This window comes from Heteronotia binoei, chromosome 17 (assembly GCF_032191835.1).
Source record: "Heteronotia binoei isolate CCM8104 ecotype False Entrance Well chromosome 17, APGP_CSIRO_Hbin_v1, whole genome shotgun sequence".
NCBI classification, from domain to species: Eukaryota; Metazoa; Chordata; class Lepidosauria; order Squamata; family Gekkonidae; genus Heteronotia; species Heteronotia binoei.
The window spans coordinates 54,683,859-54,753,786 of record NC_083239.1 but is presented as its reverse complement, the minus strand read 5'-3'; the positions used below and the strand labels follow the sequence as shown (position 1 = coordinate 54,753,786).

The following is a 69,928-nucleotide window of genomic DNA, read 5'->3' as shown; positions in this document are numbered from 1 at the left end:
GACCAGGGGGTCCAATTCTATGAGCCCCAAAAGAAGGTGCGCCCTATCCTTCATGATTTCCTATGGAAGGAAGGAATTGAAAAGGTGTGCCGTCCCTATATGGCCAGAACTCCCTTGGAGTTCAATTATGCTTGTCACAGCCTTGATCTTGGCTCCACCCCTAATGTCTCCTGGCTCTACCCCCAAAGCTTCCTGGCTCCACCCCCAAAGTCGCCAGATATTTCTTGAATTGGACTTGGCAACCCTAAAACGGGGCCAGTCAGTGGTTACCTCCCCACACTTGCCAAAGGTCCGCCAACTGTCAGAGGCATTCGGCTAGGAAATGCCTGAGGCTCCACCCCCTTCAGCTGGTACAGCTAATAGCCAATGCTAAACCCGGCTTCTGGATATTTAGCCACTCCCCCCCCCTTTGAAATCCTCATCAGTCAGCGGCCTTCACTGCATCGCCTAGCAGTGCACGCACCCAGTGGGCGGGGCTTTTTTGTAGCAGGAACTCCTTTGCATATTAGGCCACACACCCCGATGTAGCCAGTCCTGGAGCTTACAGTACACCCTGCACTAAGAGTCCTGTAAGCTCTTGGAGGATTGGCTACATCAGGGGGTGTGTGGCCTAATATGCAAAGGAGCTCCTGCTACAAAAAAATAGCCCTGCCATGGGGGAAATAGTGCTTTTTTTTGGCCTGTCTTGAGTTTTGTGCACCATAGAGAAACAGAGAAAAGTGACTTCCAGGAATCCTAGAATCCTAGAGTTGGAAGGGACCTCCAGGGTCATCTAGTCCAACCCCCTGCACAATGCAGGAAACTCACAAACGCCTCCCCCTAAATTCACAGGAACCTCATTGCTGTCAGATGGCCACCTAGCCTGGGTCTGTTCTGGGTTTCCATGAACATGCAGTTCCAAAATGGGGCCAATAATTCCCTCCTTGTCCCTCTCAACTGGGGGCAACGATGTGGGGGAAGGGTGTGCTTTGGTCAGGAGCGGAATTGGGCCTCTTTAAGAAGCATTTTTTCGCAACTACTTTGTCACGGGCGGTGATGCATACTGAGAACCTGATGACTTAAAAGGCGTAACATCCACTTTGTGCTTAAGAAAAGTGACATTTCTCCTCTCCTTTTGTGACGGATTTTCAAGGGGCAGGGAGTTCCACAGGGACAACGCCGCTTCCTCCGCCCTGATCTAAGATCTCCTGTTTTTCTCCCTCTGGGTAATAGTGGTTAATTTTCCCAGAGTCCAAAAGCTTAACGACTCTTTCAAACACGACTTTCATTAATCCTTTCAGCCATTAATTCCTCTGTTTCTCAAAAGGTGTTGGGAAACGCAGGAAAGAGGGGGGGTGGGAAAACTCCGTTCCACAGGGGGAGACCTACCTCTTGCCTGAACTTCTCTTGAACTTCTTGGGCCCCTGGATTCCTCTGCCATCAGCAAAAAGGGAAATAGCTCCTAATTACGCTCTTCATTTATTAATTAGCCGGAGATGGCTGCAAGTAGCCCACCATCCACCCTCAGATTTAATTCTCTCTACCTCGTTGCTCTTAATTGTAACAAACTGCGCGGAAGAGCGGCCCCAAAGTGATTTCCCTTTCTGGAAACATCTCTACTGACTTTGCGGAGGTGGAAGCGGGACAGGGCCTGTTAACCCTTGCGTGGCCCTGTAGGAGCCTCCCTCTTGTCTTGGCCCTGGTCGGTAGCAGGTCTCTTGGAGAAGCAGGGCTGGTTTTAAAAGGTGGGTGTCGCTACTGGGGAGTGCAAGAGGACCGAAGCTCTGCCCGAGACGTGGGCCAGAGGGCTTCAATGGCCATGAGTTTTTACTTCCCCTTCAAAGCTCTCTCACCTGCTTTTCCAAGCGCAGATGGGGAAGTGTGGCGCGCCCCAAACATGTGCAGAGTGCCTTTTTGTTTTCCAGGGGACAACAGCAACATAGAGATTCTACTCGAGCCCCAGTTCCTTTTCTTTATAGGCCCTTTCCCCCTTGGAGGGACAGGATTGTTGCGTATACACTGGGGCCGATGTTCCCTCTAAGCTGAGTTAGTGTGAGCTAGCTCACGTTTTTTTAGCCTCTGGCTCACGTTCGCGCAAGAAAAATGGCCCCAGAGCAAACTCATTTATGCAACCGCTCACAACTTTAATGCCGTGAGCTCACAAAGAATTTTTGCTCACAAGACTCCACAGCTTAGAGCAGGTGTGGCCAAACTGTGGCTCGGGAGCCACATGTGGCTCTTTCACACCCCTTGTGCAGCTCTCAAAGTCCTCATTGCCCCATTGGTTGGCTTGGAGAAGGCATCTCTCTCTTTAAATCATTTTTCCAAGTCAAGCCAGCTGGTGGCTTGGAGAATGCATTTAAAGTTGTTTTCTTCCCACCTCTCCCTCCATCTATTTTCCTTCCTTCCTTGCTGCCTGCCTGCCTGCTTTCAAACATCTGGCGTTCATGTGTTGTGGCTCTCAAACATCTGACTTTATTCTGTGTGGCTCTTACATCATGCAAGTTTAGCCTGGATGCTTATCCTGGAGAGGAGGCGGCTGAGAGGTGATAGGATCACCATCTTCAAGTACTTGAAGGGCTGTCCTGTAGAGGATGGTGTGGAATTGTTTTCTGTGGCCCCGGAAGGTAGGACCAGAACCAGTGGGTTGAAATTAAATCAAAAGAGTTTCTGGCTCAACATTAGGAAGAACTTCCTGACCATTAGAGCGGTTCCTCAGTGGAACAGGCTTCCTCGGGAGGTGGTGGACTCTCCTTCCTTGGAGGTTTTTAAACAGAGGCTGGATGGCCCTTTGACAGCAATGAAGATCCTGTGAATTTAGGGGGAGGTGTTTGTGAGTTTCCTGCATTGTGCAGGGGGTTGGACTAGATGACCCTAGAGATCCCTTCCAACTCTGTGATTCTAGGATTCTGAGTTTGGCCATCCCTGGCTTAGAGGGAGTATTGACTGGGGATCTCTCTTGTCTTTACCACTGCCACATTATCTAGTGGTGAAGAGCCTGGGCTGCGAGTTCAAATCCCCCCCAGCACTGGACTTGCAGGGCGGCCATAGGCAAGGGGTTTGGTTTTTAGTCTTAGTTGTCACCCCTCCTTCCCCCATTTGGAGGTGTCTGTCCTGATCTACTGGAAGGATGGCAGAGAGATTTACGGGCCAGGCTCCGCACTCTTATAGAAGAGCTCTATAAATATTAATTTGGGTTGCAGCCCTTAATCAGGAGATGGATGAGCCGAAAGTTTAGTTGATTAATCTGCGAGGAGAAATTTTAATCGGCGCGGCTGTGAAATGAAGGCGCGTTTCTTTCTCCTCCCCCCACTTCTTGCTTCTCTTTCCTTAGTGCGATGGGCAATAAGAAGAAAGGGAATCTTATCGAAATGCCCTTTTCCATCGAACAAAAGAGCCCTGGCTCGTCCCTCCACTTCCCGCTTTTCAAATTACATTTTATTTTTCAATTTGCTTTCCTGCACTGGACTTTGGTGACGTGTGAGCGTGTCCTTGGCTGTCCCCTTTACTTTTATTTGCTTTGTTTATGCCTCCCTCCCTCCCCAGTGCTCCCCCCCCAAAAGCAACATACAACAGCCTTCCCCTCCCTATTTTTTTCCTCACGGTAACCCTGAGAAGTAGGTTAGGCCGAGGGGGTGACCGACCCAAGGCCGTCTAGCATTCCTGCATGGCAGAGTGAGGATTCGAACTTGGGCCTCTCTGACACTCTCAGCCACACCACCTCAATCAAATATGGATTCTTCACTCCACTAGGATTATTATCATGTCCTGTTGCTGCCCACTTGAAGCCCGCTGATGTCAACCCCACAGAGGTGGTTGCCCATTGCCTGATTCTGCACAGCAGCCCTGGACTTCCCTGGTGGTCTCCCATCCAAGCACTAACTAAAGTTGACCCTTCTTAGCTTCTGACCTCCCGCTCTTGTCCCCCAAGCACCAAGAATACAAAGCATCCCTGCCCCAGACTTAAGAACATCCAGTCCAACACTCAGTGTCACAGAAGAACATAAGAGAAACCATGTTGGATCAGGCCAATGGCCCATCCAGTCCAACACTCTGTGTCACAGAAGAACGTAAGAGAAGCCATGTTAGATCAGGCCAGTGGCCCATCCAGTCCAACACTCTGTGTCACAGAAGAACATAAGAGAAGCCATGTTGGATCAGGCCAATGGCCCCTCCAGTCCAACACTCTGTGTCACAGAAGAACATAAGAGAAGCCATGTTGGATCAGGCCAATGGCCCATCCAGTCCAACACTCTGTGTCACAGAAGAACATAAGAGAAGCCATGTTGGATCAGGCCAGTGGCCCATCCAGTCTGACACTCTGTGTCACACCGTGGCCAAAACCCAAATGCCATCAGAAGTTCCGCCAGTGAAACCAATCCAGAGTGCTGGGGGGAAAGTCGGGAAAAGAGGCTGAGGAAGAACTGAACAAGCGAAACCATGAGGACTCCTGAATATACGGTTCCTTATTCTCTCATGAGCGGAACACCAAAGGACTCCGCGCAAAACTGTTTACACAGCTGTTTACTTTGGGGAGGCTGTTGCCTTAAGAAATTCTTGTAGCGATTGCTTGGGGGAGGAAAAGCTCCTTGTCTTCTTTTATTTTGTAGTCTGTGTTTTACATTGCACTAAATAAGAACGTATATACACACTATTAGCATGAAGGTGTTATTGTTTACCGGTGATTTTCATCGCAGCTGTTCTTTCCATACGCACCAGTTCCGGTTCCATATTCCGTTACTTCCCCTGGAGAAAATGGCTGCTTTGGAGGGTGAGCTCTTTGGCATTGCTCCTTGCTGAGGCCCTTCCCCTCCCCAAACCCCGCCCTCCGCTGGCTCCACCCCCAAAAAATCTCCAAGTCTTTCTCCACCCTGAGCTGGTGACCCTAGGAAAGCTTATTTGCGCATTTTGGGTGGAGAGGAATACTGACGGAGAGACACTTGGACGAGGCTGGAATTGTCAAGGAGCGAGGCACGTCCCTCCCCGCATTCCTCCCCCTTCCACCTTTACCCTCCAGAAAGGCCCTGAGGGGTAGACTGCCCGGGCTGCCCCGCTACCTGACCTCGAAAGCCCCGCGCGCCAGACCCAGATTTGAGCAGGTCAGACCCAGATTTGAGCAGGTCAGCCGCAAGCACTCAGTGGGGAGTAAAAAGCCCTCTCCGGATGCACTTACAAACATCTGGCGGAGATCCCAGGGGTTACTTTAAGCACATTTGATTTATTTAAATATTTAAAGCACTTCTGCCGCCCCCCCCCTCCCCACAGCGCTTGTGGGTTTTTTTGCTATCCGTTGCAACATCCAGCGTCCCCAACTCTCGGTTTTCCTTCCCTCCCACCCCCCAACCACGTTTCTAGCTCTTACGGGTGCAGAAGGCAGCTTCCACACTCTATAGGCCGGTGATATCTTGGGAGTTGGCAGGGTGTGGGCGGGAGGGTCGCCAGAGGGCGGGAAGAAGGGCTGTGCCCCCTCGCCCTCCCTGCGAAGAGACGGGAAAGACGGAAAGGGGTCAGCGGAATACAGATAACTTCTTCCGTACAGCCATCTGGTTGCGCCCTACGGATTCCCTACAGTTGCCAAGTCCAAGTCAAGAAATATCTGGGGACTTTGGGGGTGGAGCCAGGAGACTTTCGGGGTGGAGCCAGGAGCAAGGGTGTGACAAGCATCATTGAACTCCAAAGGGAGTTTTGGCCATCACATTTCAAGGGACGGCACATCTTTTAAATGCCTTCCTTCTGTAGGAAATAATGGATAGGAGCACCTTCTTTGGGGGCTCATAGAATTGGACCCCCTGATCCAATCTTTTTGAAACTTAGGGATTATTTTGGGGAGAGCCACTGGATACTATACGGGAAATTTGGTGCCTCTACCTCAAAAAACAGGGCCCCCAGAGCCCCAGATACCCGTGGATAAATTCTTCATTATTTTCTATGGGAATGTCTCCCTAGGGAATCATGAGTACCCAGGAGACATTTCCCTCCCCTCCCCCCGCTTTCTGATGACCCTGAAGCGGGGGGAGGGCCTCCAAACCGGGGGATCCCCTGCCCCCACCTGGGGATTGGCAACCCTATGGATTCGTCAGTCGGCACTTCTAAGTGTTGTTTGGCATGGGGTGACAGCGGTGTCTCCCCCCGAAGGTCAGGCCCCGTGGAGAATGGCCCCGATTGTTTCCTGCCGCCCGTCTTCCCCTTGGTTGTTTGCGAGCGCTGCTGACCTTGGAGCGCAGCATTGGTTTTGTGGTGCTCGACTGTTTTGTTCCAAGACCTGGAGTGCTCCCCCGGCTGCTTTTTCTCCTGGGGGGTCTTGCAGTGTTGTGGTGGTGGGGAGAATGATGATGCTCCTCTGGAGAGCTGAGCTGCGTTAGGCCGAGGCGGGGAGGAGGGAGGGAGTTTGTGAGTCAGCCTCAACTGGGGAGGGAGGAGGCGAGCGAGCGAGTGGGCCGGGCACTCTTGGGCATCGCACGTAGGCAGAGAGAACAGCATCCTTTCCTCCAAAGCCTCCAAACCGGAGCTTTTTTTTCTTCTCTTCACTCCTGTCCTGTCTTACCGGCCCATCTCCAGATTCTGATTGTAGGCTCCTTGGGGGCAGGGTCCTGCCCTCCTTTTCCTTCTGTTTCTTGGAAAGGGTCAGGGGTGGGAGGAGCTCCTTTACATATTAGGCTACACACCCACGATGGAGCCAGTCTTCCAAGAGCTTACGAAAAAGAGCCTTGTAAGCTCTTGGAGCCCTGTGGCGCAGAGTGGTAAAGCTGCAGTACTGCAGTCTGAACTCTCTGCTCACGACCTGAGTTTGATCCTGGCAGAAGCTGGTTTCAGGTAGCAGGCTCGAGGTTGACTCAGCCTTCCATCCTTCCAAGGTCGGTAAAATAGTACCTAGCTTGTTGGGGGGAAAGCGTAGATGACTGGGGAAGGCAATGGCAAACCACCCCGTAAAAAGTCTGTCATGAAACGTTGTGAAAGCAGCGTTGCCCCAGAGTCAGGACGGTGGCTCAGTGGTAGAGCATCTGCTTGGTAAGCAGAAGGTCCCAGGTTCAATCCCTGGCATCTCCAAAAAAGGGTCCAGGCAAGTAGGAGTGAAAAACCTCAGCTTGAGACCCTGGAGAGCCGCTGCCAGTCTGAGAAGACAATACTGACTTTGATGCACCAAGGAGGGTCTGATTCAGTAGAAGGCAGCTTCATATGTTCTGTTATTAGGGGAGGAATGGTGGCTCAGTGGCAGAGCATCTCCTTGGGAAGCAGAAGGTCCCAGGTTCAATCCCCGGCATCTCCAACTAAAAAGGGTCCAGGCAAATAGGCGTGAAAAACCTCAGCTTGAGACCCTGGAGAGCCGCTGCCAGTCTGAGAAGACAATACTGACTTTGATGCACCAAGGAGGGTCTGATTCAGTAGAAGGCAGCTTCATATGTTCTGTTATTAGGGGAGGAATGGTGGCTCAGTGGCAGAGCATCTGCTTGGGAAGCAGAAGGTCCCAGGTTCAATCCCCGGCATCTCCAACTAAAAAAGGTCCAGGCAAATAGGCGTGAAAAACCTCAGCTTGAGACCCTGGAGAGCCGCTGCCAGTCTGAGAAGACAATACTGACTTTGATGCACCAAGGAGGGTCTGATTCAGTAGAAGGCAGCTTCATATGTTCTGTTATTAGGGGAGGAATGGTGGCTCAGTGGCAGAGCATCAGCTTGGGAAGCAGAAGGTCCCAGGTTCAATCCCCAGCATCTCCAGCTGAAAAGGGGTCCAGGCAAGTAGGAGTGAAAAACCTCAGCTTGAGACCCTGGAGAGCTGCTGCCAGTCTGAGTAGACAATACTGACTTTGATGGACCGAGGGTCGGATTCAGTATAAGGCAGCGTCATATGGCCCTATGACTGCTGCTCGCACAGGGGACTACCTTTGCCTTTTAAAGCTCTTGGAGGATTGGCTACAGCAGGGGTGTGCGGCCTAATTGGCAAAGCAGCCCCTGCTAGAATTCCACCCTTGGAAAGGGTTGAATAAATTCTGGAGTGCAGGAAGGGTTGTGGAACCCGAGAGGCAAACCCGTTCATCACGGTGGGAGCTTTTGTGAGCGGGAGCCCTATGTGTGAAGGGTTTGCCCTCGGTTGACAGATAAATACAGATCGTAGAAGGATGGCTATTCTGAATAAAGCAGAACGGTCTCGAGGGGGGTGTAGTATTACATGGTGGAGCACAGATAAAGCTACGGCCCTGGCAGAACGTGAACCCAATCCGTGCTACTCACTCCCCACCAGCTGCTCCGTTTACCAGTGAAAGACCCTAACTTTGCGACCTTTCCTTCTATGTGTATGTCAAGGGGCCTTGTTTTTCTTTTTCTGTATGCTGGATGTCTTAAGATGCTCTGTGCTTGCTTCATCTTGGTTTTGCCCTGCCTATTGTGACAGTCACCACGTGTTCATTTCTAGCACCCTGCAGAAGGGAATGAAGCTTGTGTCTCAAGGCCAAGTTGTCTCTTCTCCGAGACAGCTCAGCTGCCAAATGTTTGGTTGACAAAAGGTGTTGGTGGGAACCAATTAGTACAACTTTACGTGGGCTTTTTGGCCTGTATTTCTGGCGGGCTGCATAACGGCCCTAGGAAAGGTGTAGAGCAGGGGTGTCAAACTCTTTTGTTATGAGGGCCAGATCTGATATAAATGAAACTTTGGTGGGCTGGGCCAGGTGTATTACCTATTTAAGATTAGGTAACTGAGATACAAACTTGAGAAAGGCACAGACAAACACAATTAAAGATTTTTTTTTTAAAGTGCTTAAAACACTAGCACTTTGGTTTCAAAGGTGCTTTCTTTGTATTTCTCCCATTGGATCCAGGGAACTGGGCAAAGGAAGCTCTGGCTCTTTCCTTCCTTCCCCAGGGGATGAGGAGGGGGAGGAGCCAGAGCCAATAGAAGGAAGAGAGGTTTGGCTTAGTAGCTCTGCTGTGCGATTGAGAGAGCCTGGCAAAGCAAGCTATCCTTCCTCCCCAAGGGAGGAGCCTCAGCCAATGGAGAAAATAGAGGCTTTGCTCTGTAGCTCCTGTGCGATTGAGCAAGCCTTGCAAAGCAAGCTGTGACGCAGAAGGAAGCAAGAGAGAGGGAGAAGGAAGCAGATGACAGCCAGTTGCTCGGGGGCCTGATAGGAGCTTTCCGGGGGCCTGATTCGGCCCCAGGCCAGATGTTTGACACCCCTGGTGTAAAGAGCTGGCCACCCCAAAGGTTCTAAAACAGATGTGCATTGTTACTGTTTCTATCTGTCAGTAAAGCCAGCTTTCTGACTACACTGGAAGCCTTCTCTAATTGAGGGTAGTTCCAGAGCTGGCAGGATAGGCTGAGAGAGCAGCTGGCACCAGGGCACCTAGTAGAGGTGCAGGGGTGGGAATTGGAACCCAGGTCGTCTGTGTCCCTGTCTAATCGCTGCAAGACTTTGGCTGTCTTTTTTGGGGGGCAGGGGAGGGGGGATGTTGACAATTTTTGAAAGAGCTCAGCGTTGCTAGACTTGTTCTCAATGGTTTTCCTCATTCCAGAGCCTCTGGAAGGTGGATCTCAGAGCGGGACAGAGTCTCTGGTTTGATCCCGGGGCCAGTTGGGTGCTCTCCGCCTGGCCTACCCCACAGGGGTGTTGTGTGGACAAGATGATTCAGGGGAAACCCTGTTAGGAAATAATGAGCTCCCCAGAGAAAGAGCGGAGTAAGAATGGGCTGTGTGGATGCATTGCTCCATGCGTTGCTGCGGTTGCCAACTCTGAGTTGGGAAATTCCTGGAGGTTGTGGAGGCGGAGCCTATAGAGGGCAGGGTTTGGGGAGGGGCGGGGCTTCAGCAGCATATGATCCCAGAGAGTTCTCCCCTCCAAATCAACCATTTCCTTTACTCTCTTGCTTTTAAATCTAAAGAGTTTTTGGCTAAACGTTAGGAAGAACTTCCTGACTGTTCGAGCAGTTCCTCAGTGGAACAGGCTTCCTCGGGAGGTGGTGGCGGGCTCTACTTCCTTGGAGGTTTTCAAACAGAGGCTGCATGGCCATCTGACAGTGATGCGGATTCTGTGAATTTAGCTAGATCATGAGAAGGAGGGCAGGAAGGGCTGCAGCAGCGCTTAGGTCTCCTTGCCCTTTCTTACACGCCCAGGGAAATGCTGATGGCCACTTTGAACATAAGAGAAGCCATGTTGGATCAGGCCAGTGGCCCATCCAGTCCAACTCTCTGTGTCACAGAAGAACATAAGAGAAGCCATGTTGGATCAGGCCAGTGGCCCATCCAGTCCAACACTCTGTGTCACATAAGAACATAAGAGAAGCCATGTTGGATCAGGCCAATGGCCCATCCAGTCCAACTCTCTGTGTCACACAGTGGCCAAAAAACCCCCAGGTGCCATCAGGAGGTCCATCAGTGGGGCTAGAAGCCCTCCACTGTGCCCCCCCCCAAGCACCAAGCATACAGAGCCCCAGACAGAGAATTCCAACAATACGGTGTGGCTAATAGCCATTGATGGACCTCTGCTCCATTTGTTGTTGTTCAGTCGCACAGTCTTTGCGACCCCATGGACCAAGTCACGCCAGGCCCTCCTGTCTTCCACCATCCTCCGAAGTCTGCTCAAATTCGTGTTTGTTATGTCAGCAACGCTGTCCAGCCATCTCCTCTTTTGCCGTCCCCTTCTTCTTTTGCCTTCTGTCTTTCCCAGCATCAGGGTCTTCTCCAGCGAGTGCTCCCTTCTCATTGGGTGGCCAAAGGATTGGAGCTTCAGCTTCAGCATCTGACCTTCCAGGGAACAGTCTGGGTTGATTTCCCTTAGGACTGACGTATTGGATCTTCTTGCAGTCCAAGGGACTCTTAAGATTCTTCTCCAGCACCACATCTCAAAAGCATTTCTTCTTCTGCGCTCGGCCTTCCTTATGGTCCAGTTCTCACAGCCATACATGACTACTGGGAATACCATCGATCCATATGTTTATCCAATCCCCTCTTGAAGCCGTCTCTGGGGTCAGGAATTTTATTTTCTCCAGGCTGTGTTGACCAGGGATGCTGGAGAAGTTTTTTTTTTTTTGCCATCTTCTGAGCTTAGAGCAAGGGTCACTGGTGTGCATGTGTGTGTGGCGGGGAGGTAGTTTCCTGCAATGTGCAGGGAGGTTGGACTAGATGACCCTTCCAACTCTGACTCTCTGATCTTGAGACCAGCTGCAATCCTGAAAGGTCTCCAGGCCACCCCTGGAGGTTGGCAACCCTCTGCACACCCCGAGGTGCCCTGCGGCACTCAGCCTATCGATTCGTGTGCTGCAGCTGTTGAGGCGTAGCTTGGATTTCGAAAGCCCGTTTTAGAACCATTAATGCGTTTCCCCCCCCCAAGTGTGGTCGAAAGAACAAACGAGCACACCTTTCCTCCAAATGGCTGGAAGGCTGGCGATCGTGGAGTAAAGGAGCAGAGCAGGAGGAGGAGAGGTGTGGTAGCTCAGTGGCAGAGCACCTGCTCGCCACGCGGAAGGTCCCAGGTTCGATCCCTGGCTTCTCCACTTAAAAAGGACCAGGCAATAGAGGATGGGGAAAACCTCTGGGCCACTGTCGGTCTGTGTAGATAGAAGATACTCGATGGAGCGAGGGTCTGATTCAGTAGAAGGCAGCCTCATGTATGTTCATGGAGAGCCAGTTTGGTGTAGTGGTGAAGCGTGCGGACTCTTAACTGGGAGAACCGGGTTTGATTCCCCACTCTTTCACTTGCAGCTTCTGGAACGGCCTTGGGTCAGCCATAGCTCTGGCAGAGGTTGTCCTTGAAAGCTCAGCTGCTGTGAGAGCCCTCTCAGCCCCACCCACCTCACAGGGTGTCTGTTGTGGAGAGAGAAGATATAGGAGATTGTGAGCCGCTCTGAGTCTCTGATTCAGAGAGAAGGGAGGGGTATAAATCTGCCGTCTTCTTCTTCTTTGATTCCCCACGGCACCTGCTAGCATGGCCTTGGGTCAGCCATAGCTCTGGCAGAGGTTGTCCTTGAAAGGGCAGCTTCTGGGAGCGCTCTCTCATCCCCACCCACCTCACAGGGTGTCTGTTGTGGGGGAGGAAGGGAAAGGAGATTATGAGCCGCTCTGAGGCAGTGATGCTCTGTATTCTTGGTGCTTGGGGTGGGGGGACAACAATGGGAGGGCTTCCAGTGTTCTGGCCCCACTGATGGACCTCCTGATGGCACCTGGGGTTTTTGGCCACCGTGTGACACACTGTTGGATTGAATGGGCCACTGGCCTGATCCAACAGGGCTTCTCTTATGTTCTTACGGTGTGGTGTGGGAGAGGCCCCGCTCACCCAGAGATTCAATTTGCTGCCCTAAAGATTGTAAAGTTTACAGTCGAACCTTGGTAGAAAGAAAAAGCCCAGGCTCGGGGTTCTTCTGCAGGGAATTGGGGTTCGTGGCAGCCGGGAGACCACCGAGGCTTCATGTTTTCTCTCTCTTTCTCTTTTGTAAATCAATGTTTGATATTTAGTAATTTGAGATGAATTAAGCTGATAATTGATGTTTACCAGATCCCACGCCTTGTGTTTGTTCGCTGGTATTTGATCATGAAATATTCATCTCCTCTGATGCTGTCGGGAGGCGTCTTGGTGTTCTGCACGGCTGCTCTGGATGCGTCTCTGGGGGGGCCCGGGGAGGGGTCAGACGGAAAGGTGGGGCTGGTCAGTTTGCGGGCAGTCGGAGGCCTGCTTTGAGGGGTGGGGGGAGCATCGGGGAAGGCCCCACCTTGCTGGCCTTCGTGGGAGCGGCGCTGAGGAATATCCGGCAGTGTCAGGCAGCAGGTTTTGGAAGAGGGCGCTCCCCAGCAGAGCCACAAACGGGGTCCGCCCCTCTCCGCTTCCTGTCAGCAGCCGGGTTGCCAACAGGGCTGGAGAAAAGCGGCCTGAAGCTTTTATTTAGGGCAGTCGCAAACACCTGGTTGACAGAGTCGCCGGCTCCAGGTTGGAAAAGAACTAGAGATTTGGGGGGGGGGGGAAGGGAAGGTAGGCTTGGGGGAGGGGCTTCAGGGGGTAGCCGTGTAGGTCTGAAGCAAAAGAACCAAGTTCGAGTCTGGTCAGGCACCTTAAAGGCAAACATATTTTTATGCAAAGTCTAAGCTTTCGTGTGCACGCACACTTCCTCAGATACATGCACACGAAAGCTTATACCCAGAATTAGACTTTGTTAGTTTTCAAGGTGGCATTGGACTCAAATGCGCATTGGGATGCCCATGTCTCGAATCCGGAAGCTGCAGCTGGTGCAGAATGCTGCAGCCAGGCTGTTACTGGGTCTCTCTATTCGGGATCGTGTGCAGCCGGGGCTGCAGAGACTGCATTGGCTGCCAATAGTGTTCCGGATTCGCTACAAGGTGCCGGTTATTTACCTATATGGCTGAGGACCTGTCTACCTTAGGGACCGTCTCTCCCCACATAATACCCAGAGGGTACTTAGATCTGGATCACAAAACCTATTAGAAATCCCCGGGCCGAGGGAGGCGAGATTGAAGGCTACCAGAGAATGAGCCTTCTCTGTTGCAGCCCCCCCACTGGTGGAACCAACTCCCGGATGATGTTAGAGCCCTGCGGGATCTTGCCCAATTCCGCAAGGCCTGCAAAACGACACTATTTCGAATGGCCTTCAACTAAAGTACAGAGTCGCTCAACCTCGTGGTATGGAACTTAGCACCAAAACTGCTGCTTTGAAATTGTTTTAATACTTTAAATTGCAATTGTTAATTTTAACTGATATTATTGTAACTGTTTTTACTGCTTTATGGTTCTATTGTGGGGGGAGGGGTGGGCTCCCTCTTGGGTATCCTGCCCCCCCAGGGAAAGTGTATGCGCAATACATAGCCTCTCCTTCCTGGTGTAGTGAACGCCGCGTGGTCACTGTCCGGCTATGCCTGGCAGATGGTCACTGCAATGGCCTCTCCTGCATTACTGCATCCGTGGCAACACCTTCTCGCTGGTCCCCCCCGTTTCTCACAGAGTTTGCCACGTCATGGTGCGACCGAATGTCCGGCGGTATAACCGGATGGGCAGGCTGGGCTCACCAACCTCGTCAGCCAAGAGAAGGAAAACTCTAACATCAAACCCGGGCAGATAGAGCTCGTTAATGTAACACCTACCACCTGGAGGACTCGCTGCCGGCGTCCCGGCTTACTGGGCCATGGCAGATGACCCCAAGGTGAAAGGGTGGAGCCAGTACTGCGCACACTGTGCCTCACCTAAAAATTCCTCTGCGCAGGCCTGAAGGGCATATCCGGAAGGGGTTCTATTGTTTTATTGTGGATATTCAATGTTGTTAGCCGCGCTGAGCCTGCTTCAGCGGGGAGGGTGGGATATAAATACGAAGAATAAATAAATAAATAAACAAACGTCATTCAATGATGCCCTAGCGCCTACTCTGCAAAGTGGCCATTTTCTCTAGGCAAACGGACCTTTGTCTCCTGGAAACCAATTGTAACCCTAGGAGATCTCCAGGCCCCACCTGGAGATTATGCAATCCACAAAGAGAATCACGGCAATTGTAGGCAGAGAAACCCAAAGCACGAGGCTTTCCGTGAAAACCAGCCTCCGTACAACCCACAAACTCACCAAACGATTCAACAATTACAGAAGCATATATTAGTTTATGACAGACCATCCAATTAGGCCTTAGCAAAATAGGGAACGCGTTCGCCAAGAATCAATCCAGTCTTTATAGCAAGCGTTGCTCAGTTCATTCCAAGGAATCCTGGTGAAATAGTTGTGCAATGGATCAATCTCTCTCCATAGATGCAGCCAGCAATCCAAAAGGTTGAAAAGAACGAGGTCGTACTGGAACCCTTGTTTTGCACAGGCTTCTTCGAGCTGCAAAAATCCTTTTTACAACATTTTCATACCCTGGGCAAAAAACGCCATTCCATTATAACATTGAAAGGAACTAATTGTATGGTCTATCGTGAACTAATATATGCTTTTGTAATTGCTGAATTGTTTGGTGAGTTTGTGGGTTGTATGGAGGCTGGTTTTCATGGAAAGCCTTGTGCTTTGGATTTCTCTACTACCTGGAGGTTGGCAAGTCTACTTGGTCAAATGACCACACCTCTTAAAATGGCAGGACACGTCATTTTCCAGGCTGTTGGGGGGCCTGTATTTTAAGTAATGGTGGGTTATCTGTTTGTGTAGACTCCTCCCCTTTCGTGTAACTCTGTTGCCATAGAGAGATGAATATGGAACTCCCAGTTAAGCATGGAACATAGGAGCAGAACCAATGGGTTGAAATTACATCAAAAGAGTTTCCGACTCAACATTAGGAAGAACTTCCTGACCATTAGAGCAGTTCCTCAGTGGAACAGGCTTCCTCCTTGGGAGGTGGTGGGCTCTCCTTCCTTGGAGGTTTTTCAACAGAGGCTAGAAGACCATCTGACAGCCATGAAGATCCTGTGAATTTAGGGGAAGGTATTTGTGAGTTTCCTGCACAGTGCAGGAGGTTGGACTAGATGACCCTGGGGTGTACCTTCCAACTTGGGAGGTGGTGGGCTCTCCTTCCTTGGAGGTTTTTCAACAGAGGCTAGATGGCCATCTGACAGCCATGAAGATCCAGTGAATTTAGGGGAAGGTATTGGTGAGTTTCCTGCATTGTGCAGGGGGTTGGACTAGATGACCCTGAGGTGTCCCTTCCAACTTGGGAGGTGGTGGGCTCTCCTTCCTTGGAGGTTTTGAAACAAAGGCTCGATGACCATCTGACAGCAATGAAGATCCTGTGAATTTAGGGGGAGGTGTTTGTGAGTTTCCTGCATTGTGCAGGGGGTTGGACTAGATGACCCTGGAGGTCCCTTCCAACTCTAGGATTCTATGTATCGATTTGCAGGGGAAAAAAGATGCTCCCCCTGGGAAAAAAAATGTTCGGCCAAATCCAAAAGAGGGAGAGAGGGGCAGGCCTAATGCCTCCGAACTTGGAAGGTCCTTTTAACCATCCTGGCAGGTAGCGTGAAGCGTGCGCTTGAGTGTACGTCAAAGACAGAACAGGGGAAAGGACACATGTTGATTATTTTGTAGCTTCCCGGTGCTATTTGCATCTTTCTTTGCAAGATATTGTTAAAGCGCTGAAATATTCTGCAGGCACAGGCGATGTCAACAAGGCTGAATCTTGTGATTCAGAAAAGGACGGCTTAGAAAACAGACGACTGAAGGCAGGAGGGCGGGCGAGGGAAGCTCATAAAGCGATGGATGGCTTTGTAGAGAGAGAGAGGGAGAGAAGGGGCGAGGGAAGTTTCTCTTCCCCCTTTCATAATACCAGCCCCGGGGTCACCCGGCGAAGCTGATTGGAAGCGAGTTCAAGACAGACAAAAGGAAGAATTGCTTCCTCCGCCGCACCTCACGTAATTGACTTTACAGAATTCATTACAAGAAGATGCGATGGCCGCTGGCTTTGGATGGCTGTGGGGAAAGGGGGTGAGGTGCATCCTTGTTGGGGAGAGAGAGGTCGGCGGATGCCTTTTTGGGCCTTGATAGCAAAACAGAACCTCCACGCTCAGAGGCAGTGTGCCTCCAAAAGCCCAGTGCTGGGAAGGGAAGGCTGTTGCCCCCTGCATTGTGTTTTTGGGGTTTCCAGGGCTTTTCTGCAGCAGGAACTCCTTTGCCTATTAGGCCACACCCCCCTGATGTAGCCAGTCCTGGAGCTTACAGGGCTCTTCTTACAGGGCTTGCTGTAAGCTCCTGGAGGATTGGCTACATCAGGGGTGTGTGGCCTAATAGGCAAAGGAGTTCCAGCTACAAAAAAAGGCAGATGTGTTCCCCGGCTGGGCAGGTGGCATTGCTCCAAAATCTCTCCCCCGGCAGGGCTCTCTGAATATGCAAAACTTCCCCCCCCCCCATGGCTAATTTAGAGGGCCTTGCTAATAGTTTTTTGCTTGCCCTCCCCTCTGTCCAAATCGAACCATCATTGCTGGCAGGGCTCATTTTGTAGCAGGAGCTCCTTTGCATATTAGGCCACGCCTTCCTGGTGTAGCCAATCCTCCAAGAGCTTACAGTCGGTCCTGTACGAAGAGCCCTGTAAGCTCTTGGGGGATTGGCTGCGTTGGGGGGTGTGTGTGACCAAATAGGCAAAGGAGTTCCTGCTATAAAAAAAAGCCCTGGGAGTTTCCCAGAAGCTGTCAAATACACAACGGCCTTGTGGCTTGACCGGGTACAGCCACTCTTCCTAGGGGCTGTGGCTCTGTGGCACAGCCTCTGCTTGGCATGCAGAAGGTCCCAGGTTCAATCCCCGACATCTCCAGTTAGAAGGACTAGGCAGGAGGTGATGGGAAAGACCTCAGCCTGAGACCCTGGAGAGCCATGAAGTGGGGCTGTGGCTCAGTGGTAGAGCCTCTGCTTGGCATGCAGAAGGTCCCAGGTTCAATCCCCACCATCTCCAGTTCAAAAGGACCAGGCAGCAGGGGATGGGAAAGACCTCAGCCTGAGACCCTGGAGAGCCAGGAAGTAAGGCTGTGGCTCAGTGGTAGAGCCTCTGCTTGGCATGCAGAAGGTCCCAGGTTCAATCCCCGACATCTCCAGTTCAAAGGACCAGGCAGGAGGTGATGGGAAAGACCTCCGCCTGAGACCCTGGAGAGTCATGAAGTGGGGCTGTGGCTCAGTGGCAGAGCCTCTGCTTGGCATGTGGAAGGTCCCCGGTTCAATCCCTGGCATCCCAGGTAGGAGGCGATGTGAAAAACCTCTGCCTAACTGGAGAGCCGCTGCCAGCCCGAGCAGACAATATTGACCTCGAAGAACTAAAGGTCTGATTCAGTATAAGGCAGCTTATACAGCTTGTACTTCAGTATAAGGCAGCCATTTGCAGCTGTTGGAATGGCCTTGGGTCAGCCATAGCTCTTGAAAGAGTTGTCCTTGAAAGGGCAGCTTCTGGGAGAGCCCTCTCAGCCCCACCTGCCTCACAGGGCGTCTGTTGTGGGGGAGGAAGGGAAAGAAGATTGTAGGCCGCTCTGTCCTTGAAAGGGCAGCTTCTGGGAGAGCCCTCTCAGCCCCACCCACCTCACAGGGCGTCTGTTGTGGGGGAAGGAGATCTTGTGAGCCGCTCTGAGACTCTGATTCAGAGAGAATGGCGGGGTATAAATCTGTGGTCTTCTTCTTCGTATGTGTATTCATGTGTTCAGTCTTGGCTCCAAGCTCTTTTCCAATTTCTCAGTGTCTCTTTTTCCTTCTGCGTGTCTCCACAGCACCTCCCTCTGACGACGCCATGGAGCGCCTCCTACTGTCCATCCTGATGCTCTGCAGCTTGACCCGGGCCCAGGTATGTCCCAAACGATGCATGTGCCAGAACCTGTCGCCCTCGCTCGCCATCCTCTGCACCAAGACCGGCCTCCTCTTTGTGCCCACGGTGATTGACCGCCGCACGGTGGAGCTGCGCCTGACCGACAACTTCATCACCGTCGTCCGCCGCAGGGACTTCACCAACATGACCAGCCTGGTCCACCTCACGCTCTCGCGCAACACCATCAGCCAGATCCTGCCTTCGGCCTTCGCTGACCTGCGCGGGCTACGGGCCCTGCACCTGGACAACAATCGCCTCCTCTCCATCGGTGGAGAGCAGCTTAAGGGGCTGCCCAACTTACGCCACCTCATCCTCAGCAATAATCAGCTCCAGGACATTTCCCCCGGAGCGTTCGATGACTTTGTCGGCACCTTGGAGGACTTGGATCTCTCCTACAACAACCTCATCCAAGTCCCCTGGGACACCATCCAGCGCCTCAACAACGTCAACTCCCTCAACCTTGACCACAACTTGATCGACTACGTCCCTGAGGGGGTCTTCACCAACCTCCTTAAGCTGGCCCGTCTGGACATGACGTCCAACAAGCTGAAAAAGATCCCCCCAGATCCCCTTTTCCTCCGGATTCCTGTGTACGCGAAGTCCAAAGGCTCCCCGCTTTCCTCGTTGGTTCTTAGTTTTGGGGGGAACCCGCTACACTGCAACTGCGAGCTGTTGTGGCTCCGGAGGCTGACCAGAGAAGACGATTTGGAGACCTGTGCTTCCCCGCCGGATCTCCTGGGGAAATACTTCTGGACTATCCCAGAAGAGGAGTTTATTTGCGAGCCTCCCGTTATCACTCGTCACACGGGACATTTGGTGGTGACTGAGGGTGAGGCGGCCGTCCTCCGTTGCCGTGGAGCCGGCGACCCGGAGCCATCCATCCACTGGGTGTCTCCGGAAGGCAAAGTGGTGGCAAACAGTTCCCGGACCACCTTTTATGACAACGGCACCCTGGAGATCTTGATCGCCACTGTCCAGGACACCGGGGTTTTCACGTGCATTGCCTCCAATGCAGCGGGGGATGCCACCACCTCTATCGAGCTGATGGTCAACCCTTTGCCTCACCTATCGAACGGCACTGCCCCCAAAGTGCCGTCCGCTGCAGGACCTTCTGACATCCTCACTTCGGCCAAGGCTATCCTTCCCCCCGGTGCCAACGAAACGGGGGTCTCTCAGGAAAAGGGTGTGGTGGCCTCGGAGGTGTCATCCTCCTCGGTGCTGATCCGCTGGTACCCACAGTGGCACATCCCTGGCATTCGGATGTACCAGATCCAGTACAACAGTTCCTCTGACGATACCTTGGTATACAGGTTAGTAGCTCTGGATTTCAAAATGGCGGGTCTTGTACTTCTGGTGGGTGTTTGTCGGAGTGGCTTGTAGATTCATAGAATCATAGAGTTGGAAGGGATCCCCAGGGTCTTCTGGTCCAACCCCCTGCCACCATGCAGGAAACTCACAAACGCCTCCCCCTAAATTCACAGGATCCTCATTGCTGTCAGATGGCCACCTAGCCTCTGTTGGAAAACCTCCAAGGAAGGAGAGCCCACCACCTCCTGAGGTTCTTGGATGATGACTTATGACAACCCTGTTGGATTTTCAAGGCAAAGAGACAAGCGGAGGTGGTTTGCTGTTGCCTGTCTCTGCATAGCAACCCTGGGTTTCCTTGGTGGCCTCCCAGTCAGGGGCTAACTGGAGCTAACCTTGGTTAGCTTCCGAGATCTAATGAAATCAGGCTAGCCTGGGCTGTCCAGGAAGTGACATGGTGGCTGGACAGGTGTGAAATGGAGGCTTCTGGTGACTCCAGGGTTTTTCCATAGTTCTGTGGTTCCCAGCCTCCTTGGTATAGTGGCCCGCAAATCCAACTTTACTTGGTACAGTGACCCATCCAGGGTTTTTTGGGCACCCTAGGCACACTGTGGCCTTGGCACCCATCTCGTTCAGCATTCTATTTCCTACAGCGGCAAACCAGATGTTTTGGGGAAACCGACGAAGAGCTCAGCTGCCCCCATTACGAAACCCCAAGCGAGTGGCATTCTGACACACGCAGCTGCCCAAACACAGCTCCCTTCTCCATTCCTCCCTCTAATCCCCCCTAAGAGTCTAAGAAACTCCATCTAGTCGCCACCAGGACATATTGTGCTTAACATTTTCCCTGTGAAGAAAGGTTAAAACGCTTGGGGCTCTTCAGCTTGGAGAAACGTCGACTGCGGGGTGACATGAGAGAGGTTGACAAGATTATGCATGGGATGGAGAAAGTAGAGAAAGAAGCCCTTTTCTTCATTTCTCACAATACAAGAACTCGTGGGCACTCAATGAAATTGCTGAGCAGTCAGGTTAAAACAGAAAAAAGGAACTCCTTCTTCACCCAAAGGGTGATTAACATGTGGAATTCACTGCCACAGGAGGTGGTGGCGGCTACAAGCATAGCCAGCTTCAAGACACAGAGTGTTAGACTGGATGGGCCATTGGCCTGATCCAACATCGCTTCTCTTATGTCTGGGGCAATAATGCTCTGTATTCTTGGTGCTTGGAGGGGGGGGGCAACAGTGGGAGGGCTTCTAGTGTCCTGGCCACACTGATGGACCTCCTGATGGCACTTGGGTTTTTTTGTCCACTGTGTGACACAGTGTTGGACTGGATGGGCCATTGGCCTGATCCAACATGGCTTCTCTTATGTTCTTCTGTGACACAGAGTGTTGGACTGGATGAGTCATTGGCCTGATCCAACATGGCTTCTCTTATGTTCTTATGTGACACAGAGTGTTGGACTGGAGGGGCCATTGGCCTGATCCAACATGGCTTCTCTTATGTTCTTAATCCACACGTATATGCAAGGAAGAAGAAATACCAACTCTTGTATGACGTGGAAGGGACTGTTTCCTGGGTCAGATTTCGGTTTCCAAAAAGAGAGTGATTGGAAGGGTGGTGGGAGTGGCCACAATGGAAAGCTGGCCCACAACCCACTTCCAGTGGCTTCATGACCCACTTTGGGTGTCAACGTGGCAGATGCGGTTCAATGTGGCCAAGTGCAAAGTAATGCACATTGGGGCTAAGAATCCCAGCTACAAATACAAGTTGATGGGGTGTGAACTGGCAGAGACTGACCAAGAGAGAGATCTTGGGGTCATGATAGATAACTCACTGAAAGTGTCAAGACAGTGTGCGTTTGCAATAAAAAAGGCCAACGCCATGCTGGGAATTATTAGGAAGGGAATTGAAAACAAATCAGCCAGTATCATAATGCCCCTGTATAAATCGATGGTGCGGTCTCATTTGGAGTACTGTGTGCAGTTCTGGTCGCCGCAGCTCAAAAAGGATATTATAGCATTAGAGAAGGTGCAGAGAAGGGCAACTAGAATGATTAAAGGGCTGGAGCACTTTCCCTATGAAGAAAGGTTGAAACGCTTGGGACTCTTTAGCTTGGAGAAACGTCGACTGCGGGGTGACATGATAGAGGTTTACAAGATAATGCATGGAATGGAGAAAGTAGAGAAAGAAGTACTTTTCTCCCTTTCTCACAATACAAGAACTCGTGGGCATTCGATGAAATTGCTGAGCAGACAGGTTAAAACGGATAAAAGGAAGTACTTCTTCACCCACAGGGTGATTAACATGTGGAATTCACTGCCACAGGAGGTGGTGGCGGCCACAAGTATAGCCACCTTCAAGAGGGGTTTAGATAAAAATATGGAGCACAGGTCCATCAGTGGCTATTAGCCACAGTGTATGTGTGTATATAACATTTTTTGCCACTGTGTGACACAGAGGGTTGGACTTGATGGGCCGTTGGCCTGATCCAACATGGCTTCTCTTATGTTCTTATGGGGTCCCAATCCGCAGTTTGGGAAGCATCGTAGTAAGGCCAGGGTCCCAGTGAGGCATTGGATTTAGAAGAAGAAGACTGCAGATTTATACCCTGCCCCTCTCTCTGAATCAGAGACTCAGAGCGGCTTACAATCTCCGTTATCTTCCTTCCCTACAATAGACACTCTGTGAGGTGGGTGGGGCTGAGAGAGCTCTGACAATAGCTGCCCTTTCAAGGACAACCTCTGCCAGAGCTATGGCTGACCCAAGGCCATTCCAGGAGCTGCAGGTGGGGGACTGGAGAATGAAACCCGGTTCTCCCAGATAAGAGTCTGTGCACTTAACCACTACACCAAACTGGCTCTCTGGCATGCTCTGAAACATCATGGAGTGACACGTGGGATGGGGTGGGGCTACATGGAGTAGGCCAGGCTGGCTTCTGAAAGGGTGTGATCCCCAGAGGCTGGCCTGCACAGACCCCTTTGTGGGGATCCCTCCCTTTCTGCCTTTTAGTCCTGTGTGGGGAGAGTGAGATGCCCTTCTCTTGGAGCCAGAGCACCAACAGGACCGAAGCTTGTGGTTCCTGCCGCCCCGTGGCGCTTGGGTGCCTTGTGGCTGAGAGAGCAGCAAGCGCTTGCCGCGATGGGCATTTTGCCAGCTTGCAATGTGTGTGTGTGTGGGGGGGGTTGAGGGTGCGAGGGACTGTGTTCTGCTTGAGGGCAGGCCTCTCCTCCCCGAGGGCGGAAAGGAAGGAAGCTCTCCGGGGACAATGAGGCCTCCTGCGCTTTCTCAGAATCTTTTGTTCTGGTTTTGCTGCTCCTTCTGAGCTGTGCCCTGTCCAGGGAATGGAATTTGAGGAGGGATTCCCCTCTCTTCTCTTTTGCCTGTGGTGGGGCAGGGAAAGGCGCTAGGCGGGAGCTGGGAGGAAATCTTTCAGTGCAAACTTCGGGCCAGGTCTTGGAGGCCCGTCTTGGTTTGTGTGTCCTCCTGTTTCACACTGTGTGAAACAGCCACGGGGTTAATGCAGTGGAACCTCTTGCCTTAATCCACCGGAACACAAGCTGAACCGTGAGGCACAATCTGTGAGACCAAAAGTTTCACTTGCTGGTTTTCTGCAGATTAAGGTGATGTTAAAGGCATAGGAACATCCAAGGAGACCTGCTGGCTCACACCCAGTGGAGAGCCGGTTTGGTGTAGTGGTTAAGTGTGCGGACTCTTATCTGGGAGAACCAGGTTTGATTCCCCACTCATCCACTTGCACCTGCTAGCATGGCCTTGGGTCAGCCATAGCTCTGGCAGAGGTTGTCCTTGAAAGGGCAGCTGCTGTGAGAGCCCTCTCCAGCCTAGGGTTGCCAAGTCCAATTCAAGAAATATCTGGGGACTTTGGGGGTGGAGCCAGGAGACTTTGGGGTGGAGCCAGGATGCATTGGGGGCGGAGCCAGGAGCAAGGGTGTGACAAGCGTAATTGAACTCCAAGGGAGTTCTGGCCATCACATTTAAAGGGACAGCACACCTTTTAGAATGCCTTCCTTCCATAGAAAATAATGAAGGATAGGGGCACCTTCTTTTGGGGCTCATAGAATTGGACCCCCTGGTCCAATCCTTTTGAAACTTGGGAGGTATTTTGGGGAGAGGCACTAGATGCTATACGGAAAATTTGGCAACTCTACCTCAAAAAACAGCCCCCCCCCCAGAGTTCCTGACACCCGCGGATCAATTCCCCATCATTCCCTATGGGAATCGTTCCTGGAGGTGCATAATGGCTGTGGGGGTGGAGCTTCCCCCGCCAGCCAGCTGGCTGGGGGAGGGGGGAAGCCTGTAAAACCAGGGGATCCCCCGCTGGGACCTGGGGATTGGGAAGCCTACTCCAGCCCCACCCACCTCATAGGGTGTCTGTTGTGGGGGAGGAAGGGAAAGGAGATTGTGAGCCGCTCTGAGACTCTTCGGAGTGGAGGGCGGGATATAAATCCAATATCTTCATCTACCTCACAGGGTGTCTGTTGTGGGGGAGGAAGGGAAAGGAGATTGTGAGCCGCTCTGAGACTCTTCAGAGTGGAGGGCGGGATATAAATCCAATATCTTCATCTACCTCACAGGGTGTCTGTTGTGGGAGAGGAAGGGAAAGGAGATTGTGAGCCGCTCTGAGACTCTTCAGAGTGGAGGGCGGGATATAAATCCAATATCTTCATCTACCTCACAGGGTGTCTGTTGTGGGGGAGGAAGGGAAAGGAGATTGTGAGCCGCTCTGAGACTCTTTGGAGTGGAGGGCGGGATATAAATCCAATATCTTCATCTACCTCACAGGGTGTCTGTTGTGGGGGAGAAAGGTAAAGGAGACTGTGAGCCGCTCTGAGACTCTTTGGAGTGGAGGGCGGGATATAAATCCAATATCTTCATCTACCTCACAGGGTGTCTGTTGTGGGGGAGGAAGATAAAGGAGGTTGTGAGCCGCTCTGAGACTCTTTGGAGTGGAGGGCAGGATATAAATCCAATATCTACTCCTGCATCCCGTCTAAACACAGTGGCCAGGCAGTTTCTCTGGGGAGCCAGCAATGGGCTGTAGAGGCCGAGGCCTTCCCATGATGTTGTCTCCTGGCGCTACGATTCAGAGGATTAGTGCCTCTGAATGTGGAGGTTTCCTTTAGTCACCACCATTAGTAGCCACTGATAGGTCTGTCCTCCGTGAATCTGCCTAATCCCCTTTTAAAGCTGTCTGTGCCTGTGGCTGTCACGACATCCTCTGGCAGAGAATTCCACATTTTAATTACATGCTTCAAAAAGAAGTATTTAAGAACCTCAGAAGAGCCCTGCTGGATCAGACCAGTGGACCATCTAGTCCAGCCTCCTGCCTCACACAGGGGCCAGCCAGTTCCTCTGGAGGGCCAACAACAGGGCAGAGAGGCCAAGGCCTTCCCCTGAGAAGAACATCAGAAGAGTCCTACTGGATCAGACCAGTGAGGGTCCATCTAGTCCAGCCTCCTGTCTCACACAGGGGCCAGCCAGTTCCTCTGGAGGGCCAACAACAGGGCAGAGAGGCCAAGGCCTTCTCCTGAGAAGAACCTCAGAAGAGCCCTGCTGGGTCAGACCAGGGAGGGTCCATCTCGTCCAGCCTCCTGCCTCACACAGAGGCCAACCAGTTCCTCTGGAGGGCCAACAACAGGGTAGAGAGGCCGAGGCTTTCCCCTGAGAAGAACCTGAGAAGAGTCCTACTGGATCAGACCAGTGAGGGTCCATCTAGTCCAGCCTCCTGACTCACACAGTGGCCAACCAGTTCTTCTGGAGGAACAACAACAGGGCAGAGAGGCCAAGACCTTCCCCTGAGAAGATCAGAAGAGTCCTACTGGATCAGACCAGTGAGGGTCCATCTAGTCCAGCCTCCTGTCTCACACAGGGGCCAGCCAGTTCCTCTGGAGGGCCAACAACAGGGCAGAGAGGCCAAGGCCTTCCCCTGAGAAGAGCATCAGAAGAGCCCTGCTGGATCAGACCAGGGAGGGTCCATCTAGTCCAGCCTCCTGCCTCACACAGGGGCCAGCCAGTTCCTCTGGAGGGCCAACAACAGGGCAGAGAGGCCGAGGCCTTTCCCTGAGAAGAACATCAGAAGAGCCTAGGTTTTCTGGCCGTTCCTCCTAAAGAAGATGCTCCAACTCCCCCTAACCGTCTTCGTTGTACAGGAGCAAGTTCTTTTCCTGACCAGTTGTCAAGCAGAATCTGCAGTCTGGGGAAATCTCTTTCCAGTTCAGTGTCGCTTTAGAAGATGGTGTAAAGCGCCGTTCTCCCGTTTGGAGAAATGAGGCCCCTCGATTGCGGCAGCCTGACTTCAAAAATGACTCTGCAGCTGTTGTGAATTCTGTGCGCCACCTCATTATCCGTTGTGGATTCGGGCGGATTAAGGGAAGCGACTTGCGTGAATCCAGCTCGCGGACGCCCTCCTGGCATTTCTGCTGCAGAGTTTTGCAGCCTACCGCAGGTATGGGGACACCCCCCCCTCCCCCCTGAGTTTCCCCCAAACTCTTCCCCCACTCGCGCTGGCATTTCAACCTTGACTCTCTGCCACACCCGCGAAGGCACGGTGACTACCCATAATGCCTCTGTGCTTTGGCTGCTGCCCTTTTGAAGTCAGGCTCAGATAATGTTGCCTTTTTACCTTCTGAAATTCTTCTCTCTGGAGACGGAGGAAGAATAATTTATAAGCTGCTGGTGCAGGAGACTCACACACCGTGATCAGGGGGAGCTGAGGGGGGGGGGGGGACGTCCTTTTCATCTCTGGTGCATCCTTGGATTGTGCTGAGTTACCCTTGCTGTGGGGCGGGGCGGGGGGGGGAAGAGGAGGGGGCTGGGACAGCAGCAAGTTGGCTTAGGTCAGCAGAGACAACGAAGCCCTACGGGCAGGTCCGAGCGGGCACGCTGCGATTCCACAAGATGGCACCCGAATAGGGTTGCCAATTCCCAGGTGGCGGCAGGGGATCCCTCCGGTTTGGAGGCCCTCCCCCCGCTTCAAGGTCGTCCGAAAGTGGGGGGAGGGGAATGTCTGCTGGGAACTCTATTATTCCCTATGGAGATTTATTCCCATAGAAAATAATGGAGAATTGATCCACGGGTATCTGGGGCTCTGGGAGGGGGCTGTTTTTTGGGGTAGAGGCACCAAATTTTCAGTACAGCATCTAGTGCCTCTTCCCAAAATACCCCCCAAGTTTCAAAATGATTGGACCAGGGCGTCCAATTCTATGAGCCCCAAAAGAAGGTGCCCCTATCCTTCATTATTTCCTATGGAAGGAAGGCATTGAAAAGGTGTGCCGTTCCTTTAAATGTGATGCCCAGAACGCCCTTTGGAGTTCAATTATGCCTGTCACAGCGTTGATCTTGGCTCCAACCCATATGTCTCTTGGCTCCACCCCCAAAGTCTCTTGGCTCCACCCCCAAAGTCCCCAGATATTTCTTAAATTGGACTTGGCAACTCTACACCCGAAATTGCAGGATGGGTGCAGAATGAGCCTTTTTCTTAAGAATCTCAGTTGATGGTTTTTAATTTTTTTTTTTACAAAGGTTACGTCTCTCGACTTCTTCATTCCGGTGATGAAACGTGAATGGGTGAAGGTCATGATATTTGGTGACGTTGCGGGTGCCTGGGGGACAACTTGGAAGCTTTTTAGTTGAGGGGGGGTTTGGGCTCACATGCCCGCCGCCGAGCTGCTTGCGCCTTCTCCGCTATTAGCAGAAGCAAAATAAATTATGCAAAGTGAGGGTAATCATGCAAATGAGCTTGATTTGCGGCATTCGATACAGGTCACTGAGCCGCGCTTCTTCCTTGTTGTGTTTAGATTTCCTTGCCACGGGAGTTTTTCATTTTCACGTGGAGTTCGTACAGCGTCAGCTACGGGTGACGTTCCCTTAGAGGGGGCCGGTAAACACCATCCCCTCTGACAGCCAGAGGTTGCCAACTGCCTGGAGCAAAAACATGCCCTGTCCTTTTGACAGAGGGTTATGCCCATGGAGGAGAATTTGGTCGGGTATTTCTCACGCTTGTCACCTCCTGTGACGCAGAGTCCAGGAAGAGGTGCGATCTAACGTTTTGGGGGCATTAGATCCGCTGTCCCTGTGTAAATGGCGGAGTCCCCCACTCTTTATGAAGCAGAGAAGAAGCAAATTTATACCCTGCCCTTCTCTCTGAATCAGAGACTCAGAGTAGCTTACAGTCTACTATGTCTTCTCCCCCCACAACAGACACCCTGTGAGGTGGGTGGGGCTGAGAGAGCTCTGACAGAAGCTTGCATTTCAAGGACAACTCCTACAAGAGCTATGGCTGACCCCAGGCCATTCCAGCAGCTGGAAGTGGAGGAGTGGGGAACCAGAGAAGAAGAAGGCTGCAGATTTATACCCCGCCCTTCTCTCTGAATCAGAGACTCAGAGTAGCTTACAGTCTCCTATATCTTCTCCCCCCACAGCAGACACCCTGTGAGGTGGGTGGGGCTGAGAGGGCTCTGACAGAAGCTCTGGGGCTGAGAGAGCATAGCTGCCCTTTGAAATAACCTTGGCATCATCTCAGTTGGTCACTGGAGAGAGAAAACAGGTCGAATGTCTCATCCTGGAATACAAGAGTTAGAATCGCAGTTCGGGTGGCAGTGCTCCTCCACTCGCAGCTGCTGGAACGGCCTTGGGTCAAGCATAGCTCTCGCAGAGCTGTTCTTGAAAGGCCAGCTTCTGTCAGAGCTCTCTCAGCTCCATCCACCTCACAGGGTGTCTGTCGTGAGGGGAGAAGATACGGGAGATTGCAAGCCGCTCTGATTCAGAGAGAAGGGCGGGGTAGAAATCTATGGTCTTCTTCAGTCTGGGGTGAATCCCTGGCCACGTGGAGGGAGGGGCCCCCACTTACTGAAACCGCCTATGACAAATGCATTCTGCTTTTCCTCCAGAATGCTCAGAGTGGTGTATGAGGGTCTTCCTTCCCCCATTTTATCCTTACAACAACCCTGTGAGGTAGATGGGGCTGAGAGAGAGAGAAAGAGAGCAGTTTAAGGGCACCCAGCAGTTGTTTCAAGGCTGGTTTGAATGAGGAGCCGATTAGATCCCTGCCCCAGGCAGCCTGCAGTAATCATTGAATGAACGCCATAGGGGAGGCTGGAAGGAGCTGACATGTCCTGGCGCCTAGACTTTGGGGGCTATTGCAGTCCACCCCCCCCCCCGCCGCTGTCTTCTCCCCCCAGCCTTCTTCCTCTGTGTTGCTCATTTTGCTTTCCCGTCTCTGCCGGCTGCCACGGAGCTGCCCTCGTTATTTGTCAAGACGCAGCGCGACTGTCGGAAGGAGTCCCCCGGGTCGCCCCCACCCCTGCAGTCTGGCAGAGGGCCCGGAACTAGCCTGGCCGGAAAGAACCCACTGATGTGAAGTGACCTACTTAAAAAAAAGTGGGACTTCAGCAGCATCACCATCTTGGGCATGTGTGCGTTTTACTTGCCGCGGGCCCCCAAATGCAAATGCTGGACTGTGCGATGTGCAGCGATGGAAGCCGGGGGGGAGGGAGGGAGATGTGGCATGAGCCAAGAAAGCCCCTTTCCTTGAATGAGAAATAAACCTGGACCTCATAAGAACATAAGAGAAGCCCTGTTGGATCAGGCCAAAGGCCCCTCAACACTCTGTGTCACAGAAGAACATAAGAGAAGCCATGTTGGATAGGCCGAAGGCCCCTCCAGTCCAACACTCTGTGTCACAGAAGAACATAAAAGAAGCCCTGTTGGATCAGGCCAGTGGCCCATCCAGTCCAACACTCTGTGTCACAGAACAACATAAGAGAAGCCATGTTGGATCAGGCCAATGGCCCATCCAGTCCAACAGTCTGTGTCACAGAAGAACATAAGAGAAGCCCTGTTGGATCAGGCCAGTGGCCCATCCAGTCCAACACTCTGTGTCACATAAGAACATAAGAGAAGCCCTGTTGGATCAGGCCAGTGTCCCCTCCAGTCCAACACTCTGTGTCACATAAGAACATAAGAGAAGCCCTGTTGGATCAGGCCAGTGGCCCATCCAGTCCAACACTCTGTCACCTAAGAACATAAGAGAAGCCCTGTTGGATCAGGCCAGTGTCCCCTCCAGTCCAACACTCTGTGTCACATAAGAACATAAGAGAAGCCCTGTTGGATCAGGCCAGTGGCCCATCCAGTCCAACACTCTGTACATAAGAACATAAGAGAAGCCCTGTTGGATCAGGCCAATGACCCATCCAGTCCAACGCTCTGTGTCACAGAAGAACATAAGCGGCAGGCAAGGGCCAACCACCTCTGTTCCTCTCTTGCCTTGACCTGGATGGCCCAGGCTAGCCCAGTCTCATCAGACCTTGGAGTCAGTCCTGGTTAGTCCTTGGATGGGAGACCACCAAGGAAGCCCAGGGTTGCTACGCAGAGGCAGGCGATGGCCAACCACATCTGTTCCTCTCTTGTCTTGACTTGGATGGCCCAGGCTAGCCCAGCCTCAGAAGCTAAGCAGCATTAGCCATGGATAGTACTTGGATGCAGGGCTTTTCTTGTAGAAAACGGCAAGCATGTGCTCATTTGCATATTAGGCCACACCCCCTGACACCCAGCCAGCCCGAACTGTGTTCCTGTTTGTTCCTGCTAAAAAAAGCCCCCCTTGCTTGGATGGGAGACCACCAAAGAAGACCAGGTTTGTTACACAGAGGCAGGCAGCAACAAACCACCTTTGAGTGTCTCTTACCTTGAAGGCCATTAGAGCGATTCCTGACCATTAGAACGATTCCTCAGTGGAACAGGCTTCCTCCTGGGGAGGTGGTGGGCTCTCCTTCCTTGGAGGTTTTTCAACAGAGGCTGGATGGCCATCTGATAGCAATGAAGATCCTGTGAATTTGGGGGGAGGTGTTTGTGAGTTTCCTGCATTGTGCAGGGGGTTGGACTAGATGACCCTGGAGGTCCCTTCCAACTCTAGGATTCTAGGATTCTACCCCCTGAGGGGTTGCCATACGTTGTCTGCCTGCCTATCTATCATCTATCTGTCTATCTAATTGATCAGTTTTCTATCATATGAACATATGAAGCTTCCTTCTACTGAATCAGACCCTCTTTGGTCCATCAAAGTCAGTCTTGTCTACTCAGACTGGCAGCAGCTCTCCAGGTTCACAAGCAGAGGTTTTTCACGCCTACTTTCCTGAACCCTTTTTAGTTGGAGATGCCGGGGATTGAACCTGGGACCTTCTGCTTACCAAGCAGATGCTTGACCACTGAGCCACCATCTCTCCCCGAATCTGTCTGTCCATCCTTCCGTTCCTCCATCTGTCCATCATAGCAGGTAATGTGGGTGGAAGTAGCGCTTTCATAGAGCCAGGGCTCAGCCTCGGAACTGTAAGTTTACCCCCTGAACCTATTTGCAGTGTGGTATCTCAGCCCTCCCAGGCACCCATCATGTGCAGAGCGTATCCTGTATAGCAGGGGTGGCCAACGGTAGCTCTCCAGATGTTTTTTTTTGCCTACAACTCCCATCATCCCCAGCCATTGGCCATGCTGGCTGGGGCTGATGGGAGTTGTAGGCAAAAAAACATCTGGAGAGCTAACGTTGGCCACCCCTGATGTATAGCAGGGGTCACCAACCTTTATGGGCTGCTGGGCCCATTCGGAATTTGGGTGCGTGTGGTGTGGTGAGCACCACACCAAGAACGGCCTCCACAGGAGGTGGAAACGAGCCAGAAATGGTTTCTGTAGGGAACAAAGAGAATATCCCTCCTTACGTCACCTGGGAAAACTGAAAGTCTGAAGAGTGGAATGGAACCACACAGCTTACCAGTCCTTCTGATCGTCAGGTGGCAACACCCTTTCATTTGAATGAGGGAAGGCAGCAACAGTGACTGTACCACGGCCCCACCTGCTTTCCGGAAAGCTCTGAGGGCATCGTGGTGTCCAGAGGAGCCGCGCTGGGAGACTCTGGTGTTCATAAGAGAGCCCAGGCTTTAAACAGCCGCTTGCCTGCTTGCTCCCAGCTTGTAAGGTTTATCTCCTGCTCCCCGGGTGACAAGGTAAGGAAGACTTTGAAAATGGCAAAGGAATGCCCTTTATCATCGAGCTGGAAGTGGCTCACGAAATATGAGTAAGCAGGCAGGTTTGTGCAACTAGTGTGCAGTAACAGGGCCCTTTTTTGTAGCAGGAGCTCTTTTGCATATTAGGCCACACACCCTGTGACGCAGCCAATCCTCCTGGAGCTTACAGCATGCCCTGTAAGAAGAGCCCTATAAGTTCCAGGAGTAGGGTTGCCAATCCCCAGGTGGGGAAGGGGATCCCCCAGTTTGGAGGCCCTCCCCCCACTTCAGGATCGTCAGAAAGCAGGGGGAGGGGAGGGGAGGGGAGGGAAATGTCTGCTGGGAACTCTATAATTCCCTATGGAGATTTACTCCCATAGAAAATCATGGAGAATTGATCCTCTGGTATCTGGGGCTCAGGGGAGCTGTTTTTTTGGGTAGAGGCACCAAATTTTCAGTATAGCATCTAGTGCCTCTCCCCAAAATACCCCTCAAGTTTCAAAAGGATTGGACCAGGGGGTCCAATTCTATGAGTTCCAAAAGAAGGTGCCCCTATCCTTCATTATTTCCTATAGAAGGAAGGCATTGAAAAGGTGTGCCGTCCCTTTAAATGTGATGGCCAGAACTCCCTTTGGAGTTCAATTATGCTTGTCACAGCCTTGATCTTGGCTCCACCCCTAATGTCTCCTGGCTCCACCCCCAAAGTCTCCAGATATTTCTTGAATTGGACTTGGCAACCCTATCTAGGAGGGTTGGCTATATCAGGGGTGTGTGGCCTAATATGCAAAAAAAGCGCTGTGCGCTACTGTTTTGAACTTATTTGTGAGGCTGAATTAGTAGATTTCTGTTGTAAGCACACCTTTCGCCCATTTTTTATGTGTTCCGAAATCCAGCGCATGCCGGCAAGTGGGTCGGATCTAAATTTGGAGTGAAAGACGAAAATGTTTTATTACCTTGAGCTTCGGCAGTGTGCAGGTGCGACTCATTATAAGGTACAAACTAGGGTTGCCAAGTCCAATTCAAGAAATATCTTGGGACTTTGGGGGTGGAGCCAGGAGACTTTGGGGGTGGAGCCAGGAGACATTAGGGGTGGAGCCAAGATCAAGGCTGTGACAAGCATAATTGAACTCCAAAGGGAGTTTTGGCCATCACATTTAAAGGGACGGCACACCTTTTCAATGCCTTCCTTCCATAGGAAATAATGAAGGATGGGGCACCTTTTGGGGCTCATAGAATTGGACCCCCTGGTCCAATCTTTTTGAAACTTGGGGAGTAGTTTGGGGAGAGCCACTAGATGCTATACAGAAAGTTTGGTGCTTCTATCCCCCAAAACAGCCCCCCCAGAGCCCCAGATACCCGCAGATAAATTCTCCATGATTTTCTATGGGAAATAACAGAGTTTCCAGCAGACATTTCCTTCCCCTCCCCCCGCTTTCTGACGACCCTGAAGCGGGGGGAGGGCCTCCAAACCGGGGGATCCCCTGCCCCCACCTGGGGATTGGCAGCCCTAGTACAAACTCAATCCAAAGTGAGTTCTTTGTGCAAAGTGTTCCTGAGAATGCACAGATGGCCTTTCCTTATCGAGGCTGCCCGAAACAGCTGAAAACGAGGGGTTTTTTTTAATGTTATGATGGAGCAAAACCTTTACGACTTGTGGATTTGACATTTGTGAGGGTGTGATGTATTGCTTACAACTCCGGTTATGCCTATAAATGAAATTAATTCTGTGGCAAAGAAAAATATCGTCTGGTGTACTTTAAAAAAAAAACCCCAGCATTTCCAAGAAGATGGGATTTATATTCCTGTAACCTGAGTTCCCCTTCCCAGCATCCCTTATTACGGATGCGGAATTCGTCAATACTTGTAATGAGTTTAGCTGTCTTGGTTCCTTGGGTGATCGGCGCTTTATCCGAAGGAACTGGATGCGTCTGGATTGTCTGGAGTCTCTCCCGCAGCCTTTGAAATGTCATTCCCAGCGGAGTTTTCGGCAGGAGGACCGGAGAGACGGCTCGAAGCGGCTTTGGCGTTTTGAATAGCAGGATTAGCCTCGGTTCTTGTCTAACTGAAGGGTCAGTTTACTCCCAGGCGGAAACTTTGCCTCGCATGGATATTTTTGCAAATGAGCAGCTGTTGCAGAGATACTGTTAAGTCTCTGTTTCTCTCTTGCCTGGAGGAAACTAACGCTGCAATCCAAGCCTCACTGAACTCAGCGAGATCTAGTCCTCAGATAAAAATCGAGGAGGGTTCGGGAGGCGGGTGCCGGCCTCCAGATTTCTTAGCACTTGGGCAAAGAGGGACTGCTTATCCGCCTGATTCCCATAATGTGTTTTGGATAAAACATTGTATAAATATATCCAGCAAACCTTTTTTAAAAAAAAAAAAAATCCCCCCCCCCTTGGATTCAGTCTTTTTTTGCAGGGCTGTTCTGATTCTATTTTATTAAAGCATCTATGTCCCCCCCCCCCTCTTCTTGTGGTTCAAGGCAGCTTACAATAATAGTTTAAAACATTTTCAGTTAAAAGGAAAAATCAAATAGGACACTCAAAATCACTTTCCTGTTTGACAAGCTGTTTTTCATTTATAAGAACATCAGATAGGGCCCTGCTGGGTCACACCAGGGAGGGTCCATCTAGTCCAGCATCCTGTCCCACACAGGGGCCAACTAGTTCCTCCAGAGGGCCAACAACAGGGCAGAGAGGCTGAGGCCTTCCCTTGAGAAGAACCTCAGAGGAGCCCTGCTGGGTCAGACCAGAGAGAGTCCATCTAGTCCAGCCTCCTGTATCACACAGTGGCCGACCAGTTCCTCTGGAGGGCCAACAACAGGGCATAGAGGCTGAGGCCTTCCCCTGAGAAGAACATCAGAAGAGCCCTGCTGGACCAGACCAGGGAGGGTCCATCTAGTCCAGCCTCCTGTATCACACAGTGGCCGACCAGTTCCTCTGGAGGGCCAACAACAGGGCAGAGAGACTGAGGCCTTCCACTAAGAAGAACATCAAAAGGGCCCTGCTGGATCAGACCAGGGAGGGTCCATCTAGTCCACCTCCTGTCTCACACAGTGGCCAACCAGTTCCTCTGGAGGGCCAACAACAGGGCAGAGAGGCCGAGGCCTTCCCCTGAGAAGAACATCAGAAGAGCCCTGCTGGATCAGACCAGGGAGGGTCCATCTAGTCCAGCCTCCTGTCTCACACAGGGGCCAGCCTGGGGGGGCCAACAACAGGGCCTAGAGGCTGAGACCTTCCCCAACGCAGCCTCCTTGCTCTGGAAATCAGAGGCTTAGTGCCTCTGGATGTGCAAGCGGGGTCCTCATTTGACCGACCTCGGAAGGACGGAAGTCTGAGTCAACCCTGAGCCGGCTACCTGAACCAGCTTCCGCTGGGATCGAACTCAGGTCACGAGCAGAGAGTCTGACTGCAGTACTGCAGCTTTACCACTGCGCCATGGAGCGCTTACCCAGTATATTTTCAGGCCCCTAGGTGGAATCAGCCACTTCAGATGGTGATTTGGGCAGGGCCATGGAAGCGATCCCATCCGTGTCTGGGAGAAGTGGTGTTTCTAGGGTCACCAGTGGCATAGGCTGGGATCTGGGAAGCCTTGATGCACGCAGCCAGCTCTTAGCTTCTGTGATGCTGAGTCTCGGAGCTTGGGAAACACTTGGAAAACTTTCCCTATGAAGAAAGGTTGAAACGCTTGGGGCTCTTTAGCTTGGAGAAACGTCGACTGCGGGGTGACATGATAGAGGTTTGCAAGATAATGCATGGGATGGAGAAAGTGGAGAAAGAAGTACTTTTCTCCCTTTCTCACAATACAAGAACTCGTGGGCATTCGATGAAATTGCTGAGCAGACAGGTTAAAACGGATAAAAGGAAGTCCTTCTTGACCCAAAGGGTGATTAACATGTGGAATTCACTGCCACAGGAGGTGGCGGCGGCTACAAGCATAGCCAGCTTTAAAAGGGGGTTGGATAAAAATATGAAGCAGAGGTCCATCAGTGGCTATTAGCCACAGTGAAAATATTGGATTTATATTCCGCCCTATACTCTGAATCTCAGAGTGGTCACAATCTCCTTTACCTTCCCCCCCTCCGCCCACAACAGACACCCTGCGAGGTAGGTGGGGCTGAGAGGGCTCTCCCAGCAGCTGCCCTTTCAAGGACAACTCTTACGAAAGCTATGGCTGACCCAAGGCCACTCCAGCAGCTGCAACCGGAGGAGTGGGGAATCAAACCCAGTTCTCCCAGATAAGAGTCCGCGCACTTCACCACTACACCAAACTGATGTATTGTTGGAACTCTTTGTCTGGGGAGGTGATGCTCTGTATTCTGGGTGCTTGGGAGGAGCAACAGTGGGAGGGCTTCTAGTGTCCTGGCCCCACTGGACCTGGTGGACCTCCTGATGGCACCTGGGGTTTCTTGGTTGCTGTGTGACAGAGTGTTGGACTGGATGGGCCACTGGCCCGATCCAACATGGCTTCTCTTATGTTCTTATGAAATGGGCAGGGAGGAAGCTGAGAGCCCCCCACAAAGCCTGACACACTCTCTCTCTCTTTGCCTTCCTCCAGAATGATCCCTTCTTCCAGCAAGGCTTTCTTGGTGAAGGATCTGGCCTCCGGACGGGATTACAACTTGTGCATCTTGGCCGTCTACAACGACGGGGTGACCTCCCTCACAGCCACCCGTAGCCTGGGCTGCGTCCAGTTCAGCACCCCGCAGGATGCGCCCCAGTGCCACTCCCTCCACACCCAGTTCCTGGGGGGGACCATGATCATCATCATCGGGGGCATCATTGTGGCCTCCGTGCTGGTCTTCATCATCATCCTCATGATCCGCTACAAGGTCTACAGCGGCCAGGACGAGCACAAGAAAGCCAAAGTCAGCAACGTCTACTCGCAGACCAACGGGAGCCAAGCCCCCGCCAACGCCCCTCTGCCCTGCTCGGCCTCCAAACTCGAGGAGTGGGGGCCAGACCCCTCTATGACGGGCAGGGTGAGGAGGGACTGCAGCGTTCTCACGCTGGGCAAGGAAGGCGAGAAAGGGGCGCGGGGCAACCCTACAGAGGCAGCACCAGAAGAGTCGCCACGCAGGAGGAGGTGGTCGCGGGCCAACGTTGACCTCCACAACAACAGTTCCAGCCCGGAGACCTCCAGAGCAGAAGATCCAGGTAAGCACATGGGATCGGGGACCAAATCTTTGGAAGGCTTCCGGCCTTGTCGAGAATCCTTTCCAAATGAGGTTCAGGCAGGGGTGGAATTTTAGCGGGAGCTCTTTTGCATGTTAGGCCGCACCCCCCGAGGTAGCCAATCCTCCAAGAGCTTACAAGGCTCTTTTTTTGTAAGCTCTTGGAGGATTGGCTCCATCAGTTCCCTCTCAGTTGCAGGGCCTTGTGAGCAAAGATTCTACTTCGGGTGCTACCGGTAGTAAAGTTGTGAGCTGCTAGCATTCAAGGTGTGAGCTACTGCACAAATCATTATGCTCCGGGGCCATTTTTCCTGCCCTAAAGCCAAAAGAGTGTGAGCTGGAGGCTAAAAATCTGTGCGCTGGCTCGCACTAACTCGGAGGGAACGCTGGAAGGGTGTGTGGCCTAGTATGCAAAGGAGCTCCTGCTAAAATTCCAATCCCTGTTTTATGTGTTACAGCAGCGCAAGGACTGCATCCTTGAATGGGACCTTTCGTGCCTTTCTTTATTTGACCACCATCAGGCCAGACTTTGGACCTTAACGGGATGCTTCCTGTCCTCTTACACGCAGCATTGGAGTGTTGGCATCCTTTGAGCGGCCATACCTGTCTTCTGGAGGGGTGGAGGAAGCTGCTTTAACTTCTGAGATTGGGCTAGCCATAGGGTTGCCAATCCCCAGGTGGGGGCAGGGCATCCCCAGGTTTAGAGACCCTGCTCCCGCTTCAGAAAGCGGGGGGAGGGGAGGGAAATGTCTGCTGGGAACTCTTATTATTCCCTATGGAGAATAGAAAACCATGGAGAATTGATCCGCGGGTATCTGGGGCTCTGGGGGAGCTGTTTTTTTGGGGTAGAGGCACCAAATTTTCAGTATAGCATCTAGTGGCTCTCCTCAAAATACTCCCCAAGTTTCAAAAAGATTGGACCAGGGGGTCCAGTTCTGTGAGCCCCAAAAGACGGTGCCCCGATCCTTCATTATTTCCTATGGAAGGAAGGCATTGAAAAGGTGTGCCGTCCCTTTAAATGTGACGGCCAGAACTTCCTTTGGAGTTCAATTATGCTTGTCACAGCCTTGATCTTGGCTCCACCCCTAATGTCTCCTGGCTCCACCCCCCAAAGTCTCCTGACTCCACCCCCAAAGTCCCCAATGAGACCTTGTTGGGTGGGGCCGTGTGTGTCATAAAGTGTAATGCCGGGTAGCGGAGATGTAAACTTTATAAAGGACACAGACAAACACAATTTTAAAAAAAACAAAATAAAATATGCTGAAAAGATTAGCACTCTTGCAATATTTTGCTTATTTAACAGTTTCGGATAACTGACCCCTCTTGCTCTGAATTATTGCATCATTATCTGTGCTGTAGCAATCTTGAGTATGCTGTTCAGGTGTGTGTTTGTAAGTTGCAAACTTTTGGTTTACTGACATTCGTTACAGAAATCTCATGGTCAATGCTTTGAGCCTAAGACCCAGGGAAAAACATGAAATGGCTGGGCATTGCGAGCTTTTGTACCTGAGCTGCTTCATGTGCTAATCAGTCAATGGAGAAAATAGAGGCTTTGCTCTGTAACTCCTGTGCGATTGAGGGAGCCTGGCCAAGCAAGCTGTGATGCAAAAGGAAGCAAGCAAGAAAGAAGGAAGCAGCTGACAGTGAGTTGCTCATGGGCCTGATAGGAGCCCTCTGAGGGCCTGATCCAACCCTGGGGCCACACGTTTGACACCTCTGCTTTAGGGGGCTTGGTTTTTTTAATTTTGCTCCCCCCCGGTGCACTGGAGAAGACATCACTTCCTTCTTTGGGCTGCAAATTTTACTTTATTTACTTTATTTGTAGTCCGCCTTTCTCGTGGGGACTCAAGGCGGATTACCCAGCGGGAATCAAGCCGGTTGACAGGACGAGATAGTCAGTAAACAGTGCAACAGGATTAGGGTTGTAGAACCAGCCAGAAGCCTCAAAAACAGAACTGCAGCAAACCGTTCAGTGTTAACATGACGCATTAAGCAGTGCAAAGATGACATAATAGGATTCCGCTTACAGTAAGCCGTACGCAGCCCCACAGACCTCTCTGCCTAATCCTTTATCCAAGTAAGTACGTGAACCGTTTTGTACACAGCGGCCCTGTTGCCACGCTGAAATGCCCTCTTGAATAATTCAGCTTGGCACAGAGCATTGCGAAGCCTCGTCGTTCTCTTGGTGAGGAGAGGAGGCAGCAGCGGATCCTGCAATAGCAGCAGTGGGAGCTTCCTGAAACGATGGTCGCTTACAGAGTCAGCAGAAGGGAGAAGTGGGGGAGGGACTTTGCACGAGGACTTGAGCAGGGGTGTCAAACATGCAGCCCAGGGGCCAAATCAGGCCCCCGGAGGGCACCTATCGGGCCCCCGATCAACTGGCTGTCGCCTGCTTCCTTCTCCCTGTCTCTCGCTTCCTTCTGCATCACAGCTTGCTTTGCAAGGCTTGCTCAATTGCACAGGAGCTACAGAGCAAAGCCTCTGTTTTCTCCATTGGCTGAGGCTCCTCCCTGGGGGGGGGGAGAGAGAGCTTGCATTGCCAGGCTCTCAATCACACAGCAGAGCTACTGAGTCAAACTTCTCTCCCTTCTATTGGCTGAGGCTCCTCCCCCACCATTTCACTGGGGAAGGAAGAAAAGAGCCAGAGTTTCCTTTCCCCAGTTCCCTGGATCCCATGGGAGAGATACAAAGAAAGCTCCTTTAAGACCAATGAGTGTTAATGTTTTAAGCATGTTTTAAATTTTTCAATAGATATATTTGTGTTTGTGTCCTTTATAAAGTTTATATCTCTGATTTTAAAAAAAAGGTAAAGATAGTCCCCTGTGCAAGCACCAGTTGTTTCTGACTCTGGGGTGACGTCGCTTTCACAACGTTGTCATGGCAGACTTTTGACGGGGTTGTTTGCCATTGCTGTCCCCAGTCATCTACACTTCCCCCCCAGCAAGCTGAGGACTCCTTTTACCAACCTCAGAAGGATGGAAGGCTGAGTCAACCTGGAGCTGGTTACCTGAACCCAGCTTCTGCCGGGATCGAACTCAGGTCACGAGCAGAGAGTTCGGACTGCAGTACTACAATTTTACCACTCTGCGCCACGAGGCTCTCTCTTATATCTCTGCTACCTAATCTTAAATAGGTACACACATGGCCCGGCCCAACAAGGTCTCATTTATGTCAGATCCGGCCCTCATAACAAATGAGCTTGACACCCCTGGACTAGAGGCTTGATTTGTTCACAGGAAGAGGCCTACCAGCAGCAATCCCTGTTCCCCCTTGCTGTATAGAAGGGAAGGGAGAAGCTCCACTGGAGGGACTTCAGGACACAAGAGAAGCCATGTTGGATCAGGCCAATGGCCCCTCCAGTCCAACACTGTGTCAAATAAGAACATAAGAGAAGCCATGTTGGATCAGGCCAATGGCCCCTCCAGTCCAACACTCTGTGTCACAGAAGAACATAAGAGAAGCCATGTTGGATCAGGCTAATGGCCCATCCAGTCCAGCACTCTGTGTCACAGAAGAACATAAGAGAAGCCCTGTTGGATCAGGCCAGTGGCCCATCCAGTCCAACACTCTGTGTCACATAAGAGCATAAGAGAAGCCCTGTTGGATCAGGCCAATGGCCCCTCCAGTCCAACACTGTGTCAAATAAGAACATAAGAGAAGCCATGTTGGATCAGGCCAATGGCCCCTCCAGTCCAACACTCTGTGTCACATAAGAACATAAGAGAAGCCCTGTTGGATCAGGCCACTGGCCCCTCCAGCCCAACACTCTGTGTCACAGAAGAACATAAGAAAAGCCCTGTTGGATCAGGCCACTGGCCCCTCCAGTCCAACACTCTGTGTCACATAAGAACATAAGAGAAGCCCTGTTGGATCAGGCCAGTGGCCCCTCCAGTCCAACACTCTGTGTCACACAGTGGCCAAAAAACCCCAAGTGCCATCAGGAGGTCCATCAGTGGGGGCAGGACACTAGAAGCCCTCCCACTGTTGTCCCACCAAGCACCAAGAATACCAAGCATCCCTGCCCCAGACAGAGAGTTCCAGCGGTAAGCTGTGGCTAATAGCAACTGATGGACCTCTGCTCCAGATGTTTCTCCAGTCCCCTCTTGAAGCTGTCTATGCTTGTAGCCACCACCTGCCTGTCATGCAGCCGTTGGAGGGATAGGCGCTTCTTCCACATAGAAAGATTTCCCTTCCGGCCTGCCGTAACTTCCTCTCTTGGTCCTGCGCAGATTCCCAGCTGATGCCACTGACGGGCGAGAGGAAGAACGGCGGCGAGTGGACCGACGTGAAGATCTGAGCTCTGTTGCCCCCCCTCCCCGTGGTGGGAACAAGGCCTGGCTATCTGGAACCCCCAGGTATGGCGTTCCCCCCCTGCCCCCCATCCCAGGGCATTCGGAGAGAGAAAAATCCGACTTTTTGCCAGCAACGGGCAGAACTCCCTTCCATCATTGTTTGCTGGACCATTTCCAGCGGCTACAGGCGTCGAAACGGAGCCGACAAAGCTTTCGCCATCGTGCTGGGGGGAAAACACACATGCCTGCTGAGCATGGGGCCCCTCTGGAAAGCACATATGTTCACATGGCTAGGATGTCCTCCGTTTCCTGGCGCTGGCCATTCGTCTTTGCCAGGAGGCTGCTAAAAATGACCAAATAAAAGCTTTTCTTGGCATAAAGATGAGCGCAGTAAGAAAAGCTGCAGTTGTCAGGGAGTTCTGGAGCAGAGAAGAGGGTGGTTTATTATTTATTATTTATTTCATTTTATTTTTGAACCTCCCTTCCCCGCAAGACAGGGTATTCAGGGCACTGTATGTCAAAATAACGGTTCCCTGTGTTCACTGTACCGCCCTGACAAGTTTGGGATTGGAGAGGGGTACTCAGGAGACCCAGTTTGGTGTAGTGGTTAAGTGTGCGGGCTCTTATCTGGGAGAACTAGGTTTGATTCCCCACTCCTCCACTTGCAGCTGCTGGAATGGCCTTGGGTCAGCCAGAGCTCTCTTCTCTGGGAGAACTAGGTTTGATTCCCCACTCCTCCACTTGCAGCTGCTGGAATGGCCTTGGGTCAGCCATAGCTCTGGCAGAGGTTGTCCTTGAAAGGGCAGCTGCTGTAAGTGCCCTCTCAGCCCCACCCACTTCACAGGGTGTCTGTTGTGGGGGGAGAATACATAGAAAATTGTGAGCCGCTCTGAGTCTCTGATTCAGAGAGAAGGGTGGGGCATAAATCTATGGTCTTCTCTCTAGTTCAAGAGCCAGTTTGGTGTAGTGGTTAAGTCCACAAACTCTTATCTGGGGGGAATCAGGTTTGATTCCCCACTCTTCCACTTACACGTGATGGAATGGCCTTGGGTTAGCCATAGCTATCGCAGGAGTTGTCCTTGAAAGGGCAGCTGCTGTGAGAGCCCTCTCAGCCCCACCCACCTCACAGGGTTCTGTTGTGGGGGGAGAATACATAGGAGATTGTGAGCTGCTCTGAGTCTCTGATTCAGAGAGAAGGACGTGGTATAAATCTATGGTCTTCTTCTTGTTCTTCTTTCTAGTTCAAGAGCCAGTTTGGTGTAGTGGTTAAGTGTGTGGACTCTTATCTGAGAGCCAGTTTGGTGTAGTGGTTAAGTGCACAAACTCTATCTGGGGGAACCAGGTTTGATTCCCCACTCCTCCACTTACACCTGCTGGAATGGCCTTGAGTTAGCCATAGCTATTGCAGGAGTTGTCCTTGAAAGGGCAGCTGCTGTGAGAGCCCTCTCCAGCCCCACCCACCTCACAGGATGTCTGTTTTGGGGGAAGAAGATATAGGCGATTGTAAGCCACTCTGAGTCTCTGACTGAGAGAGAAGGGCGGGGTATAAATCTGCAATCATCTTCTTCTTCTGTGCTGACCGATTCTGGAAAGCTGCTGGCGAAACCTGATTTGAAGCAACAGCCCCGAATGAAGAGCCCTCTGGGCATGTGTGGTCTGCCTTTCATTCACTAGCAGGGCAGCTCTGCGCTGCCGAGATTTAGAAGCGTCCCCTTTCCGTGCCTGTCACTTTGCACAGACTTGAATCTCGGCATGAAAGCTTCTGGTGGTTAAAATTCTCTACTCCTTCTCCCCTTTTCAGATCGCACCTTGCCGGCGGCTGCAGCTAACCCCTCCTGGGCGTCCCACTGACCTCCCGGCCTTCAACTGTGATGGATCGGCAGCGGGGTCAGCGCCGATTGCGCCTGCTGGATTTGGGTCCACCTGGGAGGGCGGAGATGGGGCTGCCGGGAGGGGCCACGCCGAGGAGGCAGGAGGTGAGTTTGGGAAGAGTCTCACGCAGTTGTGCTGCGCTTGTGGCACCCGAGATGGCCCCGGAAGGTCAACGCCCCCCTTGCAAGGTTGCTTAGCATGCAGTTGGCGGATGGAAGCATCTTTGGCTGTTCTGCAATGGAACAGGTGGATTTAGCTCTGGGGTTCTGGCTGTCACATGTGGCTCTTTCAAACATATGTGGCTCTCAAAGCTTCCACCAGCCCACCAGCCAGCTTCTATCTTTAAATCACTTCTCCAAGCCAAGGCAGCCAGTGGCTTGGAAAATGCATTTAAAGTTGCTTTCTTTCCACCTCTCTCTTCCCCACCTATTTTCCTTCCTTCCTTCCTTCCTTCCTTCCTTCCTTCCTTCCTTCCTTCCTTCCTTCCTTCCTTCCTTCCTTCCTTCCTTCCTTCCTTCCTTCCTTCCTTCCTTCCTTCCTTCCTTCCTTCCTTCCTTCCTCCCTTCCTCCCTTCCTTCCATCTCTTAGACATCTGATGTTTATTCAATGTGGTCTTACATTAATGTTCCTAGACCAGGGCCGAGGGAGGCCAAATTAAAGACCACTAGGGAAAGGGCCTTCTCGATCGTGGCACCCTACTGGTGGAGCCAAATACCAGAGGAAGTGAGGGCCTTGCGGAACCTTGCCCAGTTTTGCAAGGCCTGTAAGACTGCTCTCTTCCGGTTGGCTTTCAATTGAAGTTGAGCCTGTATCGTAGGGAAACTGAGGAAATCCCATCGCCACTAAAAACATATAAGATCAGAGATTAGCACCAAATTTCTCTGACTGTTTTAACTACTGAATGTGTCATTTATAACATTTATATTTTTGTATTGTGAGCTGCCCAGGGCTTGCTTCGGCGGGGAGGGCGGGATATAAATCCAATCCAATCAATAAATTTAAAAAATTAAGCAAGTTTGGCCACCCCGTGCTAGATGAAGGCTCCCGTGTAGTTCGATCCCAGCGGAAGCTGGGTTTTCAAGTTGCCGGCTCGAGGTTGACTCAGCCTTCCATCCTCCTGAGGTCGATCAAATGAGTCCCCAGCTTGCTGGGGGGAAAGTGGAGATGACTGGGGAAGGCAAGGGCAAACCACCCCGTAAAAAGTCTGCTGTGAAAACATTGTGAAAGCAACGTCACCCCGCAGTGGACGTTTCTCCAAGCGAAAGAGCCCCAAGCGTTTTAACCTTTCTTCATAGGGAAAGGGTTCCAACCCTTTAATCATTCCTAGTTGCCCTTCTCTGGACTTTTTCCAGTGCTAGAATATCCTTTTTGAGGTGCGGCGACCAGAACTGCACACAGTATTCCACCCCCGGTATAGACCACAGTTCCTCTGGATGGCCAACAGAGAGGCACACAGGCTGAGACCTTCCCATGTTGTTACCACCTGGTTCTCGGATTCAGAGGATTAGTGCCTTTGGATGTGGAGGTTCCCCTCAGTCATCACCAGGGGCCATTTTGTAGAGAAATAGGTGGTGGAGCTCATTAGCATAACCTATTAGCATATGCCCCCCCAGCCAAACGCAAGAAAGGAGAGCCCCGGGCGAGCGAGGCCTGCTTGGGCTGGCTAGAGATCCAGCCAGCCCAAACAGGCCTCACTCGCCTGGGGCTCTCCTGGGCCAGCCCACCCCAGTCGAAAGGCCAACCAGCCACCTGCCACCCAAAATAACATCAGAAGTGGAGAAAGGGCGGCGTGGGCTTCTCCAGGGGTTAATGAGGGCTGCTGGGGGCGTGGCAAAGCCCCTGGTGGCTGGCCAGCTGCCTGCTCTCTTAATCCAGGGATTGTTATGCAGCTGCACCTCCTATTCAATGGACAAGGGAGGTGGGGAGGAGGAGGGGAAGCCCTCAGAAAGGTTCAGGAGCTGCACTCCTCTGAGCTCCTGCTGAATTCAAGGCCTGGTCATCACCATGGCAAATCGCTGCTAAAAGACTCATCCTCCATGAATCTGTCTAATCCCTTTTTGAAGCTGTTTATTCCTGTGGCCGTCTCAGCAAAGTTCACATTGTAATCGCTCTGTGCACAGATATCGGCAGGATAGTCGGATAAACTTTGAAACCATCCAGGCAGTTCAGGGCTGGATTGGGTTGCCCGTGGGGTGTGGCGGGGTTTCCTTCCTTGGAGGGGTTTAAACAGAGGCTGGACGATTATTGGTTAGGGATGCTTTGGGTCAGGGTGGCCGGATGGTGTCTCAGGAGCCACATTTCGCTCTTTCACACACATTGTGTGGCTCTCGAAGCCCCCCTGCTGCCCTGTTGGCTGGATCGGAGCAGGCGTTTGCGTCTCCAAATCACTTCTCCAAGCCAAGCCAGCCAGAAAGTTGATTTCTTTTCACCTCTCCTTCCCTCCCCATCTATTTTCCTCCCTCCCTCCCTCCCTCCCTCCCTCCCTCCCTCCCTTCCTTCCTTCCTTCCTTCCTTCCTTCCTTCCTTCCTTCCTTCCTTCCTTCCTTCCTTCCTTCCTTCCTTCCTTCCTTCCTTCCTTCCTTCCTCCCTCCCTCCCTTCCTTCCTTCCTTCCTTCCTTCCTTCCTCCCTCCCTCCCTCCCTCCCTTCCTTCTCTCAAACATCTGACATTTATTCTATGTGACTCTTACATTAAGCAAGTTAGGCCACCCCTGCTTTAGGTTGTTCTTACTGGGTAGGGGCAAAGCTTTTTTTTGAGCAGGAATGCAATTCCGACTGGCTTGGTGTCAGGAGGTGGGCCCTAAAATGCAAATGAGTTCCTGCTGGGCTTTTTCTAAAAAAAAAAGCCCTGCGTGAAACAATGGTGGTGTCAGGGGTGTGGCCTAATATGCAAATGAGTTCCTGTTGGACTTCTTCGATAAAAAGCCTTGTGTGAAACAATGGTGATGTCAGGGGGTGTGGCCTAATATGCAAATGCATCCATGCAGGGGGTGTGGCCTAATATGCAAATGCATCCATGCAAATGCATCCATACAAAAAACAATGGTGGTGTCAGGGGTGTGGTGTAATATGCAAATGAGACCCTGCTGGGCTTTTTCTACAAAAAAAGCCCTACGTGAAACAATGTCGATGTCAAGAGGGGGTGGCCTAATATGCAAATGCATCCATGCTGGGCTTTTCCTACAAAAAAGCCCTGTATGAAACAATGGTGTTGTCAGGGGGTGTGGCCTAATATGCAAATGAGCCCCTGCTGGGCTTTTTCTACAAAAAAGCTCTGTGTGAAAAAATGGTGATGCCAGGGGGCATGTCCTAATATGCAAATGAGTTTTTCTGGACTTTTTCTACAAAAAAGCCCCGTGTGAAACAATGGCGATGTCAGGGGGTGTGGCCTTATATTCAAATGAGTATCTGCTGGGCCTTTTCTACAAAAAAGGCCCTGGGTAGGGGGCTGGCTGGCTGGTCTTTAGGCCCCTTTTAACTTTTTGATTCTATGAAACGAATGCTGCCTTTCAGAGCTTTGAAGGTCCTAAACCCCCTTTTCTTTCTCTCTCTCTTTCAGGCTGTCTCTCTGGGTTCGGCACCGTTTCTCCCCACTTCCACCCTACGGGTGCTGCCGATCCAGGGGGCAGGGTGGGCAGGTACCCTCCAGACTCTCATTCACACGTGGGGGGTGTGTGTGGGGGGTTAGGGGCTCTCTGTTTCCGGGCTTCCTGCCCCTCACCCTCAGCTGGCACCGTTTCTACTGGACTCAACTCGCGGCGGGCTCCTGTTTTTTATTAACTTTTTTGTTTTCTAAACTATGTCTGGAAATTTTCTAATAAACTCGGTTGGAAATCAAGCGGCAGAGTGGGGCAAAGGCACAAGACGGCGTGTGCGGTGTGAAGATTTTAATGAAGGACGAGCAGTCTGCCAGTCTGGTGGTAAAGCGGGTGGGGGGGGGAGGTATCACCGATTGTGAGCAGTTCTGCACACGCTCAAACGGAGGACGGTCTCTCCTTGCCCATGCTAAACCGGCTCGTGTCTCTGCTCCATGATCCCCAGTGCAGTGCTAGGGTTGCCAACTGCAGGGTTGGGAATTTCCTGGAGAACTCCTGGAGCTAGGGGTGGGTAATGGGAGGGCCTCAGCAGGGTCCCCGCCCTCCAGAGCAGCCATTTCCTCTAGAGGAACTGATTCCTGTCACCTGGAAACCAGTTGTGCCCCCAGGGGGGATCTCCATGCCCCACCAGGAGGTTGGCAAGCCAGCAGTTTTCAGAACAGCTGATCATATTTACATGGTTGTCATGTACATGAGAGCCAGCTTGGTGTAGTGGTGAAGTGTGCAGACTCTTATCTGGGAGAACTGGGTTTGATTCCCCACTCCTCCCCTTGCAGCTGCTGGAATGGCCTTGGGTCAGCCAGAGCTCTCTTATCTGGGAGAACCGGGTTTGATTCCCCACTCCTCCACTTGCACCTGCTGGAATGGCCTTGGGTCAGCCAGAGCTCTCTTATCTGGGAGTATGGGGTTTGATTCCCCACTCCTCCACTTGCAGCTGCTGGAATGGCCTTGGGTCAGCCAGAGCTCTCTTATCTGGGAGAACCGGGTTTGATTCCCCACTCCTCCCCTTGCAGCTGCTGGAATGGCCTTGGGTCAGCCATATCTCTCGCAGAGTTATCCTTGAAAGGGCAGCTGCTGTGAGAGCTCTCTCAGCCCCACCTACCTCATAGAGTGTCTGTTGTGAGGGGGGAAGGTAAAGGAGATTGTGACCGCTCTAAGACTCTGAGATTCAGAGGATAGGGTGGGATTTAAACCCAATATCTTCTTCATCTTCTTCCAGTGGTTACTGTCGGCAGTGTGTGACTTGCGCTGTTTTCTAAAACCACATTTCCATTATTGCAAATACACTTTGGCTACCACTTGGGCAGTTGCCGCCAAGCTAAATAGACACAGATTGATTGGGGGGGGGGAGGGGCACATCAATCCTGAGGAAAATTCTGAAAACCTAATTATGGATGAAACATCCTTTTCAAAAACAAATCAGGGCTGTGTCCGAACCTTTTGAGTTCTCCAGAATCCTTCCAGCAGCCAGGGTGTTTGAAAAGACAATTTCAAAAAGAAGACGTTTGGGTAAAAATTGTCTCAGCCGGCAGCGTCTGTAGAATCCTAAAATGGAGCCCAGGAGGTGGTCTCTAAGCAAACCGCTTCTGAGCACGTGCCAAGGGCATCCTCTGGCCTTTCTCCTCTCCCGATGAATGCGTGAGCACGCAGACACAAAAGGGGCTCTCCGCACGCATCTCTGTTTGAACGGCACGGGAGAATCGTGTTTTCTAAGCCGGAGTGACTGGCCTGCCGCAGTCCAGCTAGACGGCCGCGTGCAGAGTTTTCTTCCTCCTAGGAAGGGCAAGCTCGGCCAGAGCTGCTGGCCACAATAGCTAGACGCAAAGGCTGTCTGTCTGAGAGGCTGAGTCCTTGCAAGGGAAAGTTCTGTTGCTTTCATGCCTGTTTCGGGGGCTTCCCAGAGACCCCAGAAGCAGTGGGCTGGGTGACCCTGCTGAAGTCCTGCTCCCCAGGACAGATATAAAAACGTCCTCATCAATATTCCCTCGAAGCTGCAGAGTCTTATGAGCAAAAATTCTACTTGGTGAGCTCCTGGCATGAAAGTTGTGAGCGACTGCGTCGATGAGTGTGCTCTGGGGTCATCCTTCCTGAGCGAAGACAAATATGTGTGAGCTGGAGGCTAAAAATGTGTGAGCTAGCTCACGCTCACTCAGCTTAGAGGGGAACACTGGTCCTCATGAGCAGATCTCATAGAATCATAGAGTTGGAAGGGACTTCAAGGGTCATCTAGTCCAACCCCCTGCACAAGGCAGGAAACTCACAAACCCCTCCCCTAAATTCACAGGATCTTCATTGCTGTCAGGTGGCCATCTAGCCAACCAAGGAAGGAGAGCCCACCACCTCCGGAGGAAACCTGTTCCACTGAGGAACCCGCTCTAACGGTCAGGAAGTTCTTCCTAATGTTAAGCCGGAAACTCTTTTGATTTAATTTCAACCATTGGTTCTGGTCCTACCTTCCGGGGCCACAGAAAACAAATCCACACCGGGATCTGCTGAGTTTGTCATCTGGGAAAGCTTCGTGGATGGGGGAAAGGGCAGCTGACTTAACGGTGACAAATACCTCCCTCCCACACACCCCGTGGCTCTTGCTCCAGGCCCCAGAAGATGGCAAAAAAAAAAAAAAGCCAGTTTGGGTGTAGTGGTGAAGTGTGCAAACACTTATCTGGGAGAATCGGGTTTGATTCCCCACCCCTCCACTTATACCTGGCTATGGCTGAAGAAGACTGCAGATTTATACCCCGCCCTTCTCTCAGAATCAGAGACTCGGAGCGACTTACAATCTCTTACATCTTCTCCCCCTCAACAGACACCTGCGAGGTGGGTGGGGCTGAGAGAGCTCTGACAGAAACTGCCCTTTCAAGGACAACTCCTACGAGAGCTATGGCTAACCCAAGGCCATTCCAGCAGCTGCAAGTGGAGGAGTGGGGAATCAAACCGGTTTCCCCCAGATAAGAGTCTGCACACTTAACACTTACACCAAAAATGAATGAATGAATGAATGAAGACTGCAGATTTATACCTCGCCCTTCTCTCTGAATCAGAGACTCAGAGCGGCTTACAATCTCTTATATCTTCTCCCTTCACAACCGACACCCTGCGAGGTGGGTGGGGCTGAGAGAGCTCTGACAGAAACTGCCCTTTCAAGGACAACTCCTACGAGAGCTACGGCTGACCCGAGGCCATTCCAGCAGCTGCAAGTGGAGGAGTGGGGAATCAAACCAGTTCTCCCAGCTAAGAGTCCGCACACTTCACCACTACACCAGCGTGGTCTTATGGGGTGGGCTGAGAGTTTCTTGTCAGAAGGGGCCCCTTTGCTAAGCTGCTGGCTTTGGTAGCTGCCCAGCAGTGTTCATCACTGATGCTCATTCAATTTTCAACCTTCTGGTTCTTCTGCAAAGAACTCATTCGGCTGCTGGGGGGAGGGCACCAACAATTTCAGCTGGAGTGACCAGTGGGAAGGAAGGCGACCTGGGCTGGGAGCAGAAATCACCCTAAGGCTTCAGCTCTTAGAATTCCAGGGGGATTCAAAAAGGCTTCCAGTGAGAGCCAGTTTGGTGTAGTGGTTAAGTGTGCTTTCTCTTATCTGGGAGAACTGGGTTGGATTCCCCACTCCTCCACGTGCAGCTGCTGGAATAATGGCCTTAGCTCTCGCCGAGTTGTCCTTGAAAGGGCAGCTTCTGTCAGAGCTCTCTCAGCCCCACCCACCTCACAGGGTGTCTGTTGTGGGGGGGGAGAAGATAGAGGAGATTGTGAGCCGGTCTGAGTCCTCTGATTCAGAGAGAAGGGCGGGGTATAAATCTGGCGTCTCTTCTTCTTCCTCTTCTGCCTCTTCTTTGTTGAATTGGCTCCACTCACGAGGAATAGTTGCAGGGCAGAAAAGCAGTGTGTGTGTGTGTGTGTGTGTGTGCAGGGCGTGGGGAGGGCTTCCGGGGTACCTGTGTGTTGTGTCCAGCTCTTGCCTGTCCCAGAAGTGGAGCAATAACAGTTCAGCTGGCGTTGGGACAAAACAAGCAGGGCATGTACTCCTGGACTCTTGAGTTCCCGCCAAGCCCCAGTCGGTGGTTGCTGAAAGCCAGCCTCCTGGGTGGAAGAGGGAACTCCTTGGAACAGCTGTGATGTCTTCGTTTTGAAAAGGTATCAAAGCGGCTTTCCCTCTGAAGCCCACCCCCTCTACACACCAGGTAGTCTGTGATAAAACAACTGGAGGGTGGGGGAGATGATAAAACAGCAGACAGGAAGAGAAAAATACGTGGAAGGCCTCCTCTTCGAAGCAGAAAGCAGCTGCCAACAAGGAATGCGGGCGGTGGAGGCCAGCAACAAGAGGAAAGCTCAGATCCAGAGCTGGGTGGAGAAGCTGAGAAGGGAATCTTCCACTGATGTGGCTTCCTCCACCCCACCCTTCTCTCTGTCCTTGCCTCCCCCCATACATGCTCCTTCTGTCTCTGGGCTTCTTCGCCCAGACCAACAGAGGTTAAAGGAGCATGAAAGCGGTATCTCTCTCTCTCTCTGCCAGTTTGGTGTAGTAATTAAGTGCAGGGACTCTGATCTGGGAGAACCGGGTTTGATTCCCCACTCCTCCACTTGCAGCTGCTGGAGTGGCCTTGGGTCAGCCATAGCTCTGGCAGAGCTGCTGGGGGAGCCCTCTCAGCCCCACTCACCTCACAGGGTGTCTGCTGTGGAATGGAAGATAAAAGAGATTGTGAGGAAGAGATTGTGAGGTGTTCCGAGATTCAGTGTGGAGGGCGGAATATAAATCCAATGTCATATTCTTCTTCTCCTCCTCTTTCTCCTTCTCCCCCTCCTCCTCTTTCTCCTCCTCCTCCTCTTTCTCCTCCTCCTCCTCTTTCTTCTTCTCTTTCTCCTTCTCCTCTTTCTCTTTCTTCTCTTTCTCTTTCTCTTTCTCCTCCTCCTTCTCCTTCTCTTTCTCCTTCTCCTCCTCTTTCTCCTCCTTCTCCTCTTTCTCCTTCTCCTCTTCTTTCTCCTTCTTCTCTTCCTCCTCTTTCTCCTCCTCCTCCTCCTCTTTCTCCTTCTCTTCCTCCTTCTCCTCCTCCTCCTCCTCTTTCTCCTCCTCCTCCTCTCTCTTCTTCTTCTTCTTCTTCTTCTTCTTCTTCTTCTTCTTCTTCTTCTTCTTCTTCTTCTTCTTCTTCTTCTTCTTCTTCTTCTTCTTCTTCTTCTTCTTCTTCTTCTTCTTCTTCTCCTTCTCCTTCTCCTTCTCCTTCTCCTTCTCCTTCTCCTTCTCCTTCTCCTCTCCCTCTCTCTCTCAGAAGGCCCACAGCCGCTGCAGACAGATAAAACTGAGAAAAGGCGGTAATACCCAGGGGTCGTTTTGTAGAAAAAATAGGTTGTGGAGCTCACCCAGGGATTGTTATACAACTGCACCCATCATCCAATGGACAAGGTGGGTAGGAGGAGGGGGAGCCATCAGAAAGGTTCCTGTGAGCTCCTGCTGAATCTGAGGCCTGGTGATACCTGTGCCCAGGTAAACAGGACCTCTTCCCCAGGTGACTTCAGATACCAGGGACTCCCCAAGCAGGCCAGAGGTGTCTCCATCACCTGTGCTCTTATTTCAGTGGGGCTTGACCCGTTTTGCTGTGCTCCAGGATGGCCCAGGCTAGCCCGATCTCGTCACATCTCAGCAGCTAAGCAGGACAGGCCCAGTTAAGACTTGGATGGGAGCCCACCAAGGAAGTGCAGGGTTGCTACGCAGAGGCAGGCAAGGGCCAACCACCTCTGTTCAACTCTTGCCCTCACCTGGATGCCCCAGTCTACCCAGTCTCAGCAGAGTAGGGTTGCTAATCCCCAGGTGGGGGCAGGGGATCTCCCAGACTGGAGGCCCTCCCCCCACTTCAGGATAATCAGAAAGCGGGGCGGGGCGGGAAATGTCTGCTGGGAACTCCATGATTCCCTATGGAGACTTATTCCCATAGGAAAAAAATGGAGAATTGATCCACGGGTATCTGGGGCTCTGGGGGGGCTGTTTCTTGAGGTAGAGGCACCAGAGTTTCAGCATACCATCTGGTGCCCCTTATCAAACTGGCCTCCAAGTTTCAAAACGATTGGGCCAGGGGGTCCAATTCTATGAGCCCCCAAAGAAGGTGCCCCTATCCTTCATTCTTTCCAGCGGAAGGAAGGCTTTGAGAAGGTGCGCAGTTCTTTTAAATGGGATGGCCAGAAATCCCCTTGGAGTTCAGTTACACATGTCAGAACCTTGCTTCTGGCTCCACTTCAATGTCTCCTGGCTCAACCCCCAAAGTCTCCTGGCTCCACCCCCAAGGTCCCCAAATAGTGCTTGAATTAGATTTGGCAACCCTACAGCAGACCTCGGAGTCAGCCCTGGTGAGTACTTGGTTGAAAGACCACCAAGGAAGTCCAGGGTTTGCCTCTGCAGAGGTCTCCCCAGGTGTGTCTCCCGCATTGATGTTGTAGGTGTGAGGTGCCATAGATATGGGTAACATTCTGGCTTTGTTAGCTTTGGGTTTAAATAGAGGGCACAATCACAGACCCTGATTTGTGAGAAGGAAAAGGAAAGGTCCCCTGTGCAAGCACCAGTCGTTTTCGACTCTGGGGTGACGTTGCTTTCACAACGTTTTCACGGCAGACTTTTTACGGGGTGGTTTGCCCTTGCCTTCCCCAGTCATCTACACTCCCCCCCCCCCAGCAAGCTGGGGACTCATTTTACCCACCTCGGAAGGATGGAAGGCTGAGTCAACCTGGAGCCGTCCACCTGAAAACCCAGCTTCCACCGGGGATCGAACTCAGGTCCTGAGCAGAGCTTAGGACTGCAGTACTGCAGCTTTAACGCTCTGCGCCGCGGGGCTCTTGTTTCTGTGAGAAGGGCGGGGTATAAATTTGTGATTCTTTGAATCTGCTAAAAAACGTCCCCATGAGACTACAGACCAACTCACTGCCCACTTCTGTTAAGAACTGCTGCTCGCCGTTCCAATGCTGCCTGATGAAGTCGCCTTAGAGCATACGAAAGCTGACGTTCTGAATAAAACTTAGTTGGTTGTAAAGGTGCAACTTGTCAACTGCTTTGTTCCAAAGCCAGAGGCGAAAGGTGGAGGAACTGCGCCCCCCCCCCACCATCAGCAGCAATCTTTCATCCCAAGCGCTTTCCGTTCTCCTGTCCCTCCAGGCTCCTTGGCTTGGCCTTTGGGCAGGGGCCTGGCGTCTTGCTTTCCTCCTTCGTTCCCCCTCTGCTCTCGCCAGCCTTCCCTTTGCCATCTTCTTGTTTTCCCTCCACACCTGTCATTGAGATTCAGGTCACGGCGCGCCAGACGGCGTCTGCCCGGGGTGTCCGGCCGCTCGAGTTCCTGACCTGCTTTTCCCCAACAGCAGCTGACAGGCAGGCTGGCGAATGGAGGGGGGGGCCCAGCAGCCTGCAGCTGCCTGCCTTTGCTCTTCCTTCCGGGCAGCCTTCTCCAGAGAGGTCTCAAGGTTTGTTTTCCAGCAGAGACAGGAGGCGTCAGGGCCGAAGCCGAGATGGGGATGATGGGAACAGTGGCGAACTCAGGCAAGCCAATGCTGAGATATGCCCCCCCCCCCCCGCAGCAACAGCCCTCCTGGGGTTTTCCCAGGGAGTCGAAGAGCTGTTTGTCTCCCAGCCATGTGCTGTGGTTTCGAACACAGTCCCCTGCTCTGCGCCCACACGTGGCTCTTTCACACATATTGTGTGGCTCTTGAAGGCCCCAACCCCCCCATCGGCCAGACTGGAGAAGGCATCTGTCTCTTTAAATCACTTCTCCAAGCCAAGCCAGCTGGCAGCTTGGAGAATGCATTTAAAGTTGCTTTCTTTCCACATCTCCCTCCCCATCTTCCTTCCTTCCCTTTTTCCTTCCTTCCTGGCTCCCCTCCTTCCTTTCTCCCTCCCTCCCTTCTTTTCGTGGCTCTCAAATATCTGATCTTCATGTCTTGCAAATCTCAAACATCTGAGATTTATTCTATGCGGCTCTTACATTAAGCAAGTTTGGCCACCCGTGCTCCAGACTATGGTGGTGATTCATTCCTCAGTGCTCTCTGCACGTGCTCAGAACAATCAGCGGCTACGATGACTAAAGGGAACGTCCATATTCAGAGGCAGTCAACCTCTGAATCCCAGAGCCAGGAGGAAACATCTGGGGAAGGCCTCAGCCTCTTTGCCCTGTTGTTGGCCCTCCAGAGGAACTGATTGGCCCCAGTGTGAGCCAGGAGGCTGGACTAGATGGACCACTGGTCTGATCCAGCAGGGCTCTTCTGATGTTCTTATAAAAAAACCTCAGCCACTTTGCCCTATTGTTGGCCCTCCAGAGGAACAGGCTGGCCTCTGTGTGAGACAGGAGGCTGGACTAGATGGACCTTCACTGGTCTGATCCATCAGGGCTCTTCTGATGTTCTTCTCAGGGGAAGGCCTCGGCCTCTGCCCTGTTGTTGGCCCTCCAGAGGAACTGGCTGGCCCCTGTGTGAGACAGGAGGCTGGACTAGATGGACCTTCACTGGTCTGATCCAGCAGGGCTCTTCTAATGCTCTTCGCAGGGAAAGGCCTCGACCTCTCTGCCCTGTTGTTGGCCCTCCAGAGGAACTGGTTGGCCCCTGTGTGAGACAGGAGGCTGGACTAGATGGACCTTCACTGGTCTGACCCAGCAGGGCTCTTCTGATGTTTTTCTGTTAACCGTTCATGATGTCCCTCGTTCTGGAGTTGAGCTACTGCAATTTTTAAAAAGACCAGACCGAACTCTTCGTTTTGTGGAGCCAAGGAGACAGTTCCCCCCCACCCCACATCAGCCTGGCTTCTTCCCGCTCTGCTCAGAGGCAGATAGAGAGAAGGAGGGCGACTGATTCACTGCCTGGATTCCACCTCCATTTCTCATGTCCAAGGGACCGGGGCTTCTCTTGCCATAACCGGTTGTTGCCTCTCACGACTCTCTTGACAGCCGAAATGCATCTTCTCGTTTTAATCTGTCTCCTCTCTCTTGGTTGGAGGGAGAGCACAAGGACTTCGCAGAAACCTCAGACTCCCCCCCCCCCAAAAAAGTAGACGGGAAGAGTTATTGAAATGGAAAGAAGGTGAAAAGCCCCGTGTCGCTGCAGGCCGGATCAGAACCAATTGCCCCAGAGCAGCTGTAAATTAAGGGGTGTGTCAGCTGCTGAGACGGGAGCCTCTACATTGGTGAATGCGCAGGATCCGCCATGTGGTGTTCCAGAGGCAGCAAAAGCCGGCTGAGATGGCTCAAATTAGTGAGCCAGGCTGCATTATTAGGGCAGCCCTCCCCCTCCCCACATGAGAATATGACTTTCAGGACCCTCGTTATTTTTCACAGGGGGGGGTTTGGTGTAGTGGTGAAGTGCGCGGACTCTTATCTGGGAGAACCGTGTTTGATTCCTCACTCCTCCACTTGAAGAAGAAGAAGAAGAAGAAGAAGATATTGGATTTATATCCCGCCCTCCATTCCGAAGAGTCTCAGAGCGGCTCACAATCTCCTTTCCCTTCCTCCCCCACAACAAACACCCTGTGAGGTGGGTGGGGCTGGAGAGGACTCTCACAGCAGCTGCCCTTTCAAGGACAACCTCTGCCAGAGCTATGGCTGACCCAAGGCCATGCTAGCAGGTGCAAGTGGAGGAGTAGGGAATCAAACCCAGTTCTCCCAGAGAAGAGTCCGCACACTTAACCACTACACCAAACTTGCATCTGCTGGAATGGCCTGAGGTCAGCCATAGCTATCGCAGGAGTTGTCCTTGAAAGGGCAGCTGCTGAGAGAGCCCTCTCAGCCCCACCCACCTCACAGAGTGTCTGTTGTGGGGGGGAGAAGATATAGGAGATTGAAAATCTCTGTCCCAGAGAGAAGGGTGGGGTATAAATCTACAGTCATCGTCTTCTTCTTCTTCTTCTGTCTTTTAATGAATACTATAAGCAAGGTTTCCCAAACATCACAGTCCACCAAATCCTACCTTTTTGCTTACTAGCATTCAAAGTGGATGGCACTGGGGACTGGTGGTGGAGAGCAGCTGCTGATGCCAACTCTGGTAGAAGTCCTTCCCGGGCCCTAACTGGGGGCAATCTCCCATTGTTCAAGGGAGTTTGAGAGAATTGCGTTGCCTTGGACTCTGCCCCCACCCCTCCCAGCAATGAAAGTGGGGGAAAAGCAGACACAAAAAAAATGGATACCCTTCACCCCTGCAGCTGGGAAATACTATGCCCACCCTTGCATGCATGCTTATAAGTTATAACCCCTGCCAGTTTGGTGTAGTGGTTAAGTGTGTGGGCTCTTATCTGGGAGAACCGGGTTTGATTCCCCCCTGCTCCGCTTGCACTTGCTTGAATGGCCTTTGGGGCAGCTATAGCTCTCGTAGGAGTTGTCCTTGAAAAGGCAGCTTCTGTCAGAGCTCTCTCAGTCCCATCTACCTCACAGAGTGTCTGTTGGGGGGGAGGAAGGTAAAGGAGATTGTGAGCCACTCTGAGAGTCTGATTCAGAGAGAAAGGCAGGGTATAAATCTGCAATTCTTCTTTTTCTTTTTATTTGGGAGAACCGGATTCAATTCCCCAGTCCTCCACTGCAGCTGCTGGAATGGCCTTGGTTAGCCATAACTCTGGCAGAGGTTGTCCTTGAAAGGACAGCTGCTGTGAGAGCCCTCTCAGCCCGACCCCCTTCACAAAATGTCTGTTGTGGGGGGAGAAGATACAGGAGATTGTAAACCGCTCTGAGTCTCTGATTCAGAGAGAAGGGCAGGGTATAAATCTGCAATTCTTCTTTTTCTCCTTTCCCACTTTTCCCTCCTGCAAGATCATTCTAACCTCCCTTGCAGTCCTCTGTTTAAACTCTGGGTCACAATCCATCCATGAAATGGAGGAGCAGCTTGGGGGAAGGAAGTCCGAGTGATTGATTGACCCCCTTTGCGTCCCTTTAGTTTTTTTTTTCTTTCTTTCAAGATGACAAACAAATTTGAGCAAATTTTTTTCGGCCTGGAATAATTAGCAGCCCGCCTTCACAACAGCTCAGCGGTGTATTATTTCTCCCGTCAACGCGATTTATTTCCCCAGAAAGGTGAGCATCAATAGACTGGAGAAACTGCTAAAATTTACTCAATCATTTTAAGTCTTCGTTCCCCTGCTCCGTACCTGGAGAGAAATTTACAACCGTCTCTTTCCGTATTGGAAGCCTGTATATTTCCTGGTGGCTGGCGGGCCATAAATTGGAGCCCTGCTCCTCTCTTCAAAGGGGGAGGAGATGGGGAGGGCTTCTGGGAGGGGGGTTGCCCCCAACCAGGTGTCTTGTCTGCATAAGCCCTGCTGAAGCTAATGGGGAAGGCATGGACCAGCCTTTTGGGCCCATGAGAGACTTTGGAATTTTGACCCAAGGTAATGGACGGAAGAAGAAGAAGAATCCTAGAGTTGGAAGGGACCTCCAGGGTCATCTAGTCCAACCCCTGCACAATGCAGGGAACTCACAAACACCTCCCCCTAAATTCACAGGATCTTCACTGCTGTCAGATGGCCATCTAGCCTCTGTTGAAAAACCTCCAAGGAAGGAGAGCCCACCACTTCCCAAAGAGGAAGCCTGTTCCAATGAAGAATCGCTCTAACAGTCAGGAAGTTCTTCCTAATGTTGAGCCGGAAACTCTTGATTTAATTTCAACCACTGGTTCTGGTCCTACCTTCTGGGGCGACAGAAAACAATTCCACCACATCCTCTGGATCAGGAGTGGCCAACGGTAGCTCTCCAGATGTTTTTTTGCCTACAACTCCCATCAGCCCCAGCCAGCATGGCCAATGGCTGGGGCTGATGGGAATTGTAGGCAAAAAACATCTGGAGAGCTACCGCTGGCCACCCCTGATCTAGATGACAGCCCTTCAAGGACTTGAAGATGGTGATCCTATCACCTCTCAGCTGCCTCCTCTCCAGGCTCAACATCCCCAGCTCCTTCAACCTTTCCTCATAGGACTTGGTCTCCAGACTCCTCACCATCTTCGTCGCCCTCCTCTGGACCCCTTCCAGTTTGTCTAGATCCTTCTTAAAATGTGGTGCCCAAAACTGAACACAATACTCCAGGTGAGGTCTTACCAGAGCAGAGCAAAGCGATACCATCACTTCACGTGATCTGGACCCTAGACTTCTGTTGATACAGCCCAAAATTGCATTGGCCTTTTCCCCTGCCAACTTTCTAACAACGTTTGGTGGGCACCAGAAGTGGTGGTGGGCATCAGGGTACCCAGAGGTACCTTGCTGGGGGATTTGAAGATGCTGCCTGCCGCAGGGATTTTTAATTCCAGAAATGCCCGAGCCAGTGTGGAAGAGGGGGAGGTGTGCGTGTGTGTGTGTGGAGGGGCTGCCATTATCTGTTCTGATCCCCCCCAGCCCCACATAGCACACCAGGGGTCAGTCTGGGATTCGAGAGCAGTCGCTGCCCTAGGCCAGAGGTGACTTTCAGCCTTTCTAGGGTCCTTCAAAGGGAAACTTGTTTGTCGTGGCTGTCCATCACATCGCCTGGGCCCCTTCGCCTTGGCGGCTCTCGGCCTTCTGCCCTTCCGGATTTTGTTTTAATTTAAACTTTGGAGCCACTCCGATGCCCGTAAACATCCCCCGCTGCTGAGCCGGTGAGGAAAGATTAAAGTGTTCGGAGTTTTTCATTTTAGGAAAAGAGAGATGTAACTGGGGGCATATGAGAGAGTGAGTAATAAAATCTCGCTGTGTGTAGATAAAGTGGAGAGACTTTGTTTTCTGCTCCCCAAACAACTAGGATTTGGAAAGAGAATCAGACAAAATGACCGTAGAACCTCCATATTCTGGGGCAGGGTACCTCAGCATATCAGTTGCTGGGGCAAGTAGGAAGAGGGGGCCACCGTCTCTGTATCCTTCTCGGAGGCTTCTGGTTGGCCGTTTTGGGAAAGGGGATATTGGTCTAGATCTGCGTCCCTCAGTTTGGTGTAGTGGTTAAGTGTGTGGACTCTTATCTGGGAGAACCGGGTTTGATTCCCCACTCCTCTTCCACATGCACCTGCTGGAGTGACCTTGGGTCAGTCATAACTCTCGCAGAGCTGTTCTGCTCAAGAGCAGTTTCTGTCAGAGCTCTTTCAGCCCCACCTTCCCCACAGGGTGGCTGTTGTGGGGAGGGGAAGGGAAAGGAGATTGACAACGGCTCTGAGACTCTGAGTGAAGGGCAGAGAGCCAGTTTCATAGAATCATAGAGTTGGAAGGGACCGCCAGGGTCATCTAGTCCAACCCCCTGCACAATGCAAGAAATTCACAAATACCGCCCCGTAAATTCACAGGTTCTTCATTGCTGTCAGATGGCCATCTGGCCTTTGTTTAAAGTTTGGTGTAGTGGTTAAGCGTATGGACTCTTACCTGGGAGAACTGGGTTTGATTCCCCACTCCTCCACTTGCAGCTGCTGGAATGGCCTTGGGTCAGCCATAGCTCTCGCAGAGTTGTCCTTGAAAGGGCAGCTGCTATCAGAGCCCTCTCAGCCCCACCCACCTCACAGGGTGCCTGTTGTGGGGGGAGAAGATATGGGAGATTGTGAGCCTCTCTGAGTCTCTGATTCAAAGAGAAGGGCGGGGTATAAATCTGCAGTTTTCTTCTTCTTCTTCTAAATTCAATCTTCTCCTCTTCTTTTTGAGCTTGTGGGCCCTTTTTTGAATTCTGTCACCTTGTGGTAGGTGCAGCCACAAAATGGCCACCGCAGGAGGCGGAGCCAGCCACAAAATGGCTGCCACAGCTTCCCTTCAGTCACACAGTGCCGCTCCTGGGCGGCAGTTGCTGCCAAAGCAATGTTTTTTTAAAAAATCTGCACAGCCAATCAAACACCTGATGGACAATCAGGAACCTCATTGGGCCAAAGCAGGGCCGGATAAACAAACAGGCCAATTAGGGACTGGCCTATAGGCCCCATGCCTTTAGGGGGCCCGGCCACGCTTCCCCCCTCGAGGTTTTCCCTGGTTGTTAATGTTTGTTTTGGGTAATAAAACTGGTTTATTAAAATGGTTGGTTGGTAAAATTAAAAACTTATTAGGAGAGGATTTGCGAGAGGCTCCCAAGATTTCGACTGCCTCGGGGCCTCCGAAGGGTTTGAGCCACTCTGGCCCAGCCTGCGTCTTAACACACGATGGGCACCCCCTTGGAGATCTCTGGACTAGAGAATCCCGCCTTGGGTTGATGCCAGACTTCTCATGGACCGCGTTCGAGACACCTTTTTTTTCTTCGTTTGTCTCTTGCGCAGGGGTAATTGACAGGTCGGCTTTCTGTTTCATTCCATCTTGTTCCTACTTGGGAATCGCGCTGAACCGAGCCGGGCCTTGCTCCTGAGTAAACATGCGCTGTTAATTGGAGCCATCCATCTCTGCGCTGCCACAGAAAGCGTCCCTCATACATCATCCCGCGCAGGTTCAGCAAATGGATCTGTGCCGGGGATGCTTTTCTGTTTTGCTTGGGCTCCGGCATCTTTTCCAAATTGATTGGCGTTTAAATAAATCAAAGCCGCACTTGGTGCAGCGACAGCAGGCAAATACCTGGAGGGGTGAGGGGGCCTACAGAGAAGGGACCAACAGATCCAAACTACCGTGCCAGCCCCATCTCCTGAGGAACTGGCTGGCCCCTGTGTGAGACAGGAGGCTGGACTCAATGGACCCTCACTGGTCTGATCCAGCAGGGCTCTTCTGATGTTCTTCTCAGGGGAAGGCCTCGGCCTCTCTGCCCTGTTGTTTCCTCTAGAGGAACCGGTTGACCATTGTTTGAGACAGGAGGCTGGACTAGATGGACCCTCCCTGGTCTGATCCAGCAGGGCTCTTCTGATGTTCTTCTCAGGGGAAGGCCTCAGCCTCTCTGCCCTGTTATTGTCCCTCCAGAGGAACTGGGTGGCCACCGTGTGAGACAGGAGGCTGGACTAGATGGACCCTCCCTGGTCTGACCCAGCAGGGCTCTTCTGATGTTCTTCTCAGGGGAAGGCCTCAGCGTCTCTGCCCTATTGTTGTCCCTCCAGAGGAACTGGTTGGCCACTGTGTGAGACGGGAGGCTGGACTAGATGGACTCTCCTTGGCCTGATCCAGCAGGGCCCTTCTGAGGTTCTTATGTTGCAGCCAACTTACGACAACCCTGTAGAGTTTTGAAGGCAAGAGATAAACGCGGAGTCTTCCTTGGTGGTCTCCCATCGAAGTAGTAACTTGAGCTGCCCCTAGTTTCTGATATCCGAGATCAGGCCAGCCTGGGCCATCTGGGGGCTTTTCTACCCCCCCCCATTCCTGCCGCTGTCCTTCTGGGAAGGATTTGAAAACTGGCATTTTAATAGCCTCCTTGACATTATTCTTTCTTCCAGACGTCTGGGAAGCCTACGTGGGGGAGGAAGCCGCCCGTAGCTCCGTGGAGGAAATCCGTCAGTTGCGGAAGGGACTCTCTGGTGGTGCGCATGTGGGGAGTGTGGGGGGGGGGGATGTCAGCCGGGGGTGACCTATTTGGTCAAGGTCGCTCACTTCAGACGTGCAGAGGAATGCAGAGAGGGGCTGTGCGGAAGAGATTCGGATGCCAGGTGGAGACTCACATTGTGGAACGTTTGCAAAGCCCCCTTCAAAGAGAAAGCCAAGGGGGGCCAGAGGTCTGGGATCTCCCTCCCAGCTTGCTTTTTCTACTGGAGGGGAACGTGAAAGGACACCCAAATTTTTATTGATTTATTTTAGTGAATTTCCATTTCGCCCATTCCCCCGTAGGGCTCAGGGCAGAGGGTGACATACAATAAAACAATAAAGTACAATAAAAACATTTTATAAACGAGACAACTCGTCAGCACTCAGATGACCATGACATCCTGCATCGCCCAGCCTAGCCATCTCACCTCATGATATCTCATCGAGATGGCAGTTTTTATTCCCAGCACAGATGACAGTGGAGGCCGGCGAGGCTAACCAGATCAAGAAGAGACGCCCGCAGCCTCGGCTAAATGCCTGATGGAACAGCTCCGTTTTACAGGCCCTACAGAAGGTGAATAAGCCAGGCAGGGCCCGGATCTCAATAGGGAGCTGATTCCACCAGGTCGGGGCCAGGACCGAAAAAGCCCTGGCCCTAATTGAGACAAGGTGGGCATCTCTTGGGCCGGGGACGGCCAACAGATGTTGGGAGGTCGAACGTAACGACCTCCTGGGAATATATGGAAAGGGACAGGCTGGGCAATGCGTGATGTCATGGCAATCGGAGTGCCGTTGAGTTGCCTGCTTATAAAATGTTTTTATTGTATTTATACTCGTGCATGTCTGAATCTGAACCAGACTCGAATCCAACCTGCTTCCAACTTCCCTCCTCTGAGCCAGTGGGAAAGCGAGGGGAACTGCCCAAAGACCCCCCCAGTTCTGTGTTGTCTGTGATTCAGGGGATGGAGGAGTCAGTGGGGCTGAGAGAGCTCTGACGGAAGCTGCCCTTTCGAGGACAACTCCTGCGAGAGCTCTGGCTGACCCAAGGCCTTTCCAGCAGCTGCAAGTGGAGGAGTGGGGAATCAAACCCGGTTCTCCCAGATAAGAGTCTGCGCACTTAACCACTACACCAAGCTGGCTCTCTGAATTTGCAGCTACCTCCAGATCAGTTCCCCTGGGGGAAATGGCCGCTTTGGAGGGGGAACTCTGTGGGCATTAGAACCCGCCGAGGTCCCCCTCCCTAAACTCCACCGCCAAATCTCCAGGAATTTCATCCCCTGGAGTTGGCAACCCTATCCCCTTCCCTGCCAGCGCTCACTCCCCACCCCCATCCTGGGATACCATCAGACCTCCGAAAAGGAAGACAGAGAGAAATGAAAAGGCAATGTCATCCTGTAAGATGTGAGCGGTGGTTACCATGGAGATTCCGATAAAAATATCTATTAAGGTGTCTGACATGCTCTTTGCTTGAAGGGAGAAGGAGACGCGGCTGTTGGATCCAGACCGATAGCTCAGCGGCTGCCTGGTAAACGACACGCACACGCAGGCAGGATCCCCCGGGGGAGGGATTCAAAGACCAATAGGTGCTGGGGCTCAAGTCCCTTCGGCATGCGACATCCATCCCCAGATCCTGAGCATGTGACGGAACCTGGAGAGGGCCACTCTGTATGTGCTCAGAGGAGCACTTGTCTTGCTCAGGGTTCTTCCCCCTTAATCCGGGGCCGAGAAATAGGTGCCGGGGGCAAGCGCCGCCATAGACAGGGCTCAGCTGCTTTTTCAGCTTCCGTTAGCTGTTCTCTCCAAAGAAAGATTTCACCCGACTTGAAAGTATTCCCCTTCATTTGGGAATTGTGTGTGCTGGGGGGAAGAAATACTCTGCACATTGTCAGAAGCACTCTTTCCTCTTGGCACTCTGGTTCTGGGGATTTTTTTTGGCCTCTGGGTGCGTCAGGGGCGGTAGCCCAGCTTCCCACAGAGGGGCATGGTCCTTGTGCCAGATTCATGCGCTGAACTGTTGACTCCCCCCCACTCTGAATTTCCCCTGCCCCTCTTTGCTTCCTCTGGATTTCCGCCCCTGGAGGCCTTTTCGATGGCCACAATGGGGAGGAAGTGCTTACCAGTGGTCTCCTAGCAACCTCAAGACGTGTTCCCACATCAGCTCTGAACTGACCCACATTTTGCTGGGGGGGGGGCTTATGGTTGCTAGGGAACAGCCCCCTCTTTCCTGCCTCTGGGTCTGGCCAGACCCTCCGTGGGCACATCCTGGGGCCGAGCCATGAAGGCCAGAGAGAAGAGGGGTCTGGACATTCAGGCAGGAATCCAACCCGGGCAGCGTCTGATGCCTCTCCGTACGCAGAATGGCGGCTCATGCTGGCAGTGGCGCATCTCCTGGAGGCGTGGGCCCCTCGCCAGAAACAGGGGGAGGAAGCAGGAAAAACAACCCATCTTTCTTGCCTGGAAGGGCTCCAGCTGTTTCGCCTTGGCACGCATTTCTAGAACGAGAGTTCGGGAGCTCCTTCAAGACTCTCAAAATTCGTGGCTGGGGAGGAGTTTTCGTGGCTTACGGCTGCTCACGCCTGACCACCAATTCTCAGGGTTTTGGAAAGCCTGGCTTGGTTCTTGGTCTTTTCTCTTGCTGTGGAGAGACTCCCAAGGCCGCTCGCTTTGTCCTACCTGGAGAACGTCTTGACAGGATTGCCAAGTCCAGTTGGAGAAATCTCTGGGGACTTCGGGGGTGGAGCCAGGAGACATTGGGGGTGGAGCCAGGAGCAAGGGTGCAACAAGCATAATTGAACTCCAAAGGGAGTTGTGGCCATCCCATTGAAAAGGATTGCATGCATTTAAAGGCTTTCCTTCCATAGGAAATAATGAAGGATGGGGCACCTTCTTTTAGGGTTCATAGAATTGTACCCCCTGGTCCAATCGCTTTGAAACTTGGGGGGTATTTTGGGGAGAGGCATTAGATGCTATACAGAAAATTTGGTGCCTCTACCCCAAAAAACAGCCCCCCCCAGAGCCGTAGATACCAGCGGATCAATTCTCCATGATTTTCTATGGGAGTAAATCTCCATAGGGAACAATAGAGTTCCCAGCAGACATTTTCCTCCCCCTGCTGTCTGATGACTCTGAAGCGGGGGGAGGGCTTCCAAACTGGGGGATCCCCTGCCCCCACCTGGGGATTGGCAACCCTACGTTTTGACCAGGGTCGGATTAACAGTTAGGTCAAGTATGCCCTGCCCTATGAGCCCCCATACCTTCAAGGGCCCTGGGCTGGCTCCCCCCCCCCACAGTTTCCCCCCTGCTTGCAGCCTTTCCAGCCTGCATACACAGCCAGCAACTGAGCTGCTCTTTACCCGATTCGCCTGGTGCGGCTAATGGTGGAATTTTTTCAAGTTTGCCTCTCTCTGCCTCTCCCCCGCAGCTTTGTCCAAGGGGTTTTTGAGAAGGGGCCTGCAGGCTGCAGCGGGGACCGCAGGCCGTGGGGTGGCCTCTCCAACTCTGATATAGTCTGTGAGGGGGTCTCCGAGATTTTGACTGCTTAGGGGCCTCCACAGGGTTTAACCTGACCCTCGTTTTGACTTATTTGAAGCCAGGGCTTCCAGCTGACCTGCAAGTCGGGCCTTGACCCAGCCTGTGGGGATTCTGGTGCGCTCTGCCTCACTCTGGGGGGCTGAGGCCTGCCTCTGCCTGGCCTCTTGTGTGGGGAGGACATCTTTGGCACTTGTCACAAAATGCGTGTGCGTGTCCCACTTTTTGTGGTTTAGCTCTTCTTGCCCTGAGTGTCTAAGAACATAAGAATATAAGAGATGCCATGTTGGATCAGGCCAATGGCCCATCCAGTCCAACACTCTGTGTCACAGAAGAACATAAGAGAAGCCCTGTTGGATCAGGCCAATGGCCCCTCCAGTCCAACGCTCTGTGTCACAGAAGAACATAAGAGAAGCCATATTGGATCAGGCCAATGGCCCATCCAGTCCAACACTCTGTGTCACAGAAGAACATAAGAGAAGCCCTGTTGGATCAGGCCAATGGCCCATCCAGTCCAACACTCTGTGTCACAGACTAACATAAGAGAAGCCATGTTGGATCAGGCCAATGGCCCCTCCAGTCCAACACTTTGTTTCACCCAGTGGCCAATATATGTGTGTGCTGCCAACTCTGGCAATTCCTGGAGGTAAGGCGAGGAGGACTCTGTGGAAGGGAAAGAACTCTACAATGGAACTTATCTCTCTATTTATTTATCTATTCCCGTTGATTTATACCCCGCCCCTCCTGCAAATGGCTTGGGGCAGCTTCCAACATAATACACGAAGATCACATACAATAAAACACAATTAAAACAATAAAATATACCATAAAACAGGCGGCAAAGCTCTACAGGCTACAGGCATTAGTGGCCATGTGATGTATCAACATAGATGGTTCTTATTTACAGCAACACCAGCAGGGGGCAAGATCTGTAGCAAGCCCTGCAGGGCCCTGATCTCCTCCGACAATTCATTCCACAGCGTGGGAGCCAAGGCTGAAAAGACCCTGCCTCTAGCAGAGGCCAGCTAAGTTGACATCTTTTGGACTTGGGACAGACAAATGACATCGCGAACTTGACCGTAGTGCTCTTTAGGGAACACACGTTATCTGGGGAGATGTTCACTGATTTAATTCTGGGGTGTCAAACTCATTTGTTATGAGGGCCAGATCTGACATAAATGAGACCTTGTCGGGCTGGGCCATGTTGGGCCGGGCCATATGAGTACCTGTTTAAGATTAGGTAGCAAAGATAAAAACTTTATAAAGGACACAGGCAAACACAATTAAAGTTTTTTTTAAATTAAAAAAACTGAAAACATGCTTAAAACATTAGCCCTCATTGTTCTTAAAGGTGCTTTCTTTGTATCTCTCCCATGGGATCCAGGGAACTGGGCAAAGGAAGCTCTGGCTCTTTCCTTCCTTCCCCAGTGGACCGGAGGGGGAGGAGCCTCAGCCAACAGAAGGAAGAGAGGCTTGGCTCAGTAGCTCAGCTGTGTGATTGAGATAACCTGGAAAAACAAGCTATGCCTCCCCCCCTTCCTCCCCAAGGGAGGAGCCTCAGCCAAAGGAGAAAAGAGAGGCTTTGCTCTGTAGCGCTGCTGTGCGATTGAGCAAGCCTTGCAAAGCAAGCTGTGATGCAGAAGGAAGCAAGCGAGAGGGAGAAGGAAGCAGATGGCAGCCAGTTGCTTGGGGGGCCTGATAGGAACCCTCCGGGGGCCTGATTCCACCCCTGAACTGCATGCTGGACACCTCTGATTTAATTCCTTTATCCCCCTCCTTTCTTCCCAGTGGGTGCCCAATGCAGCACGCGCCATTCTCTTTTCCTCCCTTTCCTCCTCAGCGCGACACCCCTGAGAGTTAGGACAGGCTGGGAGAACGCGACTGGCCCAAGTTCACACAGCGAGCTTCCATGATCCAAGTCGGGCTTCGAGCCTGCGTCTTCCAGATCCTAGCCTGACACTCAACCACCACGTCATGCTGGTTCTCGGCTGTGATTCTGGGGGGAACTCCAGGCCTCGCCTGGAGGTTGACACCCCTGCCTCCAAGGCTTGCTGCTTCCCCAGATCTACTTGCTTCCTGCCCTCCCCCGGCTGCAGACGGAGGAGTCTTTGGAGAGTGGCGAGAGAGAGGCGGAGAGACCCCCCAGTAGATTCGTTCTGGCTTGTGCCGACAGGGAACGGCGGCTCCCCTTCCGTGCACTGCATTACTTCTTCATCGAGACTCTCAATGTGCAGAATATGTTTGCGTTGCTGCCATCTCCAGACCGGCTCCAACCGGACTCTGTTTGTCATCAAGATTGTAATACTTGCGCCCAGGGGTGGAATTCTAGCAGGAACTCCTTTGCATATTAGGCCACACACCCCTGATGTAGCCAATCCTCCAAGAGCTTACAAGGCTCTTTTTTTGTAAACTCTTGGAGGATTGGCTACAACAGGGGTGTGTGGTCGAATATGCAAAGGAGCTCCTGCTAGAATTTCACCCCTGCTTGCACCAATTCTTCAGGTTGTTGTTCAGTCGCACAGTTGAGTCCGACGCTTTGCGACCCCCTGGACCAAGTCACGCCAGGCCCTCCTGTCTTCCACCATCCTCCGAAGTCTGCTCAAATTCATGTTGGTTGCATCAGCAACGCTGTCCAGCCATCTCCTCTTTTGCCGCCCCCTTCTTCTTTTGCCTTCTGTCTTTCCTAGCGTTCTTCAGTACACTTCGTAAACACCGTGTGGGCGTTTACGTCTTCCCTGCGAGGCAGAGCAGCAATTTAACTTCCCAAACAGGGAAGGGAGGGGACTGAGTTTGAGAATAAGGAGCTCACATAAGGCTTCCCAGGGAATGTGGGATTTGAACTCGGGACTTCCTAGATCACATCTCACTCTCCCAGCCAGCTCAAAAATGTTTTATTTTATTAAGCAGCGAGAACTGTGCTCAGGCTTATGATATGCCTCTTTGGTGTAGTAGTTTAGTGGCTGAGAATGATGGACTCTAATCTGGAGAACTGGGTTTGATTCCCTCTCCTCCTCCAAATGCAGCTGCTGGGTGATATTGGGTGAGTCACAGTTCTCTCAGTTCTCTCAAGAGCAGTTCTCTAAGAGCTCTCTCAGCCCCACCTGCCTCACAGGGTATCGGTTATGGGGAGAGGAAGGGAAGGAGACTTCAAATCTTCTTCTTCCAGAGCAGGGTCAACCGTAGCTTCCTTGACGGAATCCATCCATCTCCTGTTGGGTCTTCTTTTCCGGCTGCCTCCGACTCTTCCTAGCATGATTATCTTCCCCAGCGGCTCTTGTCTCCTCTCCGTGTGACCGAAGTGCGAGAGTCTCCGCTTAGTCATTTGAGCTTCCAGGGAGAGCTGAGGCTTGATGTGGTCTAGAACGGGCTGATTTGTCTCTTCGGCACGTAGCCCATGATGCGTGACAGCAGCCTTCAGCAGAGAGAATCACGGTGTCACGATCACGGGGTCTGACTCTGGCCCCCCTGCTTTCATCCCTAAAATGTTGGAGAGTATTCCGTGTGTGTCAGAGCATTTGCCAACCATACCAGGCTTGCAGGGGGTGGCTTTTATTTATTTGGTCAATTTGCGTTCCGCCCTTTCCCGAGAATGGGTTCAGGGCACATAACATCATTCATTCATTCATTCATTCATTCATTCATTCATTCATTCATTCATTCATTCATTTAACATTCCACCCTTTCCCAGATGGGCTCAGGGCAGACAACAACCATTTTCACACACAGCTCACAACGCAGTCGCAATCCTGTTCCCTCCGCAGCGTCTGGTCGGATTTCCCACCATCTGCGCCGAAGTTACAGGAAGTGCCGCAGCTTTTGCATAGCAAACATAAACCGCTAAAACCCAGTTTACGTTTGCTACGCAAAAGCTGCGGCACTTCCTGTAACTTTGGCACAGATGGTGGGAAATCCGACAGACTCTGCGGAGGGAACAGGACTGTGGCTGCAAGGTAAGCTGTGTGCGAAAACGGTCAACAGCGTTTTAAAACAGGAAAACAGTCATTAAAACCAATAAAAGTAGACAATCACAATTTAAATTGTACAGTTAAAACAAATAAAATAGCAGTCTATCAAGCAATACACAAATTATAAAGCAAATTGTAGATGGTGGTATAGTTAATACATTTGCAACATGCTCAGGTCTGACTATAGTTAATCATAGAATCATAGAGTTGGAAGGGACCTCTAGGGTCATCCAGTCCAACCCCCTGCACAATACAGGAAACCCACAAACACCTCCCTCTAAATTCACAGGATTTTCATTGCTGTCAGATGGCCATCTAGCCTCTGTTTACAAACCTCCAAGGAAGGAGAGCCCACCACCTCCCAAGGAGGAAGCCTGTTCCACTGAGGAACCGCTCTAACGGTCAGGAAGTTCTTCCTTACGATGAACCGGAAACTCTTTTGATTCAGTCCATTGGTTCTGGTCCTACCTTCTGGGGCCACAGAAAACAATTCCACACCATCCTCTAGATGACAGCCCTTCAAGGACTTGAAGATGGTGATCCTATCACCTCTCAGCCGCCTCCTCTCCAGGCTAAACATCCCCAGCTCCTTCAACCTTTCTTC

General features: G+C 52.0%; 1 protein-coding gene and 1 non-coding gene across 2 annotated transcripts; both read left to right on the top strand.

The window, feature by feature from the left end:
* The first annotated feature begins 11,385 nt into the window (after window positions 1-11,385).
* On the top strand, window positions 11,386-11,457 carry TRNAG-GCC (transfer RNA glycine (anticodon GCC)). Its single transcript has one exon. It is a non-coding gene; the product is annotated as a tRNA-Gly (tRNA).
* Window positions 11,458-18,124: 6,667 nt separating this feature from the next.
* LOC132586274 (leucine-rich repeat and fibronectin type III domain-containing protein 1-like protein) lies at window positions 18,125-41,059 on the top strand. The gene is made up of 3 exons (XM_060258289.1): window positions 18,125-19,526; window positions 36,090-36,688; window positions 40,935-41,059. The coding sequence occupies exons 1-3, from the start codon at window positions 18,142-18,144 to the stop codon at window positions 41,000-41,002; spliced, it is 2,052 nt and encodes a 683-aa protein (XP_060114272.1). The 5' UTR covers window positions 18,125-18,141; the 3' UTR covers window positions 41,003-41,059.
* The last annotated feature ends 28,869 nt before the right edge of the window (window positions 41,060-69,928 follow it).

Bases quoted from the DNA above. Each gene is read 5' to 3' on its own strand.
- LOC132586274 (XM_060258289.1), top strand. From the start codon at position 18,142: ATGGAGCGCCTCCTACTGTCCATCCTGATGCTCTGCAGCTTGACCCGG. The intron at 19,527-36,089 runs GTTAGTAGCTCT...GCCTTCCTCCAG, and splicing joins GACGATACCTTGGTATACAG to AATGATCCCTTCTTCCAGCA. The intron at 36,689-40,934 runs GTAAGCACATGG...GGTCCTGCGCAG, and splicing joins CTCCAGAGCAGAAGATCCAG to ATTCCCAGCTGATGCCACTG.